Here is a 72,089-nt window from a genome sequence, read left to right as displayed (position 1 = left end):
AATATATATAATACGTATATGTGTGTGTATATATATATATAAAACTGAATTACTTTGCTATACACCAGAAACTAACACAACTTTGTAAATCAACTATACTTCAATCAAATATATATATGTATACTTTAAAAAAAAAAGACAAATGACTTGAGAATATAGTTTTGTCAGAAGAGTGGGTCAATGCTAGATATTATCTCCAACCCCCCCAAAAATTTACACTAGCAGACATTTTCTAATAGTCTACTTATTTTTCTATCAAGACTTTATGCAGTAAATTAATTTTACAGTTACCTGGGGCTACAGATTTCAGATAATTTGCCCCAAAAAGCACACACTAGTTGCTTTTTTCTAGTTCCTTTCGATAACCTTTAGAGAAGATGTTTAGCTAACGCTCATATTTTTACTGGGCAGAGTGAAATCATCACCTACAATGGCTACCCCAGTGAGGAGTACGAAGTCACCACTCAAGATGGGTACATACTCAGTGTCAACAGAATCCCCCATGGACGAAGAGACAATAGGAGCACAGGTGGAAGATGTGTCTCTCCTGAGAAGGAGAATTGCATATGACTAAAGTTTATTGCTGGCTGTTCATTAAGACAATGACTGATTTATCAAAATTGGTTTGAATTTTGGATTAGTCTTTACATTGTTAACAGGGAGTCTCATTCTTTTCCAATTCTCTGAAGACAGGCAAAAACCTACAATTACAAAGAGCAAGATCTTCTTGACTGCCACCAGGCTTTCTTCTTAGGGAGTAAATGCAGAGGTGGAGCCTACATTTTGTTAGCTCATTACTGATTTCTCATGTGGAAAATTGCTGTATTCCGAATAGTGGATTTCCTCACTGTTGGAAAGAGATTGGCTGGGTTGTATGAAGCTGGCTGCAGGGTATCCCAAAAGAGTCTCTCCTGCCCCCTCTAGAATCAACAGGCCTCCCTCTGCAGGATTAAAAAAACCCAATTAAATGACAGTGGCATTTCTGAAACTTTTTCCAGGAAGGAAAACTTTAACATTCATGTATGCTTTGACCTGACGAACAGACAGTTTATGCAATGAAAGAGCATGGGGTTACTAAGGCTCCATTCTAGAATGAGGAACGAGCCATGCAAAAGCAGACAAATTACACTCTTTAAAAGGGGAAATATAGGGCTTCCCTGGTGGCGCAGTGGTTGAGAGTCTGCCTGCCGATGCAGGGGACGTGGGTTCGTGCCCCGGTCCGGGAGGATCCTGCGTGCCGCCGAGCTGCTGGGCCCGTGAGCCACGGCTGCTGAGCCTGCATGTCCGGAGCCTGTGCTCCGCGGCGGGAGAGGCCACAGCAGTGAGAGGCCTGCGTACCGCAAAAAAAAAAAAAAAAAAAAAAAAATGGGGGGGTGGGAATATAACTGCAAAGTCCCTGAGGAGGGAGAGAGAAGAGCAAGCAAAATATCTGCAAAGGCCCAGTGGCCTTTACCTACCAAATCATTTACCATGAGATGATTCATGGTAAATGAGACCATTTACCATGAATCATCTCATCCCCCCCCATGAATCATCTCATCTCCCATCCACATTCAGAGGCAGCTAAAGTCATGTAGTTCAAGAATTCAAGAGTTTCACAAGAAAAACTGCGAGTGGGACATGGGTAGGATTACTATCTAAAATATGAGATGCCCAGGTAAAGTTGAATTTCTGATAAACAGCAGATGAGTTTTTCATGTAAATCTCACTTTATGATGTACTTATATGACAAAGTTATTCATTGTTAATCTGAAATTCAAATTTAACAGGGCATCCTGGGTTGTTTTGTTTATCTTTGTTTTGGTTTTCGCTAAATCTTGCAATATTAGGCACGGCGAGGGGTGGGGTAGGGAGGTGCTATGAAACACAAAAGGAGAAAACTTTTACAAGAAAGGCTTTACTTAAGGAGGGAGAATTTGGGGAAGATTTGGAGTTAAAAGACATTTATTAGGTGTATCTTTCTAAATGCTTTAAATGAATTAAATGAATTAAACCTCCCGGAAACCCTATGAAGTTGGCACTATTAAGAGTTACCATTTTACAGATCATGAAACTGAGGTAAAACAGGTTATGTAATAGGCTCCAAGTCACACAAATGGCAAATGACAGAACCAGAATTCAAACCCAGAAAGCCGGACTCCAGAGCCTGTGCTCTTAACTACTAAGTCATAGAATCTTCCGTCCTGGTTCTTTTCCTCAGAAACTTGAGAGTTCACAAGAGGGCGTTGAGCTGACTTTACTGCTATAGTTTTCAAATACTCTTCAGGGGGCAGAGGCTGGGGGTTTGACTGGAAGTTTGGTGAGGAAATAGTCATTGTACATTTATGCTCACCTCCCCCTCCTCCTGGAGGAGGCATAAGACTCCATCAAACATGAGCATCTTCATGTCTCTGTAAGTCAAACCCAGGAGATACATGTAAAAGTGAATACATAGTGCAGAGCAGTTACAAGCACACGCTTTGGCACGAAACAGAACCAGGCTTGAGTCCTACCCATGTACCTTATTAGCTGAATGACCCCTTAGGAAAGTTACTTAACTACCTTAAGTCTCCACATGTATAAAATGAGGATCCTCAAAGTAGGACCTACTTTATAGAGTTATTGTAAGAATTTAATAAGCTCATGCATGTCAACCAATCAGCGTAACACCAGGTACAAAGTATGTGCTCAAAAAACTTGTTATGTGATTACAACACTCTACACTAATGACAAGGGGAAAAGTGAATGCTGTTTTTGGTTTTTGCTTTTCCCAGTGTGTGTGTGTGTGTGTGTGTGTGTGTGTGTGTGTGTGTGTGTGTGTTCTATCATGTTCCCGAGATGCTCTATTTATTATAAATTTCTCTCTCTTCCTTCCTCCCTCCTTCCAGGTGCCCAGCCAGTTGTATACTTGCAGCATGCTCTGTTTGCAGACGGTGCCTCCTGGCTTGAGAATTACGCCAATGGCAGCCTTGGATTCCTTCTAGCAGATGCAGGTTACGATGTATGGATGGGAAACAGTCGGGGCAACACTTGGTCAAGGAGACACAAAACACTCTCAGTGAATGAAGAGGAATTCTGGGCCTTTAGGTAAACTATATCTATGAAAGCTCATGAAGGCAATTTGAGACAAGTCCTTTCAATGTAGTAGTGTGGGTGGTATTAACAATAACGCATGATACTTGGAGTCACACAGCTCCTCGTAATTTCTATTAACATCTCGAAGGAAATAAACAGCAAGAAGCTCTGATTTCCATTGATTCTCCCACAAACGAATTATATCATCTCAACAGGGTCATTTTAACATACAATTCTATCCAATACTATACATTATAAGTATGTCCCAAGGGACAGCTTAGGAAATTCCTGTGACCAGAGTATGCACTCATTCAACCAGTGTTTATTGAGTGCCTACTCTATGCACTGTTCTAGGCCCTGAGCATCCAAGAGTGGACAAAGTCTCTGCCCTCATGAAGCTTATGTTTATCCTAGTGATGCTGTTACAAGTTTTTTCTCTTGGACAGCCAATCAGTTTTGCAAAGAAGATGTGTATCAGTGCCATATTTTACCTACAGAAACTGTGGTCGAGCATGTGTAGAATACCATTTTCAGGAAAACAAAACCTTGTTAACCTTGTTAATAGGCAAGAGAAAAGAATCTTTTGATATGCTGACGGCTTCTTTTAATGAAAGTGTTTTCTGCTGTCACCAAAGGACAGGCTGATGCCAACAGTGGACATCCTTTCTCAGGCTTAAACTCCCTGTTGGTTTAAAGCCTGCTGCTAGAGCAAAACCACGTTAATGAAATATTCAGTACCCACTGACAAGGTGGAAGGAAAGAAAGAATAGATGAAATTGTTAGGGTCCGACCTTTTGCCCCAGGGCAAGCATTGGGAAATATTTTGTGTGGTTGGTCCTCAGCTGGGAGCTTGGAGTTTATTTACTATAAGGCATCACAACCGTTCTCTTATACTGGTGAGTACCAATCTATATTTCCTCTCATGTTCTTCTAATAAGCAGGCCCTTAGTTCCTGAGGTACTGAATTCTACTATATGTTACTTAGGCCTTTTTTGTTCTCTTGCATTAATGTTGGTCGAACTGGTACTATAGGATTTTGGTATATATTGAATATATCTCTATATGGACAGAAATATTAATAATAGTAACATCTGACTAAGTGTCTGACAGCAGCCAGAGTCATTCCTTTAATACTCTCCAACCCCTATAGCAGCCCTGCCGTATAGTATTATCATGTTCATTTCACAGATAAGGAAACTTAAGCTCAGAGCATTTAAGTAACTTATGAAAAGTTACTCAGCTAGTACATGGTAGAATCATGATTTACAACCAGTTCTGTTTCCAAAGCCGGGTATTAAGTGGCCCTAAGAGTCTTGAAGTTCCCTGGCGGAGACTGAAGTAGAGGCATGCAAACCAGGTAGGGAAAGGACAGTAAAAGAAATGCAAGAGAAGGGAACGAAAAGGAAGAATGACAAGATTAAACTTCAGATAATGTAGTTTACACAAGTCTCAAAATCATTCCTGTTATTAGAAAGTAACACATATAAGTGCAGCAAAGAAAAGCTACAATAGCCTATGTGTAAATGAATAAATAATGAAATACAAACCATGTAAGTGGACAGCACAGAATTCTGTGTGTAAAAAATAAACAAGCAAGTGCTCTGAGTTTTGAACTTAGTTGGGAATATTTATAAGTCCCTGTTTTATTTTTCAGCTTTGATGAAATGGCCAAATATGATCTCCCAGGAATAATAGACTTCATTGTAAACAAAACTGGTCAAGAGAAGTTGTATTTCATTGGACATTCACTTGGTACTACAATAGGTATGTTTACAAGGGTCAACACTTTACAAGGGTCAGAGCCATGCAAAAGTTCACCTTTGAATTGGAACAGAGTAACTGTTTTACGTTTACAGTGTCCTTAATTCTCTGTCCTGTGTTGGGCACATAACCCTAGTTCCCTAAGTGGCTGTGAACCTGAATTCCAGAGACTGTGAATATGTAGGATGAGCCTTTCATCTATTTCCGGTCACCGCAACACATTTGTAATGGTGACGTAATTTCCCAGGAATAATCTGTGCTCAAAATCCAAACAGGTATTTCCAAAGGGTAAGTCTCTAGATCACCTCCAAGCTGAAAAAGTAAAGCCAAATGCCATGAAATATCCTTGAAGAACGTTAACTATGCATCAATCATACCTTCCTCACAACCCACATGGAATTTTAAAAAATAAAAAAGAGAGGCTTATACTGATATTTGAACAAATTGAAAAGATATGGTAACATTTTGTTTGTGAATCAGACCACATAAGCTTACTACAGTAAATCAACTGGGCTTATCCGTTTAGTGTATGATTTAATATTTATGGAGTAGCAATTAATTGTAAGCACTATATAGATTTTTTTTTAAGTCCAGGAAATGTACTTTGAATGTGTGGTTCCTAGATTTTTTCTAAGAAATCAATAGTCTAGCTCCACATAAAAATTTAAAGGAACCCATACTATTAAAAGTATAAATTTGTTAGTAATCTTCCACTAAAGTTTCCAGTTTTAAGAGACTGGGTTATATGAAAATGCAGTATTTTAGTTTGGGTGAAACTGTGCAAGAGACAATAAATATTCCTACACTAGTCTCATTATCATCAAGAGCAAATAGGTGTTTACCAGTGCTTTGTACTGATAGGCAGCTTACAAATTTAGACTAGGCAGTGAACATGAGAGCGAATACACTAAAAGAGGATCAAAGAACTAATAAGGGGACCCAACCCCACCCCCCAAAAAACTGTCACTAACAGGAAAATAATTACACCATAATAGCTAACACTTAGGAGCCTTTACTATGTTTAGGGTCCTCTGTTCAGGACCTTTCCTACAATCTCTGTCTAAGCTTCAGAACAATCCTACCATTATTATTTCCATCTCATAGAAAAGGAAACAGAAGTTCAAAGAAATTAAGTGGCTCCTTCAAGGTCTCTTAATACATAAACGGTGGCACATTAATTCAAACCAGGTCACTCTGCCTTCACCGACGGGGTGCTTGGGCGCCGTGGAGAAACTGCAGGGAGAAGGACGACTTGAGTGGCGTCTAGAAAAGTGGAGAGGACTCAGATATGCTCTCATATCTGATTAGCAGAGAAAACGGTAAATTTCATCATCAGGGCCCTGCGTTGCATTTAGGGCATGACATTTTTCAGTGAGCGCTATTTGCCTTTTGAGCAGAGAAATTTTTGGTATGTGGGAAGGACCCACTCTCTATAGGACATTTAACAAGCCAGGTCCTAGCCCCTTAAATAACAGTTGGGCTCCCCAGTCAGTATGACCATCAAAAACTCACCTCCAGGGCTTCCCTGGTGGTGCAGTGGTTGAGAGTCCGCCTGCCGATGCAGGGGACACGGGTTCATGCCCCGGTCCGCGAAGATCTCACATGCCGCGGAGCGGCTGGGCCCGTGAGCCATGGCCGCTGAGCCTGCGCGTCCGGAGCCTGTGCTCTGCAGCGGGAGGGGCCTCAACAGTGAGAGGCCCGCGTACCGCAAAAACAAACAAACAAACAAAAAAACTCACCTCCACACATTTCTAGACATCTTCTGGGGGAACAATTATGCCTGTTTCAGTCTTTGTATCAATTACTCAGCCAGTTCCTTTTCTGGCTAAGACAGTTTCAATATTTCAACAAGAAGTTCAGAAGAAAAAAACCCCTGCTATGGCTACGTACACACACACACACACACACACACACACACAGTGGAGGGGGGCCCAGGAAAGTACCTCGGGGATCCCAAACACGGAGATCCTCCACATAGCCTTTCCCGTGTGAGGCTGACCCCCACCCTCATCCTCATAGTGCTAGATATGGATGCAATGCTATTCCTGAACAGTCAGAGCAAATGGAGACGTATGGTCCTTACTGGGACCATGGTGGACTGAGGGAAAGCCCGTTCCCTTTCGGATGCAGGGAAGATTCCAGAGGTTTTGGTAAGCATCCAATGAAGCACTGAGAGCAATGAAATCTCATCAACTGTGAGAAAGAAAAACTGTGGCATAACTGGACGATAGTGCAGAAAGAGCTGATTGATTCACCTCCCACAAACTAGAGGCTCTGTGACTCACTCTGACATCTCAGAGTTGGTGGTAAAGGGACAATACTGCCAGCACTTACCCCACGCTTGGGAAGTGAAGGTGTCCCCAGTTTACTCGGCAGGAGTTGCCCCAGCAACGTATCCTTCACTTTCCCCAACCCAGTTAAATTGTCCAGAATAAGAGAAAAATGGAGACTGGAGAGCAGACAGGGCTGAAGGCAGATTAACCCTGCAGGATAACTTAGAAGAGTTTCCCAATTCATCTCCAAGATGAGTGCAGTAAAAGGATGAAAATGACAAAGCAGAGTCCCACTTTTGTTAGTAGAAACATTGCCTAAATACTTCTAATTTTTACAAGATCGTCTTGTCTCCTGTTCTCTCAGGGTTTGCAGCCTTTGCCACCATGCCTGAACTGGCACAAAGAATCAAAATGAATTTTGCCTTGAGTCCTGTGATCTCATTCAAATACCCCACGGGCATTTTTACCAGTTTTTTCCTACTTCCAAGTTCCTCAGTCAAGGTAGGCTCTTCCTTGTGCCAAAAAGTATATGAGGATCTCCTTTTGGATGATAGATCCTTATTATTTTAAAATCTATTATGAAACAAAAGTAGCACATTTAGATGAAATCTGTAGAAACCAGACTCTGGGATCATGTGCTTGGAGTGGATGTGTCCTTGTGTGTGTTTGTCTATGCCACAATGTCTACAGCTCCCATATGCAATTCACTATACTCAGTTATTAACAGACCTGAGTATAAATCAGAATTTCTAACTGAGCTGACTGCCGTGTCAGTTTAAGATCTACTCACAAGTTTCCTTGTTCCATTCTTATTCCCCTGGGCATGTCAATGAATTCACAGTGCCCAAATGGAAGACATTTTCCAAGTTACATGGGATCACTGATATCCCTGACTTTGATGTTAGAAAAGCCTGAATAATATAACCCTTCCCATATGGGAGCTTGCTCTAATTTACTAAAGCTAAGATTCCAAAGAGTAAATGTCTTACAGCTGAATTATTCATTCAAGTATTTATTGGTTATTTTCCAATGGTTGGAAAAGTAGTTTGATGGTCAATTGTGAGTTTGGGATTTTATTCTTTGAAAGTTTTTTTCTGTTTGCTTTTTGTTTCTCTAAAAAGGCCATTGCCACAATGAACACAGTATTTTATCAAGATTGCCCCTCAAATTTGGAGAGAAGGATAGAATAAATTTTGACCAAAATGAAGTCAAGGAGACCAATTAGGGTATCACAATAATTCATATATATAGTGAGGTCCTGGTCTGAGGTGAAGAGGTAGAAATGGGAAAAAAAGTGTTTGTGAGCTAACACAAGGAAGAACTTCCATGAGGCCTAATGATTGGTTTGATAGTAGTTTTTTGGTATTGTTTAGTAAGCTCAAGTGATATAACTTCCCTTTTTTGTCGTTGATAGTTCTATTTTAAAGTGTGCTGACATCAGTTAGTTTTGGATGTTTACTACATTTGGGCAGAGTTGAGCAGACAAATTAGTTGAATTAAATTCAGAGATAGACACATCTATTTCTAAATACACCAGTTTTGCATATGTGTGGCTTTGCCTACATAGGTCGGGTCTGAGGCACATATTGTCCCTGACTTATCTCAGTTTCTTATCCTCTATTGTCAAACTTCCCGCCACTTTAAGTCCCATTCTCTGGCCCACCCACCATTTCATAATATCCATTGCCCCTAGAAGCTCCAGTCCTCCCATCAGAGATGCCCACCCAAGCTTGCTTTTCCAAAAGCCCTAGAAGTTTTAACTATGCTGCCTCCCAAGACATCATTTTTTTTTCTGTCCAGTGGCACCCTCCCTTCAGTACTCCATCCTCTACCTTTCAGCATAAAAGCTGGCTACCCTGGAACACTACCAGAAATGTGACGTGTACATGGGTAATAGGGAAAAACCCTTCTTTTCCTTCCTATTCAAGGCAATATTTGACCTTAAGGAGAAACTGCTCTACCTTTCTTGCCATTTAATGAGAAATATAGGCAATCGCTGATTGGACAGAATGTGGGAGAGCTTCACTGTGGAGAAATTAGCTAATTTGAGGTTGAGGGTCCTTACTGCAGTCTCCTTGTAAATTATGTTTGATGATACTAGCTGGGTGGAGACCAATTCATAAATAGGAACTTTTCCTGAATGACTTGGTCTCCTTGACCAAAACAGCAAATAAATATAAAAATATAAGTAGAGCCCCGAGAATTCTCATTCCTGGGATGAAGGGAATGTCAAGAAGTCTGAAAATGGTCCTCAAAAGAATAATTATTTTTTATTTTTACAGAGGATTTTTGGTACCAAAGGTTTCTTTTTAGGAGATAAAACAGGCAAGTCACCTTCTACCAAAATCTGCAACAATAAAATATTATGGGTGATATGTATTGAATTTATGTCTTTATGGGCCGGATTCAACATGAAAAATGTGAACGTGGTATGTATAATGATTCTGGGGCCATTCGACGCTTTTAGAAATTCCAGCTTTTCTTTGATTGATTTTGATGTATCTATTATACTACATAAATTAATGTGGTATTCTAAACTTAAGGGCAGAGATTTGCTATGCATAGAAGATTAGATATTCAATGGACCATGAATGTGAAGACTGAGGAAGACAATAGGCAGCTTCATCTTTTCATACCTGGTCAAATTTAAGAAAATAGTTGTTCCACAATAGGTAGTGGTTTCACATGTTCACAATCAGCTACCACTTACTACAGTCAACTTGATTTTATTTCAGTACAACACAGTATATTAAAAAATAAAATAAAATCATAGAAAAGAAGTACATACAAGCATTAAATTTATTCCATGTATGCCTTCACTTGTGTGAATTTAACCTCAAATAAAATTCATCATTTAACTTGGAACATACAAGACAGAATGGAATGGAGTGTAATCCCTCTCCTATGAAAGAGCAGAAGTCCTGTTTTCATCAACTCCTTGATTCCTGTTGCTGAGAATTCAAGGAGGACGAGGAGTTCAGACTACAGACCAGTGTGGTTGAGTAGTTATCTCTGTCATATTCCAAATGGCAGCCAGGGAGACTGTTACAGTGAAGCTAGTTCCAAAATAGCTTTTCTTGGCCAGCCACCCTACCCCCATTCTTTAAGAGGATAAGTTGTGTTAGACCAAAAACCTTGAGGAACGATTGTTCAAAGCCTGCTTCTCCAAAAGTAAAGATTTTTAATAGTTTCCTTGATTTGTTCCATTATATTCTAAGACATACAATTATCAGTACTATTTTATGTCTACAATTTTCATCTCTATTATATTTATGAAGACTAAAGTACAGTACACATGGAAGTGATTGATTTTTAGCTTTTTTTTGGTAGTATTTTATTTTATCCTTACAAGAGCACAGCAAACTGTAGTATGATTTTTAGCATGTCCATTTAATAGATGAAAATACAGAAACTCAGAGATGATAAATAACTTGCCCAAAGTCACAAAGCTTATCATTAACAAAGTTAGGTCCTGAACTCCAGGATTTTTGATCTATTGATCTGTGATCATCACATCTGTACACACACACACACACCCAGCTCCCCCCCACACACACTTGCACAGAGTACCTTTCTTTGTTGCTTTGCTCCGTGATGTCCATTGTTGCTTCTGCTTCAAAATAAGCAAATTATCCTACAGCTTCAGAGCTGATGCAAGTTTGCTCTCAAGCAGCCCATGCCACCAGTCAGCCCATGGTTCACCCACATTCAAGTGCCTGACATGACTTTGTAATTATCTAGATGATTCTTCCTTGCCACTTTCAAAACCGCAATATTTGTTTATTAGTTCTTAGCATAATTATGATCTGCTTCTGAAAGGCATAGTTTTTTCATTGGGTGGTTAATGCTGTAATAAGTGTCCTTTTTCCTTCAGAGCCGAATGGATGTGTATATGTCCCATGCTCCCACTGGATCGTCAATACAGAACATCCTGCATATAAAACAGGTAGGGTCTTTGTCATGGAAAACTATTCCCTTAATTTTCTTTATATATGAAAGGACAGAGTTAGCATGTCTGTTCTAAGAAACTTAGCAGCTGGCTTCCTTTTTGCCCTTGTCACCACCTTTATGGTTTGATTTCCCTGGATTTTAAGAGAAAGAACAAGGGATGGGGCAGACCAAGTCGGTGACATAAATGAACCCCATCTTAAATCAGAGTTTGTAAAATAGGCCCTGAGCTGAAACAAAAGGTAAACTGGGAGAGCCTCAGAACTGAGCCTTCCCCAGAGAGAGAAATACCTGAGATTTGATTTCCCCTTAATGAGGCTTGGTTTTCCACTAGCTTTTCCTTCAAACCAAGGAGATCATTGCATCACTTTCTGTCGACCTTGTTTTTCATACTGGTAAAATTTATTTATATCTTTCTGCTCATCCTGAAGCCTTATTTTCTTCCCAGCGTACAGTGCTTTTCTAAGATTTGCTGTTAACAATCATGATTCTAACTGTGAATATTACTTTTCTATAAAACATTTAATTCAGCTTTACGGATCTGATGAATTCAGAGCTTATGACTGGGGAAGTGAAGCAGAGAACATGCATCATTACAATCAGGTGAGCTATTCAGTGACCCCAGGAGAGTGGCTTTGAAAACTTACAATGATAAATTATTTGAGAGTAAAAAGAATCCTAGCTGGCAATAGGTTTCATTCACATTGGTTGATAGAGATTTTTTTTTCAAGTCTAGTTTTAATATGTATTCATTTCAGAAAATCTAGAAATAAAAGAATTATATACTAAGGGAGTTAAGTCATTTATAATCCCTCCACCCAGAGATAACTATAGTAGATGTATCAATATTTTATTACATTTATTCCAATCTCAACACCACTGCTTTTCCACAACTTTCAATCTTGCTTTTTTATTTACAGTCATAGCAAAACATAACCAATGTTACTGAGGGTTTTTTTTAACATTATTTTTAATGGCTGCATAATAATGAACATTGCTTTATAAAAATCTATAAAAATTTACAGAGTAAATGAATACACGCTTCTTGATAGCAACAGAAGAAAATTAGGATTACACGTAAAAGTTAAGAGAATTTTCCACCCATGCAGTGTTGAATCTTAAGGCAACTTTTTCCCTCTAACTTTATGCACCAAAATTTATAGACTCATTTAGCCTTCCTATACTTTTAATCAATCCTGTTGCCACCTTCCTTTCTCTAAGTCAGGGGCTGGGCTTCTCAGTATGAACTAAGCACATTTTTCTGATGTTTTCCCAGACTGACATATTTAAGGCTATTAGCGCAAACATAGATTGATGAAATTGTTTCTGAACATCAAATCAGTCAATCAGACCAGTCAATTTCTCAGTAATGGATTGAATTATTAGAGAAATGATTCTACTAGCCCTTAAGACAAAGAGAGCTATATATAATTTTATTATTATTTTTAATCAGCTTAAGGTGTGATTTACATACGGTAAAATTCACTGATTTTATGTGTCTAACTCAGTGAGTTTTGAAAAATATATTCATTCATGTAGCCACATCACAAGCAAGATATTGAATATTTTCATTACCCGCAAAGGTTTTTTCCTGCTCCTCAGACAATGTATATTTACAAATGCATATATTTGCAAATGCTTAGAAAAAGGCCATAAAATAAATAAACAGCAAATGTTAAAGTGATAACTTTCAAAAAGGGGAAGAAAGGAAGAGTGAAGTGGATGGACATGAAAGAGAAAAGGAGGCTCTCATTTTGGATTTTACATACATTTGTCTTTTTTCATTATTGTAATGACCATGTTACATATTGTTTACATTTACAAAAAAATAAAACAAAACACACACACACGTAAGACCATTATTGTCAAGTTCAGCTTTATTGAGGTAAAACTGACCAAAAAATATTTAAGATTGAAGTGTACAACATGATGACAAGTATTGAGAGTGTAAATGTCCTCAGAATTTACACACAGTTAGCTAGCTGGTCCTACCCTACTCCAGGCCAATCCTGTTTTATTTGTTTGTAATTTTAGATCATTGGAAGTCAATTTTCATTACATTCAGAAGTATCAACAGTTTGTCTTCTCCTTAAGTTCCCAGCACAATCTCTGTGTCCACTCTATGTTTTTTTAAGAATAAGAGGATAAACCCATGTAAGCCTCATGACAGTAGGAATTTCCTTCTCTTTTGTTCACCAGTATTGTCTCACCTGGCAGAGTATGTGGAACTTACTGGCCCCTTAATACTTATTTGTTGCACGAATGAAATTTGTTAACTTCCCTCTAATCCATCTTAAAATCTCTGTCTTCTTGATTCTCTCCTTCCTTTCACTCTCAGAAAATGAAGGTCCTCTTATTATGCAAGTTATCCTGATCTTGTGCCCTCGACCCCATCTCTTCTCATATCTTCTTACTGGCTTCTCTTATTATCTTAAACGAATCCCTATCCCTTATGAAAAACAAATAAAAAACCTTCCCTCAAAAAAAAAAAAACCTTCCCTCAACCCATCAATTCTATCAAGTCATCCTACCATCACTCTGTTTTTATCAACATTTTTTAATATTTAAAAGCGAAGTGGAGAAGTATTTCCACTTCTCCACTCACTCCTGAACCCTGGAAAATGTAGTTTTGGTCTTCATCTTCTTATTAGAGCTACTCTATTTAAAGTTGCTTGTGGCTTTTAATTGCCAAATATAATTGCCTATTCTCACCTATATCTTCTGTTAGTTACCACAGTCTCCTTGCAACTCACCCCCCTGATTTGGACTTCCGTAATATAACCATCTCTGATTTTTTTCCTTCCCCTTTTGATTGCTCCCTTTGTCCTCTGACTGGCTACTCTCTGTCCCCCACTGCTCTCAAATTGTCAGAATTCCTCCAAAATTCTTCAAATCTCTCTCCCCTTTGTCTTTGGAGAACTTAGCCATCCCTATGGCTTCAGTTACCCCCTTATGTGGGTCATCCAAACTGCTTGTCTAGATTTTGTTCAGGACCCATTTCCAACCTATTTCTTCTTCAAGTCATCCCACAAACTGATGCCTATGCAATCATGCTAAGACAGAGCTCTGAGAAATGACCTTGCCTTGTCTTCAAAACTTCTGAAAGATGCCTAGCTGCTTCAGCCTTTCATTTAGACCTTGACTGTCTCCAATCGTATACCCTACAGTATTCCCTTACATATTTTCTTTTCTGGGTACACTGGACAGCTTGGCATTCCTGACCATGGCATACATGTTATTCCTGCCTGCTGGAAAGGCCTGCCACCTTCATCCTTGTCTGTAAAATCCAACCATTCCTCAAGAGTCATTTCAAATGACTGCTCTTTATATGAAGCCCCAGTTGGAAATAATTTCTTCTTTGTCTTCAAAGAAGACAAATGTTTTATAGCATTGAATATACCCTACTTTGTTTACAAAAGTTTATTTAGCCATCTTGCCTTGTTCCTTCACACTCCTTGAATATAGAGCCCATTGCATGCTTTCTTCCTGTGGTCATAGTAAATATTCAGTAGTCTCTATTTATTTGAAGTCAGTTGTTGCTCTGAGGAGCTTCCTTTCATGAATGTACTTTCTCTCTCTTCCATAGAGTCGTCCCCCACTATATGACCTGACTGCCATGAAAGTGCCTACTGCTATTTGGGTTGGTGGAAGTGATGTCCTTATAACACCCCAGGATGTAACCAGGGTACTCCCCCAAATCAGGAATCTCCATTACTTCAACCTATTGCCAGATTGGAACCACTTTGATTTCATCTGGGGCCTCGATGCTGCTCAACGGGTGTACAGTAAAATCATAGATTTGATGAAGTCATTTCCCTGACTGCAATACATCTACTCTTCAGTTAAAAGTTGTTTCCAAGCCCATAAGAGGCTTTGGGCAAAATACTAATCAGCAATGAGGTCTACTCCAGCATCCTTCACCTTGTTGCTGTCGCTGAGGTGTTCCCTTATCACGGCATCCCAGCTAGGAATTATTTGTACTGTGCTGCTCTTTCAGAAATGTCCACATCTGAAATCTTAGAATCTTCCCCTCAGTCAAGGGCTAGGTCTATTTTTAAATCTAAGCCCTAGTAAACTCTTCTCTGCTAACTGTACACTTCAGGGAGGAGTTAAAAGAGGCCTTTCTCTTTCTTATTTCAAACATATATAGTGGTTTCATGCAAATGATACTCACTCCCCATCCCCTGGCCTAGATAAACCTTGTCAAGGGAGTCATGTGGCAATATGTTTTGGGTGGCTGTGATCTTGTGGCTTTCTTGAAATCACAATTAGGGCAATAGTCATATGGTCATCTATAGACAAGCTATGAAACAAGCCTGACCCACATCAAGCACGAAAAAATTAGCAGAATGGAAAACTAACCAAATTAAAGTATTCCAGGAGTTTGTTTTACTGTTACAAGCTAGGGGAAAAACTAACTCTTAGTAAGCATATGACTCAACTGGAAGGAGTGGAAGGATGTGGCTGTAATAGATTAGCCTACTAGTTATGAACATTTAAGAGGCATTGGACGGCGGTTGATATGTTTACAGAGAGAAAAGAAGGCATTGGTTAATATAAGAATCTGGTTAAGTGGGGGTCAGTTAAGAGAGCTCCTATGGGATTTGTCTTATTCAGCTACTGCTACAACAATGCTTTGTAATAAACAACTCAGTGGCTTACAACAGCAAACGTTTATTTTTTTATGCTCACAAGTCCACAGTCTGGCTGGTGTGATTCTATTTTACACTGAAATCACCTGGGTTTGGCTCAAAGCTGTGGGTTGGGTCCAGGTCTGCTCTACATCTTCTCTTCATTCTGGAACTAGCAGCTCTCAGGGTTATGTTCTTTGCATGACAGATGCCAAGAGCACAAAAGGGCTAGCTAGATCACGCTAGCATATTTGAACCTCTGCTTGTTCACATGCCTTTGGCTAATTCAGATCACATGACCAAGCCTTACCTCAGTGGGGTAGAATAGTCTGCTTCACCTGCAGTGTGAAGCTGCAAACCACATGGCAGAGAGTGTGGATATACAATGCTATTATACAGGCGTGCAGAACTGGGGAAGATACTCCATTCTACCATATATAGGCATAAAATTCAAAAGACAAAAATAGGGAATACAATAAAAAATAAGTCTTCCTCTTTCTCCCAACTCTTGTCATACACTCTCCACTTCAAAGACACATAACTCTTACCAATATTTTGTGTATCCTTCTACAGACTATGCCATGCATATTCTAATGAATCCACAGATACCCATTTAGTTTTTTCTCCTATATGTACCGTACTATTCATACTTTTCCACGTCTTGCTTTGATCGCTTAGTATATCTTGGAGATCATTCCCCATCAGTTCATATGGAACACTATTAAAGGTTACATGGAAATTCATTATTAACAGAGATTAAGATGAATTAGGATTTTTTTGTAATTACACACAGTGTTGTAGAAAATATTGTACAAACATCAGTTTATACTTTATACAAATATCATTTATACCTAGAGGATAAATTATCTTTGAACCAGTAATTCTGGTTCAAAGAGCATGTAGAATTTTAATTTTGGATGAAAATATTTTTTAACTTCTTTGGTTGACATGAAATCGCAAACCATAGCTGTTAGGGTGGCTATTATCATTAAAACAAAAGACAACTAGTGTTGACAAAGAAGTGGAGAAATTGGAACCCTTGTACATTGTTAGTGGGAATACAAAATGGTGCAGTCTCTATAGAAAGCAGTATGGAGGTTCCTCAGGAAGTTAAAAATAGAACTACTTTATAATCCAGCAATCCCACTTCTGGGCATTTATCCAGAAGAAATGAAATCAGGATATCAAAGAGGTATCAGTACTCTCATGTTCAACGCAGCACTATTCACAATAGCCAATGTAGAGAAGCAAACTAAATGTCCATCGACAGATGAAAGGATTAAAAAATGTGATTGATAGATAGATATAAATATAGATATAGATGTAGATATAGATATCTCACAATGGAATTTTATTCAGCTTTCAAAAAGAAGGAAATCCTGTCATATTCAATAACATCGATGAAACATGAGGACTTTATGCTAAGTGAAATAAGGCAGTCACAGAAAGACAGCTACTGCATGATTCCACATACATGAGGTAGCTAAAATAGTTAAACTCATAGATGCTGAGACCAGAATGGTGATTGCCAGGAGCTGGGGGTAGGGGACAATGGGGAGTTATTAATCACAGGTATAAAGCTGCGGTTTGCCATATGAATAAGTGTAGAGAGCTGCTGTACATTGTGCCTATGGATAAGAATACTGTACTGTATACTTAAAAAACATGTTAGGAGGGTAAATTTCATGTTAAATGTTCTCACCACAATAAAAAATTATTAAGCTTTATATTTATAATGTGTGCATTTTTCCTCTTATATATATTTCCATAAAATTTTTTTTTAATTTAAGCCTTTCTACTTTAAATCAATAAGCTGAGACATATAGAAGAATACCCCACTCTTACCAATACTACTGCTTTTTTACATATTTTATACTTTAGCTCTGCATATGATAGCAAGTATATTGATGATTATAGGTCAGACTGAGAGTTTACTCTTGGTTAAGAGTTCTACCTAAAATATCTCTTTTAAAACTTATAACCCCATGAGATAGTACTATGGTATGGTCGTCTTTACAGATGAGAAAACTGAGACACAAAGAAAACTGAGGCATAAAAGTCGATTTGCCTAAGATTGTGTAAGTGAAGAAGTCATGGTTTTAACCCAGGAAGTCTGACATCCCAAAACCCACACTTCAGCATATACTTGTACAACTGGGCTCAAATGGCATATGGAACACCATAGAGGTCATACTTGCATTACTCTAGACTAAAATTACTTGGAAAATTAAGGCAGGAGATGGGAAAATGGTTTTTTATTTTTAAATTTTTTGTTTTGCAAACTCTAACTTTCAAATTGAGATGAGTGGATAGAAGTACCATATGATCTATCAATCCCACTTCTGGGTAAACATCCAAAGAAAATGAAATCACTACCTTGAAGGAATATCTGTACACTCACGTTCATTGCAGCATTATTTGCAATAGCCAAGACCTGAAACAACCTAAGTGTCTATTGACTATGACACTTAGGTAATGAGAACGTGATGTATGTATGTATGCATATATACACACATATATACTTATATGTGCATATATGTATATACAGTGGAATAATATACAGGCTTTTTGGAAATCCTACCATTTGTGATGACATGGATGGACCTTGAGGACACTATACTAAGTGAAATAAGTCAGACTGAGAAAGACAAATACTGTATGACCTCACTTATGTGTGAAATCTAAAAACATCAAACCCGTAGAAACAGAGAGTAGAATGGTGGTTGCCAGGGGCTGAGGGGTGGCAGGAATGGGGAGATGTTGATCAAAGGGTACACACTTTCAATTATAAGATGAACAAGTTCTGAGGATCTAATATACAGCATGGATGGTGACTATCGTTAACAACACTGTGTTGTGCACTTGAAAGTTGATATGAGAGCAGAGCTTTAAGGTTCTCACTGTAGCAACAAAGTGGTAATTATGTGAGGTGAAGGATGTGTTAGCTAACCTTATTTGTGGTAAACATTTCACAATATATAGGCATATCAAATCATCACAATGTATACCTTAAACTTACACAATGTTAAATGTCAACTGTATCTCAATAAAGCTGGTAAAAAATTGAGATGAGTGTAAGATTTCCAGGCAAGTCAATTATAACACATTTTCATTGTTTTATCTGAAATATCAGTATCCTTACAAGTAGGCATAGAGTCTAGCAATCCACCACGGATGAGGAATTTGGCTACAGACTTTGTAATACAAATTTATGGAAATTTTGGCAACGTTTCTCCTTTTTGTCTTAACCTTGCATTTATGCGAAGCAAGAAACTCATGCTCACAACCCCGTAACAGGCTCATTATATTACTATAGTTTCCCAAGCTTAGACGTCTCATTGATATTTTTTAATGGAACAGGTAAGTGATAACATTAATTTCAATCAATGCAAATTCATGTCAAATGTAAATTCTTTGGTGAATGTCTTTCAGGAAGTGTAATCAGTTTCAGAGAGGTGAAACCAGACTGAAATAATGGCTTTCTGAGACTCATTAATCCAAAAGCTAGGAAGATATTTGACCATCAAGGGCCTTGCTCAGCTCCAACCACTTCCCCATTCTCCTCCCATGGGAAGCTTACCCACATCTTCCAAGGTCTGGCCAAAACACCACCATATCTGAAAAGCTTTTCCTGAACCTCATGCTCCAAAATTAATAGTGCCTCTTAATAAATCTTTTTTGTTATGTTCCAGAATTATCGCATGGAAGAGTTTTGTGTAAATTTATCTTCCTAATAAATTTTAGGAAGAGGACAGGAGTGACGTCTTTCTTATCTTTTAACTTTTTAAAAACTTTTTATTTGAAATGATATAGATTGATGGGAAATTGCAAAAATAGTATAGAGAGGTGCCACGTACTCTTCACTGTTTCCCCCAAAGGTAATATCTTACATAACTATAGCACACTCTCAAAGCCATGAAACTGACCTTGATACAATCCAGAGTCTATTCAGATTTCACCAGTTTTATATGCACTCGTGTGCACGTGTGCGTGCGAGCGTGTGTGTGGGTGTGTACAGTTCAGTGTAATCTTATGTGTAGGCTGTGTAACCACTATTGCAATTAAGACATAGAACTGTCCATTACCACAAAAATTTCCCTCATGCTATCCATTTATAGTCAACAACCACTCCCATCACCCCCCATCCCTCCTTGAACCTAACCCCTGGCAACCACTAACCTGTTCTTCATCTCTATAATGTTGTATAAATGGAATCACGCAATATGTGACCTTTTGATGTTGGCTTTTTCTCTCAGAGCCATGCCCTTGAGATCCATCCAAATTGTTAACCTGTATGTTTGTTCCTTTTTATTGCTGAGTAATATCCTACAGTACGGATCGGCTACGGTTTATTTAACCATTCACCCACTGGAGTACCTCTAAGTTGTTTCCAAGTTTTAGCTTTATGTTTTAACTTTTCATTGCTTTCATCAAGGGGACTTGAAAACAGAAAGCGCTCAGTTAGGATTCATTCATTTGAATGAACTCCTAGTCTCACCCAAAGCTGAATTCTGTGCTGATACCATCTCTAACATGTATACGGACCTAGGGGGAAATATCAGTTCTCTAAAAGCTTCCATTGACTTACTACACCATTCTCCACTCATATTTTAATCTGACATTTAGAGATTACAAGATATTGATGTGGTTCTTATTACATTTTAGAGTTCTAACATGATTTAAGTGCTTTGGGGTAGAGTGAAAACAGATCGCTGGTATTCTTGATAGGTTAAGAAATACTTTCCGTAGCCAGTGTCAAGGTGTGACAGGGTTTTAGTCCCATCAGAACTTCAGTCACTTTTAAAATAAAACAAACAAAAATTTCATCAGCATCATCACATCTCCCACAGAGCCAATCCAAGTCCAAATAATAATAATAATGAAAACAATATTGTGCAATCATTAAAAACATTATATAAAGTATAAATAAAAGCACCAATATTTCTTTTGTGTGCCAACTGCTCTCCTAACCAAACCAGTCAACTGAGCTGAGAAAGTTAATTTATTTGGAATGCTATGCATCCTCAGTAAGCGTCATCAAAATTAGCACTTTAAAAAAAATATATCTTCCACACGCTGACACTTCCTCCTCCCCCAAGAAAAGATTCCTGGAAACTCTGCTATAGGTAATGAATACCTGGTCCCAGACTGTCAAAGCGTGTCATCAACAGTGTGGGATGGAGAAGCTCTGCACATTGGAAACAGAATCCAGCAAATCAGAATTGGGGTGGAGCAAAGGGGAAATTATTAACTACATACTGTACAAGACTTATCATAAGGCTATGTGGTGATAAACTTTATGTTTATAGTTATAATGAAACAATACTATTCATACTATAAAAATAATATACATGTATGATGGAAAATTAGGAAATGCAAATGTTATTAAAATTGTTTAATACTAGGTAATTTCTTTAAATAGATTTGGGGGGAGGCATGACATTGGTGTAATGCGTATCCGTATATCAAGTTACTTAAGGTTTGAAAGGCAAATACAGAAAATTACAAGTTCTTAAAAAACCATTCTTTTACTGAAAAGACTTAGTTTTTCTAAGTAAGCAAAGATCTGATAACGACAGTATGAAGTACAGGAAATATTTAATAAGACATAGAATCTTTGCTTCTTAGGCAGATTACATAAAAGGCAAAGAAAAAATTTTATAAGCTTTTAATAACAGAAGACCCATAATCTAAGATATCTTATGATTTTAACAAAGAGGAAATTAAACTCTAGTTTTGTGTCAGCACATTATGAGCAAGTCTGGCAAGGTACTCAGAAAACTTTTCTAATACTAAGGATGACATCAAGGGAAAACGTAAAGTGAGAGTTGACCTTACCTGAATATATTGGAACAATGTGAGATTATATGTCCCAAATTTATAATGAAATTATTGAGAATTGTTTCGAATTTTAAATCCAGAGAGAACTTTTAAAGAGACAATTCACAGAAACTGATGTAATTGCTTTCGATCGTAGGTGAGCCTTTGTCCTTGAATGTAGAACATGGAAATGTTACATTTTATTCAAATGCGTTAATAATATTCAATGATGAATTAAAACACCTGGATTTTAGTTATGGCCTTGCCACAATCTAGCTAGGTAATATTGGGCAAGGCTTTTTTTTTTTTTTTTTTTTTTTTTTTTTTTTGCGTTATGTGGGCCTCTCACTGTCGTGGCCTCTCTCGTTGCGGAGCACAGGCTCCAGACGTGCTGGCTCAGCGGCCATGGCTTATGGGCCTAGCCGCTCCACGGCATGTGGGATCTTCCCGGACCGGGGCACGAACCCGTGTCCCCTGCATCAGCAGGTGGACTCTCAACCACTGCGCCACCAGGGAAGCCCTGGGCAAGGCTTTTTAACATATCTTCCCAAATGAAAATGAAAGGGCAGAATGAGATTTTCTTTCCTTCTGGCTATGTAACTTTTTCTTTAATTGAAGTATAGTTCATTTACAATGTTGTGTTAGTTTTAAGTATATAGTAAAGTGATTCAGTTATATATATATATATATATATACACACACACACATATATGTATATTATACATGTATTCTTTTCCAGATTCTTTTCCATTATACGCTATTGCAAGATAGTCAGTACAGCTCCCTGTGCTATACAGTAGGTTCTTGTCATTTACCTATTTTATATATAGTAGTGTGTATATGTCTGGCTGATGAACATTTTAAAATCCTAAAATGTCAACACTGGGAGCCCAAGTTCTTTTCCCAAATTTTATTTTGCATCACTTCGGAGTGAGCTCAGTGGGTGCTGAGGACCTGGGGCTCTGCCAGGTGTTGGGCAAAGGCTTCCTCTGCTCTCCTAAAGTAGGTCAGATCGCTACTCCTTAGCACACATCAGATGACTAGTGGTGGGAATGTTGAGACTGCTCCAGATTAGAGCTGCAAGCTCACCTCATGACATCTATGCAGGCGGCCCAGAGTGGGTGAGGCTTGAGAGTGTGGGCGGCTGTCTACACACAGACTCACCATTCCTGTTCTGGCTTCACCTCCTTCACCAACCCACATTCCAAAAGTCTCTCAATTAGTGTGGCTGCTGGTAGCTCAGTTCTGAAGAGCTGATGTAAAAGTAAAGAAATATTTTACTTTAAATAGTATTTTTTCTTAAATTCTAACACATTCTTTACTTAAAATGACAATAACTAGTCTCCTGGCCTGCTTAAATATTAGTAGGCTAAGAAATTGCTCACATGGCCACATAGTTGATTGAATTGGGGCATTTAGTTCATGAAAATAAATAGGCTGCAACTCCTTTTAGTTATTGCAGATGATTTAATGACCAGGTATCCATCAAAGTAATCTCTCAACAATTAACTAGTGATTATAAACCCAAATAAAACGTTTCATGTCTATTTAGCTGAGCTACCTAGAAATGGCCTAAACATGGAAGATTCATTTTCTTCCAATCAATGTTCTTACCCATAACTAAAAATAGAAAATGTCCTAAAATTTTTTGACATTCTTGATAAGTAAAAATGCTTATCACTACATTGACCTTCAGCCAAAGGTCAGTGATCATTGAAGCCCCAGACTGTGACTCTAAAGGGTCATAAAGTTTTCTGCAGACTTCATACCTTTCTACCTATAAAAGATAGATAAGAACTACAAAAAGTTCATTTGTAACCTTTTTTTCAAATTCCACATATAAGCAATATCATATGATATTTGTACCTATTTACAAAACAGAAATAGAGTTACAATTTTCTACAGGTGTAAAAAATAAATTTATGGTTACCAGGGGATAAAGGGGGGAGATAAATTGGAAGATTGGGATTGACATATACACACTACTGTATATAAAATAGATAATTAATAAGGACCTACTGTACAGCACAGGGAACTCTACTCAATACTCCATAATGGCTTATATGGGAAAAGAATCTAAAAAAGGGTGGATATATGTATACGTATAACAGATTCACTTTGCTGAACACCTGAAACTGGTACCACATTGTAAATCAACTATACTCCAAGAAAACAATTTTTTTTAAAGAACTAGGAAAAAAAGAAAATGATGCTTCCTATGGTGCATATTACCTGTTGATGAACAGGGATTTTATGAGTTGTATCATATCACATAACTCCAGGTTGCATCAAAGAAAGTTCTTTCTACACACCAAGCTGTTTGAGGGAGTGGGCGGAGCCAGATAGTACTGGGACATCCTGGATGTTGTTTCAATTCTACTTTACGTTCTTTTGTTCCTGTCAACCAAGCTTGTTTACTTTGCTTCGGAATTTGGAGAAGAAATTACAGCTGGAAAATACATGAAAGAGTTTTTAAACCTACAGATTCTTCTGACTTTAGAATCAGTTGTTATATTACCAAGAACAGATAAATGCAGATGTTGGACCATGTCAAAAATCTTGTCAAGAGAGTGGATTGTTTCACACAGAAACGAGATGTGGCTTCTGATTCTGGTGGCACATTTGTTCCAGAGAAATGTGAATTCAGGACATATGCCAACTAAAGCTGTGGACCCAGAAGCATTCATGAATGTTGTAAGTTGGGATTTTCCATATTTGGGGGGAAACAAAGTACCTTACATGTTATTGTTTGTCTCCGTGTATTATCTGCATTATATATTATATTTATATGTGGTGGTGATTTCTGTTAGTAGAACATAGTTGTAAATTAACATATTGTACTGGAAAGAACACTAAGTTGGGTGTGGGTAAACATGGGTTCATCTTCAACAATTTCAGTAAACTTAGGCAAATGACTTAATCCCTTTGAGCTTCAAACACAGTTTAACTTTTTCTTGAATTCTTAGGCTCATTCCAGGAGCGGTTAAATCATTGCAGTATCTTGGGTCAAGCTCAGACCCATGATTATTTCCACGTTGTCTGTGCTTTCTGTTCTTTTTCTACTTCTTCCAATATTAGAAAGATGTTAGATCTCCTTTCATACTCTCAGGACAGTCACTTCTAGTAACACCCTGTGCCACCCTAATCTATCTAATCCTGGTTTGAGCTGGTAACTCTGTGGTCTAGAAGTAAAAGGACCCCTATGAATGCTAGAGAGGTCCTCCTATGAGTAAATTTCATGAATGAAGTGAAATTTCTAGGTATCTCAGAGAACACTTTTTGGCTTACTTTCACATTCTTAGTTGAATTGTAACAATGTCCACCATATAGTTATATTTATCCCATAGCAGACATTGTGATGAAAGCTGTAGAGATACTGTTTGATTTTATCTCTCTCTTTTTTTTTTGATCATCTCAATAGGTCAGAAAAAGCTTTTGATTTTATCTTCACTGCCCTATTCCATAGATAGGACCATACTCATTTTTCCAATCAAGGAACTGAGATTAAAGAGGTGAAACAACTCAAATCAGGCCACACCCCTGGTAGGTGGTAGAGCTAGAATTTAAATCCGGAGTCTGCCAGAGCACAAAGCTTATAATTGTGACAACTATGCAATAAACCCTCCCAGGGAAGGAGAGGCTACCTCCAGCTGAGTGAGGTGACTGTGTGTAATGTTCATGCTCCATACATTTATCATAGATTTAACATGCTTTTATACAGATTTAAGACCTTGTTTACAGAAGCCTCCTTGAATGAATTCTAAAACTCTGACAGGCTATAGAAATATTCTGAATCTACATGAATGCCAAATATCAGGTTTCTTTTGACCATTCCAACTATTGACTGTCTTTTGATGGTTTGTCCAGATAGTTAGCAAATTGGTGTATATCCTTAAGGGCCGTTTCCATACAAATTCCTCTAGGTCGTTAAGTGAAGGGGATCTCTTTAGTTGTAGGTAGAGCCAATCTCCCTGGGCCTCACCCACTGGGCGTGGCCAGCACCTACACACTGTTTGGGCTTCAGGAGCTCTAAGACTAAAATCCAATGAATTGGACTCTGCTATTTAGCAGTCATACATGGAGAGGCAAAGTAAGATAGAAAATTCTTGTAATCTCTCATATAAATTAAATGAAGTAGAATAAAAAGTGCTTAGAGTCTGAATGGGTTTGACTCTGAGTACTAATATATATGGATAGAATTTATTCTGTATTTTGGTATACAACTGTCCTCATTCAGGTATTTTTCTAGCTAGTGTTAGTTGAGCACCTATTTGGCCCTGATACTGTGTTATGCACTGAGGTTACAGAGAGATCTAAGTGCCCTGATTTCATGGAGTTTACAATCCAGCAGAGAAGACAGACACTCAATTCCTAATCACTCAAAACTAATCGCAAGAGAAGTGAAATCAAAGAAGAAAACATAAAATAGGGGGACTTAGGGAATTTAGGAAAGTTTTTCTGAAGAAAGGTTTCTTAACCTGAATTCTGAAAGGTGAATAGGAGTTACTTGAAAGGGAGGGTGGGGGTGATTTTTAATTATAGTAGTAGCTAATGCTCCTTGAGTCCCTACTACGTGCCAGCCAATCTTGTTAGTGTCATATGTGCGTTATCTTTTTACATTCTTTGCAATAATCCCAAGGAGTATAAACCACTGGTATACCTACTTTACAGACGAATAAACTGAGGAATAGGGACAAGTTAACTAAATTTCCTAAGACCACACAGTTAGTTTATGCATTAGTGTGAGAGCCAGGATTTAAAAACCCAAGCAGTGAGACCCCAGGGCCTTTCTCTTAACTATTATGCCCTTTTGTCTTGTATACTACACTGGGCATTTAGCTTTCTCCTCTTTTGTTCCTTTAAAAGCAGCAGCTAATAGAAATAATTCCCTCCTTCTCTAAGTAACTACAGTAGGCAGAAACTGAGGATACTGAGGAGATCGCAGCAGCTTTATATATATATATATTATTTATTTATTTATTTATTTTTATCGTACGTGGGCCTCTCACTGTTGCGGCCTCTCCCGTTGCGGAGCACAGGCTCCGGACGCGCAGGCTCAGCGGCCATGGCTCACAGGCCCAGCCGCTTCTCGGCATGTGGGATCTTCCCGGACCGGGACACGAACTCGTGTTCCCTGCATTGGCAGGCGGACTCTCAACCACTGCACCACCAGGGAAGACCAGCAGCTTTATATTTTACAAAGAGTTTCTGTATGTAACAACTGTATGGAGTAGGGGTCCTTAACCAGGAGTCCATATATAGGAAACAGGAAATCTGAAACCACTGAAAGTATATAGTGCGTCCATGTGTATATCCATTTCTATATTCTCCTCAAATTCACTGAGGGATCCTTAACCTAAAAGTGTTAAGAACTACAGTCAACCCTCCGTATCCGTGAATGCGGAATTCGCCAATACGGAGGACCGACATACTACCCCATTTTATGTAAGGGACTTGACCATCCTCAGATGTTGGTATCTATGGGGTGTCTTGGAACCAATTCCTCACAGATACTGAGGAATGACTGTACTGCTCTTGAGTCTGTGGTTTTAGAGCTGAAAAGAACCTTAAGGAATACATGGACCAGGGGTTCTCATAAGCTGTCCTGTCCCACTGGCTGCACTGGAATTCCCTGGTTCTTAACCCGAAGTGGGTCCAGGAATATTTATGTTTAAGTGTCCCAGATGTTTCTGACACACACCGAGGTTTTGGAATCAGTGTTCTTTTCCAGTGGTTCTCAAATATTAGAGTGCATCAGAATTTTCTAAGGAGCTTGTTAAGACACAAATTGCTGGACCCCAGCCCCAGAGTTCCCATTTCAATAGGTTTGAGTGGAGACTGACCATTTGCTATTGTTACCAAGTGCCCAAGTGATGCTATGCTCTTGGTCCAGAGCCCACATTAAGAACTACCCTTCTAGTTCAATCTCTACATTAAAGACAAAGAAAATGAGCACTGGAGAGGGTTTGCGAATTTTTTTTACAGTAACATAATTAGCTAGTGAAAAGCAAGGAATTTCTTGTCTATCTCTTCCAGCATCAAGGAATCTACTTTTTACCTTATAATCATTGAGAACATAACCATACAGAACTGAACTCAAAAAAAAATTGTGTTTTTTCCATAGAGTGAAATCATCCAACATAAAGGTTATCCCTGTGAGGAGTATGAAGTTGCAACAGAAGATGGGTATATCCTTTCTGTTAACAGGATTCCTCAGGGCCTAGTGCAACTTAAGAAGACAGGTATGGTTCACCCTATGTTACCCCAACATAGCAATCCTTCCTACATTAAACACCTCCTTGTGATTTGAGTGTGTAGAGGGAGCCTGGGCTCTTGGTACAGACTGGGCCCATTGTTCCAGCCAAAAGATGCCTTCAGCTACCTCACCGTCCCCATCACCACTGCCCTATCCCCAATTATTTCAAATAAACATAGTGTTTGCTTTTCAAAAAACACCTTCAAGAAAAGTTCATTTCTTGATCCCTTCTAGTATTTAATTCATTCCCCAAACCCCTCCAATATAGATATTCTAGAATATCCACTGATGATCTCTTCAGCAGGTGACGCCAACCCTTGCTCATGAAGAATGCAGACTCTGCCATGGCATCTGACGCCCACCCTAGCACACTCTATATTCCCCATCCAGACAGCCCTTTAAATATTTAAGACATTGCCCAGCTTTTCACTAAAGTCTTTTAAAGAATTGGGCACTATGTGTACATTTAAAATTTTTGGTACGTGTTTCCGTATAATCCTGTTTTTTCCCTGTATGGGATTTTTGGCTATTGTTGGCTTTTAAGAAATTCACCTTCATTACTATTAAAGTGTAATAGTACACTATTGCCCATCCTTCATCTCTATTTGGCTCTATTCCTTTTAATACTCTAGCTCTATGTTTATAGCAGCAACTACATTATCGGTCATGTGTACAGATAATGTAACTCTTTATTGCATTCTTTCTGTATGCCAGGTACAGTGCTAAGTGCTTTATTTGTATTAGTCTCGTATAAGTTTCACAATAATCCTGAGAAACTGCCACTCACGGAAGTTAAGTAACTCGCCCAGAGAGTCTTTGCTAGTCCTTGCTAGTACGCTGCAAAACCTGCACTCAAATTAAGATTTGTCAGCCAGTGTAGCCCATGCTCTTACCTAGGACCAGAAAATGCTGGGTGAATGCTATTGGGCTTTGGTATAAAGAAGCTGCAGGGTTCTATTTTATTCCAATTTATATTTGTGCAGCTTTTTGAAAACCAGCTATTTTTACACCAGCTGAACAGCCATGCCTTATCTATGTCCAGCATGCCCTTATCTCAGTGCCTTTGAACTTGCAGTTCTCCTTCTGCACCACTGTTTCATCAGATATCCACGCAGTTTGCCTTGGCCCCTCTTTCAGGCCTTCTCTTTCCCATTCTTCCTTTGACCACCCTATTCAAAATTGTAAGCCCTTGCCAGCTACTGAAATTTAGCCCCTAATCCTGCTTAATTTTCCTTATAGCACCACTGATATGATAGATATTTGCTTGTTTGTTTATTATCTGTCTCTCCCAACCAGAATGTAAACTCAGAAGGCACAGAAAATTTATCGATTTTGTTCAAGGCTATAAAAAGTACCTAAAAGAGTGCCAAGCACATGGCAGGTGCGAATAAATATATGTGGAATGAATGAATGAATTTTATATAAATACATGTATAGCCTGGAGACACAGAGAGAACTTTTTCACTAAGCTCCACAAATCGGAAGACTGTGGCAGTTCATAAGCTTAGGGGTCACCTGCAGTGCCTATTCATGGAAGGAGTTTTGTTTTCTCACGTCCTGTTTACTTAGACTGTTCACTCATTGCCCAGGCGATTGGAGTTCAAGGTATCAGCCTTTAAGGTCCAGTCGGTGCCGAATACTCCCCTCTAGTGTCTGATGTTGTTCTTGCAGCACCCGTTGGCCTCTTTAAGGAAGAAATCTCCCAGCCATGAAGGAAAAAAAGATCTCTAACCATCTCTTCAGAAAGAGGGCCAATGTTTTCTTTTTTTGTGACATCTTTGTCTGGTTTTGGTATCAGGGTGATGGTGGTCTCGTAGAATGAGTGTGGTACTGTTCCTCCCTGTGCAATATTTTGGAAGAGTTTGAGAAGGATGGGTGTTATCTCTTCTCTAAATGTTTGATAGAATTCGCCTGTGAAGCCATCTGGTCCTGGGCTTTTGTTTGTTGGAAGATTTTTAATCACAGTTTCAATTTCAATGCTGGTGATTGGTCTGTTTATATTTTCTATTTCTTCCTGGTTCAGTCTTGGAAGGTTGTGCTTTTCTAAGAATTTGTCCATTTCTTCCAGGTTGTCCATTTTAGTGGCATAGAGTTGCTTGTAGTAATCTCTCATGATCCTTTGTATTTCTGCAGTGTCAGTTGTTACTTCTCCTTTTTCATTTCTAATTCTGTTGAGTTGAGTCTTTTCCCTTTTTTTCTTGATGAATCTGGCTAATGGTTTATCAATTTTGTTTATCTTCTCAAAGAACCAGATTTTAGTTTTATTGATCTTTGCTATCATTTCCTTCATTTCTTTTTCATTTATTTCTGATCTGATTTTTATTATTTCTTTTCTTCTGCTGACTTTGGGGGGGTTTTTTTGCTCTTCTTTCTCTAATTGCTTTAGGTATAAGGTTAGGTTGTTTACTTGAGATTTTTCTTGTTTCTTGTGGTAGGATTGTATTGCTATAAACTTCCCTTAGAACTGCTTTTGCTACATTCCATAGGTTTTGGGTCGTCGTGTTTCCATTGTCATCTGTTTCTAGGTATTTTTTGATTTCCTCTTTGATTTCTTCAGTGATCTCTTGGTTATTTAGTAGCATAATTTTTAGCCTCCATGTGTTTGTATTTTTTACAGTTTTTTTTCCTGTTATTGATAGCTACTGTCATGGCATTGTGGTTGGAAAAAATGCTTGATACAATTTGAATTTTCTTAAATTTACCAAGGCTTGATTTGTGACCCAAGATATGATCTATCCTGGAGAATGTTCCATGAGCACTTAAGAAGAAAGTGTATTCTGTCGTTTTTGGATGGAATGTACTATAAATATCAATTAAGTCCATCTTGTTTAATATGTCCTTTGAAGCTTGTGTTTCCTTATTTATTTTCATTTTGGATGATCTGTCCATTGGTGTAAGTGAGGTGTTAAAGTCTCCTACTATGATTGTGTTACTGTCGATTCCCCTTTTATGGCTGTTAGCATTTGCCTTATGTATTGAGGTGCTCCTATGTTGGGTGCATAAATATTTACATTTGCTATATCCTCTTCTTGGATTGATCCCTTGATCATTATGTAGTGTCCTTCTTTGTCTCTTGTAATAGTCTTTATTTTAAAGTCCATTTCATCTGATATGGGAATTGCTACTCCAGCTTTCTACATGCCAATATCACTGATGAACATAGATGCAAAAATCCTCAACAAAATACTAGCAAACAGAATCCAACAGCACATTAAAAGGATCATACATCATGATCAAGTGGGGTTTCTCCCAGGAATGCAAGGATTCTTCAATATATGCAAATCAATCAATGTGATACACCATATTAACAAAGTGAAGGATAAAAACCATATATCATCTCAATAAATGCAGAAAAAGCTTTTGACAAAATTCAGTACCCATTTATGATAAAAACTCTCCAAAAGTAGGCGTAGAGGGAACTTACCTCAGCATAATAAAGGCCATATCTGACAAACCCACAGCCAACATCGTTCTCAGTGGTGAAAAACTGAAACACTTTCCACTAAGATCAGGAACAAGACATGGCTGCCCACTCTCACCACTGTTATTCAACATAGTTTTGGAAGTTTTAGCCACAGCAATCAGAGAATAAAAAGAAATAAAGGGAATCCAAATCAGAAAAGAAGAAGTAAAGCTGTCACTGTTTGCAGATGACATGATACTATACATAGAGAATCCTAAAGACTCTACCAGAAAACTACTAGACCTAATCAATGAATTTGGTAAAGTAGCAGGATACAAAATTAATGCAGAGGAATCTCTTGCATTCCTATACACTAACGATGAAAAAACTGAAAGAGAAATTAAGGAAACACTCCCATTTACTATTGCAACAAAAAAAATAAAATACCTACCTACTGAAGGAGACAAAAGACCTGTATGTAGAAAACTATAAGACACTGATGAAAAAAATTAAAGAAGATAGAAACAGATGGATAGATATACCATGTTCTTGGATTTGAAGAATCAACATTGTGAAAATGACTATACTACCCAAAGCAATCTACAGGTTCAACTCAATCCCTATCAAACTACCAATGGCATTTTTCACAGAACTAGAACAAAAAATTTCACAATTTGTATGGAAACACAAAAGACCACGAATAGCCAAAGCAATTGAGAAAGAAAAACAGAGCTGGAGGAATCAGGCTCCCTGACTTCAGACCATACTGCGAAGCTACAGTAATCAAGACACTATGGTACTAGTACAAAAACAGAAATACAGATCAGTGGATCAAGATAGAAAGCCCAGAGAAAAACCCACATACATATGGTCACCTTATCTTTGATAAAGGAGGCAAGAATATACAATGGAGAAAAGGCAGCTGTTTCAATAAGTGGTGCTGGAAAAACTGGACAGCTACATGTAAAAGAATGAAATTAGAATACTCCCTAACACCATACACAAAAATAAACTCAAAATGGATTAAAGACCTAAATGTAAGGCCAGACACTATAAAACTCTTAGAGGAAAACATAGGCAGAACACTCTATGACATAAATCACAGCAAGATTCTTTTTGACCCACCTCCTAGAGAAATGGAAATACAGACAAAAATAAACAAATGGGACCTAATGAAACTTAAAAGCTTTTGCACAGCAAAGGAAACCATAAAGAAGAATAAAAGACAACCCCCAGAATGGGAGAAAATATTTTCAAAAAAAGCAACTGACAAAGGATTAATCTCCAAAATATACAAGCAGCTCATGCAGCTCCATATCAAAAAACAAACAACCCAATCCAAAAATGGGAAGAAGACCTAAATAGACATTTCTCCAAAGAAGACATACGGATGGCCAAGAAATACATGAAAAGATGCTCAACATCACTAATCATTGGAGATATGCAAGTCAAAACTACAATGAAGTATCACCTCACACAGGTCAGAATGGCCATCATCAAAAAATCTACAAACAATAAATGCTGGAGAGGGTGTGGAGGAAAGGGAACCCTCTTGCACTGTTGGTGGGAATGTAAATTGGTACAGCCACTATGGAGAACAGTACGGAGGTTCCTTAAAAAACTAAAAATAGAACTACCATATGACCCAGAAATCCTACTACTGGGCATATACCCTGAGAAAACCATAATTCAAAGAGTCATGGGGCTTCCCTGGTGGTGCAGTGGTTGAGAGTCCGCCTGCCGATGCAGGGGACATGGGTTCATGCCCCGGTCTGGGAAGATCCCACATGCCACGGAGCAACTAGGCCCGTGAGCCATGGCTGCTGAGCCTGCACGTCTGGAGCCTGTGCTGCGCAACGGAAGAGGCCACAACAGTGAGAGGCCCGCGTACCACAAAAAAAAAAAAAAAAAAGAAAAAGAGTCATGTACCACAGTGTTCATTGCAGCACTATTTACAATAGCCAGGACATGGAAGCAACCTAAGTGTCCATCAACAGATGAATGGATAAAGAAGATGCTCACATACATACAATGGAATATTACTCAGCCATAAAAAGAAACGAACTTGAGTTTTATGTAGTGAGGTGGATGGACCTAGAGACTGTCATACAGAGTGAAGTAAGTCAGAAAGAGAAAAACAAATACCATATGCTAACACATATATATGGAATTAAAAAAAAAAAAGATTCTAAAGAACCTAGGGGTGGGACAGGAATAAAGACACAGATGTAGAGAATGGACTTGAGGACACGGGAAAGGGCAAGTGTAAGCTGGCACGAAGTGAGAGAGTGGCATGGACATATATATACTACCAAATGTAAACTAGATAGCTAGTGGGAAGCAGCCACATAGCACAGGGAGATCAGCTCGGTGCTTTGTGACCACTTAGAGGGGTGGGATAGGGAGGGTTGGAGGAAGACGCAAGAGGGAGGGGATATGGGGATATATGTATATGTATAGCTGATTCACTCTGTTATATAGCAGGAACTAACACAACATTGTAAAGAAATTATACTCCAATAAAGATGTTAAAAAAAAAAGAGGGCCAGTGAAATTCATCCTGAAAACAATTGAAAGATGTCTATAAGCTTGTGACAAAAGACTTTTTAGGTACTTGCCTGGTGTCGCAGTGGTTAAGAATCCTCCTGCCAATGCAGGGGACATGGGTTTGAGCTCTGGTCCTGGAAGATCCCACGTGCCGCGGAGCAACTAAGCCAATGCGCCACAACTACTGAGCCTGTGCTCTAGAGCCTGTGAGCCACAGCTACTGAGCCTGCGAGCCACAACTACTGAAGCCCTTGCTCCTAGAGCCCGTGCTCTGCAACAAGAGAAGCCACCACAGTTTGAAGCCTGCACGTCACAACAAAGAGTAGTCCCAACTCGCCGCAACTAGAGAAAGCCCACATGCGGCAATGAAGACTCAACACAGCCAAAAACAAAATAAATAATTTTCTTAAAAAATAATACTTTTTAAACTTTTATTTTATCAGGTTGGCTTGTGGGTCCTTTTCACATGAGGGCCCGTAATCATCAAACCATTACATATATATACATATATATATATATATATATATATATATATACACACACACACACACACACACACACATATGTATGTATACACTCAAACACACATATATGTATATATATGGTAATATTAACATATATACACATATATATGTATATATGTGGTAATATATATACACACACATATATATACACATATCTGTATATATATGGCAATATTAATAATTATATATAATATATGTTTGTTTATTATTAATATAGCAAATATATAATATATTAAATATATTTGTGTATATATGTATTTTTTTTATTTTTTTATATATGTATTTTTATAAGTGTGTGTATATGTGTGTATATTAACAGTATGTCAATAAGTATATATACTCTATAATACTATATAATATATATTAATTTTATATTGTATATTAATTTTACGTTAATAGAAATGTTATATAGTATATATTATTTATATTGTAACATTAATATATACACATATATTCATGTATAATTCTATAATATATAAATAATATATTAATATATAATAACATAATTTCTTTTTATTAATATATAGTAGCTATGATTATTATATATAATTATCTTAATCATTATATTATACTACCTCCTGGGGCACTTCCAATTTTCTCTGATCCCAGACATGTCTAGTAATAATAATAACTACACAAAAGCAACAATAGAGGCCAAACTTTATTGATTCTTTCTCTGTGCCAGGCATTGTGCCATCTGCTTTTTTTTTTTGAATTTTATTATTTTTTATACAGCAGGTTCTTATTACTTATCTGTCTTATACATGTTAGTGTATATACATCAATCCCAATATCCCAATTCATCCCACCACCACCACCACTCCCACCCCCGCTTCCCCCCTTGGTGTCCATACGTTGTGCCATCTGCTTCTTGTGTATTATTTTATTTAATCATAACAAAAATACTATTTTTTTCACGAGGCAATCAAGGCACAGAAAGTTTAAGTAACTGGCCAAGATAATCAAGCTAACAAGCAGATGAATCAAGATTCGAACACAGGTTTGTCTAACTTGAAATCTTTCGCACCTTAAGGGATAACGAGAAAGGCGTAGAATATTTCACGCTGTTGAAATTCACTTCTTTGTAGGTCCCAGGCCTGTGGTGTTACTGCAGCATGGCCTGCTTGGAGATGCCAGCAGCTGGATTTCCAACCTGCCCAACAACAGCCTGGGCTTCATTCTGGCGGATGCGGGTTTTGATGTGTGGCTAGGGAACAGCAGGGGAAACACCTGGTCTCGGAAACACAAGACCCTCTCCATAGACCAAGATGAGTTCTGGGCTTTCAGGTATATGAAAATCTTGAGAGTGGAGGTGGACGTGGATGGCTTTGGGAGAACTGGGTAAAGAATTATGGCTTCTGATAAAAAAAAATGAAATTGAGCTATTTGTAGTGAGGTGGATAGACCTAGAGTCTGTCATACAGAGTGAAGTAAGTCAGAAGGAGAAAGACAAATATCGTATGCTAACACATATATATGGAATCTAAGAAAAAAAAAAGAATGTCGTGAAGAACCTAGGGGTAAGACGGGAATAAAGACACAGACCTACTAGAGCATGGACTTGAGGATATGGGGAGGGAGAAGTGTAAGCTGGGACGAAGTGAGAGAGTGGCACGGACATATATACACTACTAAACATAAAATAGATAGCTAGTGGGAAGCAGCCGCATAGCACAGGGAGATCAGTTCGATGCTTTGTGACCACCTAGAGGGGTGGGATAGGGAGGTGGGAGGGAGGAAGATGCAAGAGGGAGGGGATATGGGGACATATGTATATGTATAACTGATTCACTTTGTTATAAAGCAGAAACTAACACACCATTGTAAAGCAATTAGACCCCAATAAAGATGTTAAAAAAAAAAAGAATTATGGCTTCTGGTATGTAGATAATTTACTTTGGTTGGCTCATCAGTGTCCCAACATAATATCTCCCGATTGGCTTAACTGACTAGTGATTCTTTGGATTATGTAAATTGGGTTCCCCAAGTAGAAGGCTAGTCTGGTGAATGGGATGAGAATAGTGGTTGGTGTTAGGTGATTGAGACTGGAATGGGAGAAGTGTAGGTTCCTTTCCTTTCAGATGAATATCCTGGGACTAACTCTTCCCTGAGTGATGACAAGGAAAGGACTAGTACCCCCAGAAGGAGACGAGGCCAGGCAGTATTAAAAATATACGAGGAACTAATAAGCCTTAGGGACCATCAATTTGATTAACACATCTCTCACACTCTTACAAAAGTTTTTTAGTGTTTTTATTTAAATTACCTATTGATATTCAACTTTCTCTTTATCCATTTCACCAGAGAAAGGCCCCTGCAGCATCTTTAATACTTTTCATATAAAGAATCTGAATGGCCCTGTGCTGTTCTGCTAATAGAATAAGAGGACACCTCCACCAGCGGGTGGAGCTTATGCTCACTAAATGTTCATTAAGATGGTTATTTCTCTAGGATAATATCTAGAGAAAACAGCAGTTTGCTAACAGCCTGTGACCCCAGAGGCACCCATGCGTCACAGGTTTGAAACAAGTCCATTCTGAGTCTTGTAAGGGGCACAGTAACAAGCTGATGGGGTCAACAATTCAAGGCATTGTTTGTAAACCATGGGGGCTGCTTTTGTTTGTTCTGATTATAATTTTTCATATAACTTTGTCTTTTCCCCTTGTAGTTATGATGAGATGGCTAGGTTTGACCTTCCTGCAGTCATAGACTTTATTTTGCAGAAAACGGGCCAGGAAAATATCTATTATGTCGGCTATTCACAGGGTACCACCATGGGTAGGTTCCAAAAAAATCAGGTTTGTATACTCAGAAGAAACGTGAGCAAATGGCGCACAGCCAAGCCTGGGATCAGGCGTCGCACGCTTCTCTCTGATCTGGCCTTATCCGGAGATATACCCCTTCAGGGTCACGGGATTCTAGCTTCTCTCTGCCCACCCTTCTCCACAACCTGCAAATATCAGCTTAAACAGAGAGTATACAGGCTCTTTTGAAATAGACACATAGTATTTCAAATATAGTGGGCATGCCCTGGCTGTATATGATAGCCTTTTCCTCCCAATGGCTCCAAAGAGATTGTCCCTTTGTAATTGGGAGAATTAGTCTCTATTTTACAGGTATAGAAGCCTATACCTTGACTTAACCAGTGTCCCATACCTAGTCTATGGCAGAAATAAGAGTTGGAATCCAGTTCATTAGACAACTTGTCCACTAGATTATGTTCCAATTTGGGTTCCGGAAAAGTTAGAGATCCAGGAAAACAAGCAAAACTCTGCTATCTCAACACCCATTGTGTTACATAACGTGCTTCTTATCAATAAACAAGACTATTTCTTTAACTCTCGATTTCTCTCACTGTAAAGATTTATTAAAAATACCCCCAAGGGGCTTCCCTGGTGGCGCAGTGGTTGAGAGTCCGCCTGCCGATGCAGGGGACACTGGTTCATGCCCCGGTCCAGAAGGATCCCACGTGCCGCGGAGCGGCTGGGCCCATGAGCCATGGCCGCTGAGCCTGCGCGTCCGGAGCCTGTGCTCTCACAACAGTGAGAGGCCCGCGTACCGCAAAAAAAAAAAAAAAAAAAAAAAATACCCCCAAGAATCTGAGAATTAAACAACAACCATGAAAGACTCCTGCAAAGTGTCTAACATATAGTTACCTCTCAAAGTCCATGTTATTGGACTGACTAATTTAATTTAATAATTCACTGAGAACCTAGTACTGGGCAACAAGTATCTAAATGTCAGAGGGAACACAGAGCATTTGTTGCTGCTGTTGCTTTTCCATGTCAAGGAGCTTAGAGTTTCAAAGGAGAGTTAAAACACAGTCACACGTAATTGCTGAAATATCTTGATAAAAGTAAAATAAGCACTTTATTAGTTCTAGGATATTCAACATCCATGCTGACAGATTTCTCTTTTGCAGGCTTTATTGCATTTTCCACCATGCCAGAGCTGGCTCAGAAAATAAGAATGTACTTTGCTTTAGCACCCATAGCTACTGTTAAACATGCAAAAAGCCCTGGGGCCAAATTTTTGTTGCTGCCAGATGTGATGATCAAGGTGTGTGACTCCTCAGAAAATTCCTTGTCTATGCACAAGCGTTTTCCAACCCATTTGCTAGGACATACACTTTTACGTTAGAGACACTTCTTTTGACTGTAATGTAATGACTATTCCATTTCATATTTTTACAGGGATTGTTTGGTAAAAAAGAATTTCTCTACCAGACCAGATTTCTCAGACTGTTTGTTATTTACCTTTGCGGCCAGGTGATTATTGATCAGATCTGTAGCAACATCATGTTACTCCTGGGAGGATTTAACACGAACAACATGAACATGGTAAGTGAGAGCCTAGTGAATTCTCACTGTCCCAAAGCAAAGTGAGGAGTTATTAGTCTCACTCCTTGAGGATGAGCTAATGCCAGGGAAGACTTAGAGAAACGATACTCCAAGAAACTCCGTTTTCTTCAAATCGTAATAATATGTGGAAAACGCTTCAACATGGTCTGAGTCAAGGTTAACACAAGGGCATGACTACACATTAACTTCATAGATTAAAGATCGAAGAGGTCTGAAAGCAGCTTTACTACAGTGAATCAACAGATGCAAAAAAATATGATTAGAACCCAGAAGTCAAAAGTCAAACCCAGAAGTCAAAAGTCAACCCAGAAGTCAAAACTGCCATGCGTCACCTACTTCTTCTTTCTACTCGGGTGCTTCCAGCTTGTAGCTTAAGTCCTGTGATAGGCTGTCTGGGAGTTTCGGTTTGACTAAGGCATAGCTACAACTTGATGAGTGTGACAGTGGGTTCCCCAGGAAGCATACTGTGAGATGGAGATTCATGTGCAGAATGATTTGGGGTTAGGTCCTTGGGATAACATCTAGAGAAGGGAAGGAAACGGGATTTGGTGGATAAAAAAAAGTCCAGCTGTGATGCAGTCCCAGTGGGAATCTCAGTTGATCCTCTAGGGACTTGTGAAAATGGGATGACCTTTCAGAATTGTCCCAAGTTAGCATCAGAGGGCTGGGTCTTTATACCCCAATATCAACTAGTCATTTAATGCAGACACCAGTAATCGGGAGATACTGGGCAGAGCAGCTCTCTGCAGAGGGAGGAATACCCCCAAGGACACCAGACAGCGAGCGAGCTATCTGCCAACAGCTGGAGGAGCATGTTTTTAATTCCTGAGGATTTTTTTCTCTTTAATTAATGATACGAATAATAGCTACCTTTTGATAAGCATTTTATTATATGCCAGGCTGTTAGTCCCCGTAACAACCCTATGACACAGGTATTATCAATATTCCCACTTTATAGATTAGACTTAGTGGATTAAGTAATGTTCCCAATTTCACCTAACAGTTATATAGTAGAGGTGAGATTTGAATACAGGCCCAGCTCCTGAGCCTTCATCTTTAATTACATCTTTAATTTTTTAAAAGACGAAGTCAAGATATCTAATGAGAAGCTTTTCTCTGATGAAGAATATAGGATACATTTAGTGACATTTTTTTTACTTATGTGCATGTGTATATTCCTGTTTCATAGATAACTGCTGATACTTTAATGATGTTCCCATTTCTTAGTCTGATAACCTGTAGATTTGGTCTTGACAAGGTGCACATCTTGTGAGTTTTTCCACGTCCCACAAACTACTCATGCTTTATTACAGAGCCGAGCAAATGTATATGTCGCTCACACACCTGCTGGAACATCTGTGCAAAATATCCTGCACTGGAGCCAGGTAAGGATGCTGAATTTGTGGTCTTTGTTAAGGGTCTTTGTGCAGTTTGCCTGGAATAGTTAGGGGAGGCCCTTTGGACAGCCCAGGGGTTATTTCACATTTATTCCAAGATGACTTGTGATTCTGTCAACACTTTTTCAACTGTGAGCTTGATCTAGAACACTGAAACTTTTCAGGATATGGGAGGAAAGGATTGGCCCTAGGACATCTCTAGCGGACCTTAAAAGTGTGAATTCAGATGGTTCAAGTGAGACCTTTCTCAGTCTTTAGCCATCTCAAAGATGAGGCTGGAGATCAGTTTCCACATTCTCCTTTCGGCTCTTCCAGCAAGACAGTGTGGCCAAGTGGTCATAAAAATGCAAATGTGGACCTAATTACCCAAGGAGATTTTCACAGGAGTCCTTTGTGCCGCAGATTTCACCTGAGGTCACAGGAGAGAATGTCCTGATTACCAGTCACAGGAACTGTCTCTAGGCACTGTGTGGTGGGTTCCTTCAGAATTAGTTCAAGGACAATGTGACTGCTAATTATTCTTTCACATGTGATGAAGCACTGAACCTAATATTGCTCATTATAGATGATACTATAGAGTGACCCCAATTGGCTGTGGAAATAAGAATGTACATAGGACAGAGAGCTAAGCATCACTAACCTTAGATTCTCGCCTACTAAAACTACAACTTTGTTAAAAAAAAAGTGGGAGACTTTTAACTTGAGCAAAAAGTTTTCATAGTGATGATGACACCTATGAATCATAAATATTGGTCCTATCTGTTTTTCTAACAACTTAGAACCTAGTCAAATTTTTCTTGAAATGTCATTGTTATGTTTTAGTACATGTGTGAAAGAGAGAGAAAGAGACAGAGAGAGAGGGGGAGAGAGAGAGACACACACAGAGAGAGAGAGAGAGAGAGAGATTTTATAATCAAAACCAAACAAGAATTCTACACTGGATTAAATGTTGGTCATCTTCTCCCAGAATCATCACGTTGCACAACTCTCGGGGTTGCTCTCCCATTGTAGCCTACAGAGTTGTGCAGGATATCCCCCTACATAGACTACAATGGGGATACACTTTTTGGAGTTGTATAATATGGTGGTCAAGTATTTCTATAGCACATTTTTCTCCCTGAAAGGACCTTATTCTTGCCTTTACACTCTCCCGAAGATTATCCTAAAGTTGAACCGTAGAGCAGCCTCAGCCTTTGTTCTCTGCTTCCCTCACAATTGCAGACTTGGTAGCACATTTTCACCCCTCCTCCCACCGTTATCCCGTGACACATTTGAATGTCATGTAAATTTTTGTTTCCTTTTAGGCAGTGAATTCTGGGGAACTTCAGGCATTTGACTGGGGCAGTGAGACCAAGAATCTGGAAAAAGGAAATCAGGTAACGAAAGCAAATACCATCTGCTGAAAATATATCCTTTTGAAATGTGTGAGAGGGAAGTTATACTGGCCGTTTATTCTAGAAATAGGAGTAAAATACAAGAATTCAAGTAGAATGGAATACTACTCAGGCATAAAAAAGAATGAAATAATGCCATTTGCAGCAACATGGATGGACAATAGAGATCATCATACTAAGTGAAGTACGTCAGAAAGAGAAAGACAAACACCATATGACATCACTTATATGTGGAATCTAAAATATGACACAAATGAACTTATCTATGAAACAGACTCACAGACATAGAGAACAGACTTGTAGTTGCCAAGTGGGGAAGGGGATGGGGGAGGGATAGATTGGGAGTTTGGGATTAGCAGATGCAAACTATTATATATAGCATGGATAAACAACAATATGTCCTACTATACAGCACAGGGAATACAATGGAAAAGAATATGAAAAAGAAAGAATTCAAGTAAAAAGTAATTAGTTCTGGTTCGACTTCATTTGAAAATGGAAAAGTTCAAAGCTTAGCCAAGAGACTTTTTCTTTTTTTGCCTGTGTTGGGTCTTTGTTGCTCTTCGAGGGCTTTCTCTCGTTGAGATGAGCAGGGGATACTCTTTGTTGCGGTGCGTGGGCTTCTCACCGCTGTGGCTTCTCTTGTTGCGGATCACGGGCTCTAGGTGCACAGGCTCAGTAGTTGTGGTGGGCAGGCTCAGTAGTTGTAGGCTGCTTTGATTCTTCAGGGCTCAATCTCTTTCTCTTTAAAATAAAAATTACTGGACTAGATTACATGTAAGAGTTCTCCCTGGTCACACTTTTAATGAATCTGTAATTTGCAAGTGAAAAATATAAAACAATATTACCCAAGAAAATCTATGTGTGTAATCAATGTTGTGGAATAAAATTTAAAACAAAAGTTATGGAGAATTAGAAATGAGTATTAAACTTTTCTAAGCATAAAACCTTCACTGAAGATTATTGGTTAGCTTGTATGAGAATGTAAGCAAATATTGACTACACACATAAAGCTGGAGGGAGCAGAAAACACACACAGGCTAATCTTTGAGAGTCTCATATCACACTTAACATCCACTTCTGTAGATGTACTTCTGTATATCTAGATATAAAAGTCTCGGAAATTGGACAGACCACTGTCGTGCCTCTGAATAGCAAACCCTCAATCACAGGTACCAGCTACATTTTTAAGATCCTTCTTCATTGTTTCCTAAAATATATCTTTAGAGAAAGCATCCTAGTTCCAAGATAAGATTTAATTTATTAACATTTAAGGTCATGAGTTAGAGAGAAAGTGACTTGTGCAGAGCAGGTGTCAGAAAATGGTCATGGAAAGAAAGAGAAAACACACATGCAAAAATGTGTCATAGACTCACAGAGCCTTAGAGCTACACCTGACATTCAGTTCAGTCTTTTCATCTGTTAGATGAGAAAAACATATTACAGGCTCCATCGAATATTCCAACCTTTCGTATCTAAGTTACTCTATAAAAAACTTCGTATCTAAGTTACTCTACTCTGACCACCAAATTCCAGTATATGTATGTGGAGGGGAGTTTCTCCACATGAACAAGCAATTCTCCAACACCAGGTGGGTGACTTAGAGTTTAACTCAATTCTGACACTGTCTACTCAGAGATAACATCAGATCCCACAGGTTGAGGGCTCGGACCCACAAGACTATCCTCCAGTTCGGATGCCAATCGCAAGCCCAGGCTGTCACCTGTGTGTCTGACCCACTGGCTATAATTCAGAGGTTCCCATGACCCCCTTCTCAGGCTGAGGTTTGATTAATTTGCTAGATTGGCCCAGAGAAACACTTTACTTACTAGATTATTGGTTTATTATAAAAGGATATAACTCAGGATCAGCCAGATAAAAGAGACGCACTGAGCAAGGGAAGGGGAGCAGAGCTTCCACGTCTTCTCCATGGGGCCACTCTCCCCACATGTGCACGTGTTCACCAACCTGGAGGCTCTGAACCCTGTCCTTCTGGGGTTTTGTGGAGGCTTCCTTAGAGAGGTCCAACTGGTTAAATCATTGGCCACTGGCGATTGAACTCAATTTCCAGCCCATCTCCCCTCTCCAGAGGTCATGAATGGGACTGAAATTTCCAACTCTCTAATCACTTGCTTGGCTCCACTTCTGGAGATCAGCCCCCATCTTGTTCAAAAAATCACCTCATTAACGTCACAAAACACACCTTTATGGCTCCTGTCACTTAGGAAACTCCGAGGGTTATTAGGAGCTCTGTACCACAAATGTGGATGAAGACCACATACATATGTCTTATTATAACTCACAGTATCAGATGCTATAACTTCAAATTCTTAAAAGCCACAAAGAGAAACAAGGACTGCCGGGATTGGAACCCCGGCTTCCAGGTGGATTTTCTGAGTGAGAAGTGGACCTTGACATGTCTGTTGAAAGCTCTGAGTGTTGGTTAACCTCCAGGGCTCTCAGTCAGCCAGCTTGATCTAGCAGATCTGTTCGAATAAGGGAAATTCTCAAGAATTAGGAATCCTAGATAACCTTCTTTGGGTGATGTGGGACTGGACTCCGAATCTAATTTTTATCTCCTCTTGATCCAACTCCCTGAGTTCCAGTGCCATGGACTTCCCCATGTTTCTGGAGACACAGCCAAGCTGGGTGTGCCCCAAGGGCTTTCTGTTAGGACAGAAAACCCCTGTGAACACCCAAGTCCTTTTCAGTAGGTTCCATCCTCTTGCCTTTCTCTGTAGAGTATCTCCAAATCTGGCCTCATGAAACTTTGTGAAATTATCTTTGAAAAAGATAGGAGCGTTAACTTTTAAAAGGCACTTTGTGTGTTAAATATTTATTAATAGGAAGGAAAAGAATTGAACATGTAACGCCTAAAGTGCTAGGCAATTGAGATGTTTTCTCATTTCAGCTAGTAAATTATTTCAGATATCATCCCCATTTCGCAGATGAAGAAACTGAGGTTCAGTGAGACTAAGTCAATTTTTTTCCTTCAAGCAGAGGTTGGAGCAGAAACTCTTAATGCAGTTCTATATGGCTTTAGTGCCCATGCACCTTTCATTACAACACAAGGCATATTTACTGTGTTTATTAGAAAAGTAAATTATGAGTCTGGAAGTCCAAATGTTATCTACAGTTAAAAACTATTCCTTTATTCTAGACAGCTCCTGCAAGGTACAAAGTTAGAGACATGACGGTCCCTACAGCAACGTGGACTGGGGGTCAGGACTGGCTTTCAAATCCAGAAGACGTGAGAATACTGCTCTCCGAGGCGACCAACATCATCTACCATAAGAACATTCCTGAATGGGCTCACGTGGATTTCATCTGGGGTCTGGATGCTCCTCACCGTATGTACAATGAAATAATACGTCTGATGAAGCAGGAAGAGACAAGTATTTCCTAGGGAGCTGTCAGTGTCAGCTTGTGAAGCATCTGATAATGACAAGTCTTAGGAAAAACCTCATGAAAGATGGGGCCGGCGTACATGAATGGAGGACTTTAAAGATTTCCAGCATTGGAAACCTACCATATTAGTAGAAGGGAAGGCAGAAATACAGTATACATTCCTTTAGATTTTCTACATTTGGCACTAAAACTGGCATTTAATTTTTTCAGTTAATTAAATGACTCATTGGGTGAACATACTTTTCATGTGCTATTGTGTGTTCTGCCATCTTGAAGGGTAGGTTTTACCTGACAGCTAGAAATTATCTAGACATTCTTTATGTCATTCAGGTAAATGTCCTTAAAACATTTATTTTTTTGTCTACGAGCCACATTTTTGGAACAATAAAATAAAATGACAAATTGGGGTCACAGATCTTAAATCTCTGGATTGTTGTTGAATTTGACAAAATAAGCTAGATGTTTTCACCTTATTGCTACAGATACATAACACTACCTCAGGAAGCCAAGCTGCTTTAGCCAAAAGAGAAAAAGAAGGGACTTCCCTGGCAGTGCCGTGGTTAAGATTTCGCCTTCCAATGCCGCGGGTGCGGGTTCATTCCCTGGCCGGGGAGCTAAGATCCCACATGTCTCGCAGCCAAGAAACTGAAACATTAATCAGAAGCAGTATTGTAACAAATTCAATAAAGACTTTAAAAATGGTCCACATCAAAAAAAAAATCTTTAAAAGAAAAAGAAAAATCAATGTACAAATAGAGATGAAAAGGCCAAGTTTTGTAGTTGAGTGTCAGAGAAGATAATTTTGTAGGGTATTTTGAGTTTTCTAATTAATGCAATATGCATTGCGTAAAGCATGCATGTGTATTTCAGTACCTAGGTTCTAGTCCAAGCTTGTTTGAGAGTTTACAGCTTGCCGCTAGGAGACCTTCTGGTTTCAAATGTCTGGCCCAGGTTTCTGCCTTCAAAAATTAAATGCTGGGAAGAAAGTTTTAAAATGTCATGAGCATAATAAAACATTATGCTTTGATCTTGACAAAGGTATTATTAGACAATCACCCAACTCATTTATAAATCTGGATTTATTTCTTTAGAAAATTGTCCAATTTTCACAGTTTCAGAGACAACACTTATAAATTACGTGGCATGGTAATTTTGCGAAACTCTGACACCAAATTGAAGGTATACTGGCAATGTGTTGAAAGTATACTGATGTGTGACGTTTCACTTGTTTTTTCTTTCAATCCTCAGTCACCTGATAACTCAGTTCAATGTGAATGGATCTTAAATAATGTAGAAAGAGATGTTTAAGGGCTTCAGAATCTATATCTACATACAACTACTTCCCTCACAAAATATGTGCCTTAAGACACTGTGCATAGTTCAATAAATATTCCTGGATTTGATTTTTATTAGACCTTTGTTCTGTTCAAGGATGGTAAATCTTTCATTCTTAGACTATATTTGTTACCACATGGTGTGGCTTAGTCCATGTCTAAAAATATTCATGATTCAGTCTTGCTTTGCAAAATTCAGTCTGTTTTTTTTTAAAAAATAAATTTATTTATTTATTTTTGGCTGCGTTGGGTCTTTGTTGCTGTGCGCAGGCTTTCTCTAGCTGCAGCGAGCGGGGCCTACTCTTCCTAGCAGTGCGCAGACTTCTCACTGCGGTGGCTTCTCTTGTTGCGGAGCACGGGCTCTAGGCGTACGGGCTTCAGTAGTTGTGGCTCGCGGGCTCTAGAGTGCAGGCTCAGTAGTTGTGGCGCACGGACTTAGTTGCTCCACGGCATGTGGGATCTTCCAGACCAGGGCTCGAACCTGTGTCCCCTGCCTTGGCAGGTGGATTCTTAACCACTGCGCCACCAGGGAAGCCCCCTCAGTCATTTTCAAATGTGCTTATTTCTGCTCTGTGTCACTGACAAAGGACTTGAGAGAGATATATTGATATTCACAATCTCTCCTCTAGAAGTATAATCCAGACACTACCTCATCATATAGCTCTATTTTTTGTAAAGAATTACTTTATACAAACAATTTACAGTAATAGTTTTAATTTTATGAATAAAAAATAAACAGTACTAACAAGATTAGTAACTGCTTTGCATTCACAAGAGAATCATAAAGCTATTTTTCAATAAACAACTTGATAGTTACATAATGTTTTTCAAAATCAAGACGGCTCTTATTTGTAAATCGATAGCAAAACATCTAGAGGTATGCTGGTACACTGGCTCCTTGGAAAGGAAAACAAGGCTCTGACTTGTAGCGTTTGCCAATATCTGTGGTGACAACTGATAGACGATTTTGTTGAAGCTGGAATATTTATATACGAATCTCTAAACCGGCACACATACGCACACCATTCTATACAAATGTGCGTGCTTTGATTCTTCCTCAAAGGAGCCTCAGAAGAACAGTTTTTCTCGTGTGGCAGGATATGGATGGGACAGCCTCTTTATAAGAGCAACACAACTGAAAACAGATAACATGGATAACGCTGATACTCTCCTTTAGGAGAGACTGAGTTTGAAACATCACCCTTTTTTGACTGCAGTGGAGAATCCGACAGCTCCAGTGTTTCCTCTAGAAGGATTTTGACCACAGTGAACTCCACTGAGCAAAAAAAACATTAGAAATACAAAGCTCTTCCAAAACATTACCCGTGGCAACCATAGTTATCCTCATACCATGGTGACCTCCAGATTGAGTGGTCCACAGACCAACAGTCCAAGATGGAAATAGAATCCAGTCCTTTTTGTACTTCTTCATATGAGGTCATAATGATTATGACGCTTTCCTTAGCAGTAATTCAATCTGGGAAAATTTTAATCTCTGTGCAATATCCAGGGAACTCTCACCATGCTGAGGAGAAAAAGAAATCATAGCTATTTATCTCCAAGAAAGTCAAATGTCAATGCAATGACAATGTCATCCTATTAATGCTAGAACCGAATGACAGACAATGTTGACTGTCATTCGGTTCTAGCATTAATAGGATAACTTGATTCCTTAATGAGGACAATTGATTTGCTCTTAACAACTTCAGAGGCAATTAATTTATGTCAACACAAAGCCAAAGTTAGAAGGTTATGATGATAGAAGAACCTCAGACCAAGGTCCAAAGATCCTTACCTTGTTCTTTATCATGGGGTCTGCACGGGCTGCAAGGAGCAGAGGGATGAGAGTCTGGTTTTTCATTTCGCAGGCGTAATGTAGCGCAGTGCAGCCATACTGAAACACAAAGGATCGACATCAGTTGGAATCCTTACACACTGCAGCATATGGCTTCTTTAGCAAGCACTTTTCATATTTTGTAATGTACAGCTAAGCCAAACAAACAGTCTGAAAACCATCTTTGTGGAACTATTTCACGCAAGTAAACTTCTGAGAGAAGAAAATGAGTGCAAAGGTTTGGGGCCAAAGGTGAAGACAAAACCTTATAAACAGGGAGAAGTTAGCCAATGGTACTCCTGTTATCGCTGTTCTTACAGTCATTTGGATTTCTCTTTGACCTTTGTCCTTATCTTTCCTTAGTTTGCAGATGGGACCCTTCTCACCAGTGGGTTGGGATCTTGGCTGCAGCAGCAGCTGTTAGGATTCATTGAGCACTTACTATGTGCCAGGCACTCTGCCCAACGCTTCACATAATGATCCCTATAAGACTGCCAACAAACACATGAAAGAATGCTCAACATCACTAATCATTAGAGAAATGCAAATCAAAACTACAGTGAGATATCATCTCACACCGGTCAGAACGGCCATCATTAAAAAATCTACAAACAATAAATGCTGGAGAGCTTGTGGAGAAAAGGGAACCCTCTTGCACTGTTGGTGGGAATGTAAATTGATACAGCCACTATGGAGAACAGTATGGAGGTTCCTTAAAAAACTAAAAATAGAATTACCATATGACCCAGCAATCCCACTACTGGGCATATACCCTGAGAAAACCATAATTCAAAAAGAGTCATGTACCAAAATGTTCATTGCAGCTCTATTTACAATACCCAGGACATGGAAGCAACCTAAGTGTCCATCGACAGACGAATGGATAAAGAAGATGTGGCACATATATACAGCAGAATATTACTCAGCCATAAAAAGAAACGAAATTGAGTTATTTGTAGTGAGGTGGATGGACCTAGAGTCTGTCATACAGAGTGAAGTAAGTCAGAAAGAGAAAAACAAATACCGTATGATCCCTATAAGTAAGGACTAGTGATGTTCCCATTTTACAGATGAGGAAACCGAGAGTCCAGTATGTTTAAAACTTGCCAAAACTCACATAGGTAAAAAGTGGCAAGCCTAGGTTTACACATAGGCATTCTGACTCCAGCTTAACTACTGACGGTGGAATTTTGTAATCAGAGCCTGCATTTTTCTTAACTCCCCACCAGTGGTGGGGCAGTTCTTTTAAAAATATTCTATATTCAATAAAAATGTTATTCCCATGAGTTCAGTGACAGAATATAAACAATATCAAGGTTGCCTGACGCAGTAAAAAGGAAAGAAGGAAGGAGGGGAAGGAAGCAGAAACTAAATGTACAAGTGTTTCAGAAAATAAAGCGAGCAACTTTATAGTTGACAAGTACACTACCCACAAATACCATTTGCAATGTTATTTCAAAGTGACTAAAAATATAAACTTACACAATCTGTAGCATTAACTTCGGCACCAGCGTTAAGTAGCATTCGTACAAGAGACTCATTCTGCTTTGTCTTTGATACCTATGACAAACAGCAAGCACAAGAACAAGAGAGGTTTATTTACAAACATTGTCTCCCTCTTACGTCTGGACTATTCCAATCAATAGGCTTCATTTTAATCCCAACACCCCTACGCGTCTATGCATCTTTCTTAAACTCTTCCCCACTTCCTCACTGCTCTTTAATATTAATTAGGTAAAGCCATGGTTGTCAGAGTGTGGCCCTGGAGTAACAGTATCAGCACCTTGGGACCTAAAAATGCAAAATCTGGGGCCCTACCCCACTCCTGCCAAATCCTACTGAGGATGGAGTCCAGTGGCCGGTCTTTCCCTTCCTTGGTCAAAACCCTTCTATCATCCCATTGCTCCGGGGGCTAAAGCAAAGTCTTCAGCCTGTGACAAGGTGCCATATATTTTTCCCTCTGCTTATGGCCCCAGGCATCTCATCCACAGCCCCGGCTCACCTTGGCCTCGGTTAGTCTTTCATTCCCACCAGGCTCCCCCGTGCCATAGAAGAGCTGCCCTGAATGTTTCTTCTGCCTAGAAGCCTCCTCTCTCCTCTTTGCCTGGTAAGTTCATCTTTAATATCTCAGCCCAGGCCCCTCTCCCTCCAGGAGGCTGTCCCTAACCTACCTGTCCAGGCGACATCCCTCTCCTCTGGGCTCTCCTAACACTGACCACCTCTCTCTACCAACTACCTCATAGGAACTTCACATGTGTTCTGTCACTATTGGATTAATGACTTATTCTTCACAATAGAAGAATAAGTGGCACAGTGGTTAAGAATCCGCCTGCCAGTGCAGGGGACACGGGTTGGAGCCCTGATCCAGGAAGATCCCACATGCCATGGAACAACTAAGCCCATGAGCTACTGAGCCTGCGCTCTAGAGCCCGCAAGCCACAACTACTGAAGCCCGAGCGCCTAGAGCCCATGCTCCGCAACAAGAGAAGCCACTGCAGTGAGAAGCCCACGCACCTCAGTGAAGAGAAGACCCCACTCAGCGCAACTAGAGAAAGCCCGCGTGCAGCAGCGAAGACCAATGCAGCCATATAAATAAATAAATAAATAGATAGATAGATAAATAAATAGATAAATAAATAAATAAATTTTAAAGAAAGAAAAGAAATAGTAGGGAGGGGATTCTTTTTAATATCCAGGATTTTTGCTTTTCCTTCAGAAGATTCTTAAACAAATTTAATTTATTTTTCCTAATAAACATTGCACAGATGATTTTACCATTGACTGATTTACCGGGCTACCTTTCTTCTTGCTTTACTTCAGTCATAGCATTGCATGTATGTTAGAGATGCCATTTGCAGAATACAAACGAAGAGCTTACTTTGTTACTTTTTATTTACATCTCACCAACTTGGCAAAATTTAATGACTCATGCTGTCGATCTCTTACTCATTTGTACTCATTTATCTTTTGCTCTCACGAGTGTTGTACTCACCATGAGGAAATAGCCAATAAGCAGGACAGGCATTAAGAGGATAATGAGTAGATAATCAAAGAAGGTAAATCTTTTCTTCACAGCATAATGCAAGCAGGTTCTCTGTTTCTAAAAAATTAAGAAAAGGACTATTTATTAATAAAATATTGTTTTAAATTGCATATTTTTAGATTACCCTATCAAAAAATTTAGTCCACACTTTTTATTTTTGTGGTATCCATGGCATCTCTTTCTGTGGAATAAATCTAATTAATAAACCCAGAATTCCATTGACCAGAATATTGAACACAGTACAGTCTAAAGGAAAAGTTGGGCCATAGAAAGACAAGTGAAATGTACCTTTTACTAATCATCAAAAGACAGATTCTCACATTCATTTTGGTTTGGGGAAAAAAATACGTGGAGATATAAACATAGGACAATTTAGTATGAAAACCTATAGTTACTCCTTAATCATCTATTGTACACAATTATTCATTTTGTGGTTTGTTTATAGGAAAATTTTAACCACATGGCAATTTTTCCATGTTCTTACATGAACACAAGCAGTGCCAGACGAATGGAAATAACTCAGTTTAATTCTTCAAATACATGAATAATTATCAGGTGACAGATTTAAGCTTCTAGGAATTGCGGGGGTTATAAAACCTCAGGGCCTCATAATCAAAGCAAAGGTAGACCGAAACACGCACAAATAAGTGTAATGCAAAACAAGCTATGGTGACTGGAATTCCAACCAAATCAATGAGAAGAGAGGAAAGTCAGGAAGAAAAGAGAAGTTCATTTCTACTCTTCTTAAATAAGAATATTTTTGTTTTTCTAATGGTATCTGTGTTCTCTGTAAAAATTTTGCAAACTAGACAAGAGTATAAGGATAGAATTTAAAATCACCCATTATCCAACAGCCCAGAGTTAACTGTTGATAGTTTGCTGTATCTTCTTCCAGTCTTTAAAATGCATATATGTGGAATTTTTCAGTGTAGGATCATACTGCACATGCAAAATTATACCTGCTTTTTTTTTTTAGTTAACATGTAGAATATGTGCATTTTCCTATGCCATTTAATATTTTTAAACATGTAACTGTTATGGCTGCACTGTTTACTCTTCTATGGAGCTGTTCGAATTTATTTAGCCAAACCCTACCTGTTGAACATTTCAAGTAATTTTAACTTTTCATTTTCACAAATAACATTGCTTGAATCCTCATGTATAAAGCTTTGTCAACATTTCTAAATGTGTCCTTAGCATAAGTTTCAAAAGATAGAATTCCTGGCATACAAGGAAGGCATTGATGCCCCTCACACTGTACTGCTAAATTGTGCTCTGGTAAAATGATAATGATTTAAACTCCCTTCCTGATCAGCATTAGATTTTCTGTCTTCATCCTGGTCAATCTGGCACACCAAAACAAACAAACAACACAACCAAAAGATATCTCTATGTTTTAGTTTAATTTGCTTTCCATACAATCCGTCACTCTGTTAGGCATGTATGTACATCTGTACCAACACCAGAGCTTTTTGTTTGCTTGCTTTTAAGGCCTCTGTTTAGTACTTCTGAAGAGAACTCAAATATAGACTTAAGAAACGGGAAAGCACCAATTCAGATTATTAATGTACAAGGATTAGTATTGGGGAAAATGGAAAAGATTAAACCTTTAAAAACCATTGAAAATGTTTTTTAAATGGACAGTTGCAAACCAAACACTTCTCATAAAATCTCTGCTAAGGTATCCACTGAAGTCCTTCCCAGCATTTCCATAAGCAGCCTGGCTCAGGTTCTCTGCAAAACAGAGATAAGCATGCCTCCTCAGCCCTGTCCCTGTGTTGACAAACATCTCCCTCCCTCAGCTTCCTAACCAGCAAGTCTCCTGAGAGGGCACAAACCCAGAGACATCTGTCTTGGCCACCCCATCTCACCACAAGGCCAGACACCTGGTTCTTCAGCTGGGTGCTGGGGCAATCATGTCACACTCCACTAAGCAGCCTATCTGTTAGATTAACACAGCCATGACTTGCTTTTAAACCCAACCCACAAAAAATAGGAAGCACAAACAAGAAAATCCAGTAGTGGACTTCCCTGGTGGCACAGTGGTTAAGAATCCGCCTGCCAGCGCAGGGGACACGGGTTTGAGCCCTGGTCCAGGAAGATCCCACATGCCACGGAGCAACTAAGCCCATGTGCCACAACTACTGAGCCCACGTACCACAACTAGTGAAGCCTGCGGGCCTAGAGCCCGCGCTCTGCAACAAGAGAAGCCACCGCAATGAGAAGCCTGTGCACCACAACGAAGAATAGCCCCTTCTGGTGGCAACTAGAGAAAGTCCACGGATAGCAATGAAGACCCAATGCAGCCAATAAATAAATAAATAAAATTTTAAAAATTAAAAGAAAGTCCAGTAGTGATCCATTTTCTGATAATATATTATTACTCCCAATGAGCTAGACTTTAAACTGACTTGGAAGGGAGAAGTGGGGCCCTACAGGCTATTTTACCTCATTGAATGTACTTGAGTGGGTACAGGGTGTTCATAATTATTACAAAGAGTGACTTTTTATATTTACTTAGTGTACTTTAAATGTTGCCTTTACTATGATGCAGACACTGGATGTTCCCAAGGGGTTCTGAAAGGATGTTCATGGCACGTCCTGCTCTTCCTTAGTTCTGAAGACTCCAAGTCAGCTAATAATACATATGTAAGTATATTCTTCATGCCTTTCTGTCTGGTTTCAAGTAGTCTCTGGTTCGTGAGCATATTTGTTCTTGGCAAATTTCTCACTGAAATTCTTTTATTCCACAAGCAAATTATAGGACCTTCTGGAGATCAGAACATTGACAGAGTAGGTAAAAATCTAACTAATGAAATAGCACCACCAGGTCAATACTTGTTCTCCAGGAAATCTTTCCTTTTACTTCTGTAATAGTGAGGAAGAGGAGTAGGGAGAGAGGAAGGGCAAAGAAAAGCATGGGGGGGGGGAGGAGGAAAAGAAAGGAAGACGCTCTATCCAGACAAATGAGTGAACCATTTTTTTTTTTTTTTTTAGAAATACAAGGACATAATCAGACATGAAACCCACAAAATATGTCTGTTTTTGACCTATGTTTTATTTTGCTTTTTAGCCTGGTAATATGGCCTCAGTGTGTGTCAGTCTCTCTAAAGTAAGGCCCCCCAAAACTGTTGGTGTTAGGAGCTACAAACAGTAAGCAAATGACATCCACTGCTTCCATTGGTGCGAGGAGAAAGGAACTACCATGGTCATGGCCTCACCCGGTTTTTGAGGTTCACATCAGCGTTTCTTCTGAGGAGGAAGGAAACGATTCTCAGGTGCCCTCGCCTGCAAGCGCAGATCAGGGGGGTGTCTCCATTAAAGCCATCTTGAACGTTGATACAGTTGCCGTCTTCCTTCACCCACTGCCACACTTGACCCAAGTCATTCTGATAGGCCGCCTGGCAGATGGGCTGAGGAGAGGAAAAGAAAAGCAGGTTTTGAAATATAGGAATAATTAAACCACACCAAGAAAAAAAAATCACCCGACACCTTAAAATCCCGTGTTTCCCAATTGTAATCTACTGCTTTGTTGATGAGATTTGGGGTCTCAGTTATGTCTAGCCATAAGTCTAGAACAAGGGTTGGGCCACCAGGGATCCCTTACTATTCCCTAAATTGCTTGGCACACAGGAATGTTCATTGAATGGACGAATTAGTGAAAAGATGGATGCAATATTGCCAACTCAGTAAGGAAAGTGTGTGTTGAGTTCATGGATAAATGATGCCTGTTAGAAAAGCAGGTTTCTACTCAAGACAAAATCTGCATATCGGAGGAGTTTAGTAATGGGACACTAAGTAATGGGACAAAGACGCATGGCCCCCTGTACTCAAGGAAATCTGCACAGTGGGAAAGAGCTATTTTAGACAAATAATATACAAATAACGAATTATGCAGTTAGCTGCAACTAGATGCTTTTTATTTTAGAAAGCATTATAAGGAATTTTGCAAAGCACGATGGGAGTTTAACAGCAAGATCTGAGCAGACATCATCTTGCCTACTTTCCCTCTCTTCTCTCCCTCTGGACTTTTCTCTCTCTCTCTCTTTTTTTTTTTTTGTTTGCGGTATGCGGGCCTCTCACTGTTGTGGCCTCTCCCGTTGCGGAGCACAGGCTCCGGACGCGCAGGCTCAGCGGCCATGGTTCACGGGCCCAGCCGCTCCGCGGCATGTGGGATCTTCCCGGACCGGGGCACGAACCCGTGTTCCCTGCATCGGCAGGTGGACTCTCAACCACTGCAACACCAGGGAAGCCCTGGATTTCTCTCTTTTTTCCAATATCTCATGTTTAGTTTCTTCTACTGGGGCCTCTGCCCTTACTCTACAAAACAAACAAAAAACCAAAAAAACAGCCACTTTTTCACTTCTCTCTTCACCTGGCTAACTGCTAGCTCATCCTTCATGTCAAAACTTATTTTCATTTTATCTGTCTTTCCTGAGTCCAGCATTCCTTCACAGCAACTGACAAAACTATACCTCTTTTCTTAATTATTTATAATTGTGTGTTGAAAGCTACTGTGAACGAGGAGGGGTTGAGGCCACAGTGAGTGAGAGAAAGCACTGAAGTTCAGGCTATAAATTCCACATGAATAGAGGCTACTTCACTCCATTCACTGCCATAGCCCCAACATATATATAACACAGTGCTGGGCACATGGTAGGCACACATTAAATAGTTTCAGATTGATTTTAATTAGTATACAAAAGCACTTAGAATACGTGGCACATGAATGATGCTCAGTTTATGGAGGTTCTTATAATTGCTTATTAAGTATTAATTAAATTAATTAGCGATATCTGCCAAGAGGTAAAGAAGTGATGGTCAGAGCTGTTGCAGGAGAAATCAGAAAAAGACATGGTCCAGATGCAAAGGAGGCAAAGTTTTTTTTTAAACTTAGAAAATTAAATTAAATTACTAGACATCACATAGTGTTTTGTTGCATGAGGTAAAAGCAGCTGAAAAGGTTCTATGCTGTTATAAACGCTGTCTCCACTAGGGGGCAGCTCAGGGTCATAAAAGCACTGACAACATAAGTCTATAATCCGAGGGGACGGGAAAAAGTCTGTTAGAATTAGCTCTATGGAAAAATCTACTTCATTTTTTTAAAAATTTCACATACACCAATGAAAATTTGCCACTGATGACTACTACTCACGGGCTAGCACTTGGGAACTGATGGTCTTCTACGCAGAACTTGAAAACAGGCAGCTATAGAGTTAATTTTTCTGCTAAAAAGTAAAATGCCTTCCTGGCTCACTTAGACATCACATACAAATTGTTAATTCTTCTTTTCCTAGCATTTTAACTTACAGTATTTCAAAAGCTGGAGTTTTTCATGTAGTGATCTGGCTTTCCAGGTTTTCTTTAAAAATTGAAAGATTTGGCAACGCTGGGCCCACATGCACACAGGACACCTCACAAAGCTTGCTCTGCTCGGGCGCCTCAAAATCTTCCCTGAGAGTTAAGCATAAGAGGAGAGGAAAAGCGGAGAGTTTTCCTGCAAGAGTCGCACGGGGTCTTGGAGTGTTTCTCAATCCCACTTGAGCAATATTACTTCCAATATTAACCTGACCTTATTTTTCCATCTTTCTTAGGCTGCCTATTTCCTAGACACACAGTTTCTGTGCTTAGCAGTACCTGCTAAAAAAAAAAGTTTAAAAGTTTCCAGAAGGAAGATAGAGTTAAGAGAATCAAGTGCAAGGTAAGATTGCTGGATTTGATCACTAATGACCATTCAGAGATGAATTTCATACAGTGTCAGACAAAAGGCAGAATACAGGGGCCTGGGTTCGCGGTCTATGAAGAATTGGAGTGTGATCAGAGAGGAATTCGTGGTAAGTTTGGTAGTGAAAGCTAAGCGGGAGCTAGTGAGTACCCAGAGGGGTGTAGCAACGTCCAGCCAAAGTTCTGCACGTTTATAGGCAAAGTGGTGGCTTCAAGTGGTTATAAATACAGGCACTGGACACAAACTTTCTGGTTCCAATCTCAACTCTGCCACGAAACAGTTATGTTATTTGGACAACTTACTTAATCATTTGGTGCTCAGTTTCTTTCTCCATTTAATAATCACATCTTCTTTATCAGGTTACAGAAAGGATTAAGCGTGACTGTATAGATGAAGCACATAACTCAGGTCTGACTCATAATAAACCCTCAATTAATGTAAGCTACTCTTACAGTTATTTTTAAAAAACATAGCAGCCAGTGAAGATGGGCAGAGGTGGTTATCAAATAAATAATTACCGAAAGAGAATGAAGAGATGATAGGATAGTGAACAAAAGTCGGAAGAATTAACCTTACTAAACAATGACAGTTTGGTTCTAAAGCCAAAGCAAGGGAGGAAAGATAAATATTCAGGATAGAGAGAACTTTACATTAGCTGAATTTTTTGCCAGAAAGTCTGAGGTTTGATCTTCATGCGTTATGCTAACATGTATTTATCATCAATAAATAGATAGACATAGATATTCAATAAACAACAATTATGTTTAAATACATGAATGGGTTAATGATGTAGGGGAGCAAAATTTGCCACCCCAAAATGTGCCTCTTTGGCATGAGGATTAATTTAGGCTGATTATTTTTAAGAAACTGAAGACTCAGAAAGTCTTTTTACCTCTCCCTCAGCTGCCTAAAGAATTTAGATAAAAGATTCTCTGACGTAAATCCTACCAATGTTTTCTTAGGTCAGTCTCCCGAGGCAATAGAAATAAAAACAAAAATAAACAAATGAGACCTAATCAAATTTACAAGCTCTTGCACAGCAGAGGAAACCATTATATTAAAAAAAGAGAGAGCCTACAGAATGGGAGAAAATATTTGCAAATGATGCAACAGACAAGGGCTTAATCTCCAAAATATACAAACAGCTCATACGACTCAACAGCAAAAATACAAACAACCCAATTGAAAAATGGGCAGAAGACCTTAATATACATTTCTCCAAAGAAGACATACAGATGGCCAGTGGACACATGAAAAGATGCTCAACATCACTAATTACTGGGGAAGGGATAAATTGGGAGATTGGGATTGACACATACACACTACTATATATAAAATAAGTAACTAATAAGAAGCTACTGTATAGCACAGGGAACTCTACTCAATACTCTGTGATGACCTATATGGGAATAGAATCTAAAAATGAGTGGATATACGTATATGTATAACTGATTCACTTTGCTGTACAGCAGAAACTAACACAACATTGTAGATCAACTATACTTCAATAAAAATTAATTTTTAAAAATCACTAATTATCAGAGAAATGCAAATCAAAACTACAATGAGGTACCACCTCACACCGGTCAGAATGGCCATCATTAAATAGTCTACAAATAGGGACTTCCCCTGTGGTCCAGTGGCTAAGACTCTGAGCTCCCAATGCAGGGGCCCTGGGTTCGATCCCTGGTCAGAGAACTACATCCTGCATGCCGAAACTAAGAGTTCGCATGCCGCAACTAAAGATCTCACATGCCGCAACTAAAAGATCCTGCATGCGGCAACGAAGATCCTGTGTGCTGCAACTAAGGCCCGGCTCAGCCAAATAAATAAATAATTGTTTTTTTGAAAAGTCTACAAATAGCAAATGCTGGAGAGGGTGTGGAGAAAAGGGAACCCTCCTACACTGTTGGTGGGAATGTAAGTTGGTGCAGCCACTATGAAGAACAGTACGGAGGTTCCTCAGAAAACTAAAAATAGAACTACCATATGACCCAGCAATCCCACTCCTGGGCATATACCTGGACAAAACTATAATTCAAAAAGATACATACACCCCTATGTTCATAGCGGCACTGTTCACAATAGCCAAAACGTGGAAACAACCTAAATGTCCATCGACAGATGAATGGATAAAGAAGACATGATACATATATACAATAGAATACTACTCAACCATTAAAAAAGAACAAAATAATGCCATTTGTAGCAACATGGATGCAACTAGAGATTATCATACTAAGTGAAGTAAGTCAGAAAGAGGAAGACAAATACCATATGATATCACTTATATGTGGAATCTAAAATATGGCACAAATGAACCTGTCTACAAAACAGAAACAGACTCACAGACTGTTGGTTGAGATCAGACTGTGGTTGCCAAGGGGCGGGGGGGAGGAGAGGGATGGACTGGGAATTTGGGGTTTGTAGATGCAAACTATCACATTTAGAATGAATAAACAACAAGGTCCTACTGTAGAGCACAGGGAACTATATCCAATCTCCTGGAATAAACCATAATGGAAAAGAATATTAAAAATAAGAATGTATACATGTGCAAAACTGATTCACTTTGCTGTACAGCAGAGACTGGCACAACATTGTAAATCAACTCTACTTCAATTAAAAAAAAAGTGGGGGTAAGGGAGCCCTGTTCTGGAATAGAGTTTTCAGCAGAGATCTCTGCAAAGAGTATGGGGAAAACCCAGCAGGGCCTGAAGATCAGAGTCCACTCTGTGTCCCATTGTCTCTGCAGGCCCAGCAAACATTTATTTACCAAACATTTGCTTTTTCATCTTTTGTGAATTATATTGCTCCCCTTCAAAGTCCCAAATCACTACCCCCAACACCCTCTCCGTCTTTAGCTGAAGATGGTATTTAACGTGAAGGTTTCAGCCATTTTGGTGAATTATTCAGTTTTCCTGGGTCTCTCCCAAGTATACATGTTATTAAAATTTTGTTTGATTTTCTCCTATTAATCTTTCTCCTGTCCATTTAATTCATAGACCAGCCAGAAGAAGAGGAAAGGTACGTGCCTGGCTTTCAAAATAGCTGATAACTGGGTGCTAGAGGCCCACCCCAGTCCCACTTTGTATCTCCCTTTTCCAGGCCCTAAAATTTAAGTGCCTCTGGGGAGCACAAGACACGTTTAGTTTGTTGATGATTAACTAAACTATTCTGTATGGGTTATTTAACATAACCGTGTTTTACACTGCTCCAAGTAAAATAGATATCACGGCTGGAAAAATATTTCACATTATTTTAGTACCATGGAGGAATTTGAGCTGCTTGCACTGTAATAGAGGTCTTGAAAAGCAAAGTTTCCCCACCATCCCCACTTTCAGTATTGCTTCCCCTGAAGTATAGTGGATCCTCCCTAATTGTCAGTCTAAAGAAAGAGACTTTGGAACTCTGCCTTGATAAGTTGCTTATTAACCATCTCCATGCTGAAGCTCCCCCCATTTAAAATGTTCCCTGGGCTTCCCTGGTGGCGCAGTGGTTGAGAGTCCACCTGCTGGTGCAGGGGACACGGGTTCGTGCCCTGGTCCGGGAAGATCCCACATGCCGCGGAGCGGCTGGGCCCGTGAGCCATGGCCGCTGAGCCTGCGCGTCCGGAGCCTGTGCTCCGCAACGGGAGAGGCCACAACAGTGAGAGACCCACGTACCGCAAAAATAAATTAATTAATTAATTAAAAAAACAATAAAATGTCCCCTCGCAATTTCTGAGGAGAATCTGTGGCTTTTGATGCAACACGGTTCAGATAGTGTACAAGATAAACGTGTACACTAATGAAGTATCTTCCCAGAAAAGGCAAGAAGATGTTTTCTTCCTCTTCAACTTAGGAAATCTTAGGGAATGATAATGAAGGCTTTATTTTATTCGTACAATAAATCTCAAGGCTTTCCTTCTGATGACTCATTTCTTCACATACTGTGATTTAAATTTCTTAGTAAATTCTTTCTTTCAGATAAATAAAAAAGGCACAGGAATTTTTTTTTTTTTTTTGTCTTAGGTCCACCTTAGCCTTTATGTGACATAAAGGACAGTCCCAGAAGTTGTTGGATTATGAGGATAGTAACAGTGAAGGGGAAACCAAGGAAGGACACACATTTATCTATTTTGTATTCCTTCTCCAACAAGGTCTTTCTGAGAATATGATGTCTTCACGGCCAGGAAGTTAAAGAAGTTTCGTTACCACACTTGAGACCTGAGAAGCTCTGAGGCCGGGGCAGGGCAAGAAAGTCTTTGCCTCCAATCATGAGGAGAAAGGGCGGAGGAAGGGTGGCTTCTAGCTGCTTGATCTAGCAAATCGGAGGCCCTGATATCTCCCTACTACCTCAGACCACCAAAGACGTAAATGCAGGGCTTTGAGGAAGCAGTAGTGTCACTCTCACTGCCTCCTGGGCTCCAGGACTTTCTGCCAAACAATGGCTGCCCAAGGGTGAGGATGACCATGTTAAACTGACATTATTTAGAATTACTGGAGCACCGTGATGACAAAAAGCAAATCTACCTTTAGTCAGTAATATTAGTCTCTAAATTTGGAATAGACAATAAAACTTCTTATTGCCTGTACCTAGATGAACTGCTCTCACCCATACCTTTCATATACCGCTCAGTTATTCCAACTGGCCCAACTTCCCATGCTTCAGATTCTCCATACATACACCCCTTGTCCGGAACACGCTCCCCAAGATTCCCAAGACTAGATTCGTATTCCTCAGAGTTCAGCTCGAATGTCATTACCTCACTGGGGCCTTTCAGGTCAAATCTAATTACATATACACACCCCTCTTATATACTCTCTCTTTATCCTGTGGCTTCCTTGATTTCTCTTTCACTACTTACAATTACTTTTTTTAATTTGTATATTCATTTTACACTGGTAGCTCCAAGAAGTCAAGATCTACTCTTATTCATTTATCACTATGTACCAGGAGCTAACATGTGCCTGGAATATAGTATGTGATCAATAAATATTGTTGATTAAATAAATGGATGACTGAGTGAATGAATAAATATTTACAAATGTTTAGTGATGGTTTCTGTTCATACATTGAAGTTATCATTTCCTTTTTAAAATGTGATTTAGTATCACATTATCACTTGTAAAATACTTAAAATATACAAGGAAAGAATCAAGAAATCAATTGGGATAGAAGCTATTTGGTGCTCTTTTTAAAATATACAATGCCAGGGCTTCCCTGGTGATGCAGTGGTTAAGAATCCGCCTGCCAATGCAGGGGACATGGGTTCGAGCCCTGGTCTGGGAAGATCCCACATGCTGCAGAGCAACTAAGCCCACGAGCCACAACTACTGAGCCTGCGGGCCACAACCACTGAAGCCTGCGCACCTAGAGCCCATGCTCCACAACAGGAGAGGCCACCGCAATGAGAAGCCTGCACACCAAAGTGCAGAGTGGCCCCCGCTCGCCGCAACTAGAGAAAGCCTGTGCACAGCAACGAAGACCCAACACAGCCAAAAATAAATAAAATAAAATAATTTTTTAAAATAAATAAATATACAATGCCAAAATCTTGAAAGGATTCAATACACAAACTAAGTAGATAGAGATTGTGAAGGGGGCATTTTTTTCAATTGCTTTTGCCTTTCCTTTTCCCTTATCATGGAAGGACACAGTGTTTCATGCTGAACCGGATATCACCCAACTATCCTGTTTTATATATCAAAACTGTGACCAGAAGAGGTTAAGTGATTTACGCCAATTGCCCCGAGTTTCTGGCACAATAGGGACTAAATTCTAGGTTTCCTGGGTTTCCAGTCCAATGGCCTTCCCATTCATTGCATCTCTATTCTTGTTCCCCCTGAGTTCTCCTCCTCGATGGTACCAGCTCTCCCAAAAAACCCTGCTCAGCCTCAATTGCTTTCTCTGGACACTGTATATTTCAATATGATCCCCTTCTTCTTTAAACCATATGCTCTTTTTCTATGGTAACATCTTTCTGTCTGAAAAACAGATATATTCCTAAAACATTAATATTAAGAGTGTGTGTATGTGTGTGTGTGGGTACCACTGTTCATAGGTAACTTTAACATTAGACTTTCCCCAAGTTTAAAGGGATACATGATTGTAATATAATTTTCTAGATATTCCTTTTAAGGCCTTGTTTCCCCAGTTGACAAGGACAAGAGCCTGGAGAAGATTCTATAGATCTCCTAAGCACAAATTCTTGAGCTCTTTAAGTTCTTATACAGCTTCCTTCTTTCTAATTTTTGTAATACTTTGCAGTGTGCAACACTGCTCTACAGGTTGGGAGTAAAATGTACCTCATTGGAACCTGGATTTAGTTTACCCTATTCTTCTAACAAAGGGAAAAGGACAATAGTGTAACTTCGTGGGGAAGAGTGCTGGCAAAAGAGCAGAGTGGTTAAGACCGGCTTATTTATGGAGGGTGACATGCCTGTTGAGAGAGCTTTAGGGAAAGAACTTATCATGTTCATCAGGACATGAGCACAACTTCCCTGAATGTACACAGGTCTCTAGTCAGTAAGTACTTTTTAGCTGCATAACTCTAGGCCAGTTCCTGAAACTATCTTTGCCTCAGTTTTTTCACTTGTAAAATAAGGATAATCATAGTGACTCTCTTATGTGGTTGGGTGAGTATTAAATGAGTTAATACACTTAAAATGTTTAGAACACAGCCAGGCACATAATAAAGGCCTAATTAAATACTTGTTATTATTGTAAATAGTATGAACAGGTATGTGTGATAAGGGTTTAAATCAGCGGTCCCCAACCTTTTTGGCACCAGGGACCCGTTTCATGGAAGACAATTTTTCCGTGGACCGAGGGAGGGGGGGATGTTTTCGGGATGATTCAAGTACATTACATTTATTGTGCACTTTATTTCTATTATTATTACAATGTAATATATAATGAAGTAATCATACAATTCACCATAATGCAGAGTCAGTGGGAGCCCTGAACTTGTTTTCCTGCAACTAGATGGTCCCATCTGGGGGTGATGGGAGACAGTGACACCTGAAGTGTGCTGCTTATGTCCAGTCTGCTCCGTAAGATGCAGCTTAATTGTCACTTGCCACTCACAGATAGGGTTTTGATATGAGTCTGAAAGCAATTGATTTATTATGGTCTCTGTGCAGTCAAACCTCTCTGCTAACGATAATCTGTATCTGCAGCTGCTCCCCAGCGCTAGCTTCACCTCAGATCATCAGGCATTAGATTCTCATAAGGAGTGCACAGCCTAGATCCCTCACATGTGCAGTTCACAGTAGGGTTCGTGCTCCTATGAGAATCTAATGCAGCCACTGATCTGACAGGAGGCGGAGCTCAGGCAGTAATGGGAGCGATGGGGAGCGGCTGTGAATACAGATGAAGCTTCCCTCGCTCGCCTGCCTGCTGGCAGCTCACCTCCTGCTGTGCGGTCTGGTTCCTAACAGGAGTTGGGGATCCCTGGTTTAAATGAATCGGCCCTGTTTAAAAGTCTGGCCTGCATAGCTGGGGGTGATCAATCCAAGCTTAGTTCTCTCACTGAGCTCTAAGCATATCCTCTACTGCAGAGGTTAGGACCCACTCTGGGACACCCCCTCATTCTCTCCTTCTTTCTTACACATATATTAGAAACAACCTAAATGTCCATCGATGAACACATGGATAAAGAAGATGTGGTATATATACACAATGGAATATTATTCAGCCATAGAAGGAACAAAATTTTACCATATGCAAAAACAAAGATGGACCTTAAGGGTATTATGTTAAGTGAAGTAAGTCAGACAGAAAAAGATAAATACCACATGCTCTCACTTTTATGTGGAATCTAAACAACAACAATGAAAAACGACAAACAAACAAGCACACACACACACACACACACAAAAGCACATGAATATAGGGACTAGATTGGTGGTTGCCTGAGACAGGGCAGCAGGTCGGAGGTGTGAGAAATGGGTGAAGGGGGTCAACAGGTGCAAATTTCTAGTTATAAAATAAATAAGTCATTGGGATGTAATGTACAGCATGGTGACTGTAGTTAATAATACTGCGTTGCATGTTTGAAAGCAGCTAGGAATGTGGATCTTGAAAGTTATCATCAAAAACAAAAATTTGTGGGCCTCCCTGGTAGCGCAGTGGTTGGGAGTCCGCCTGCCGTTGCAGGGGACACAGGTTCCTGTCCTGATCCGGGAGGATCCCACATGCCGCGGAGCGGCCGGGCCCATGTGCCATGGCTGCTGAGCCTGCGCGTCCGGATCCTGTGCTCCACAACGGGAGAGGCCACGACAGTGAGAGGCCCGTGTACCGCCAAAAAAAAAAAACAAAAAATTGTAACTCTATGTGATGATAGATGTTAATGGACTTATTGTGGTGATCATTTTGCAGTATATACAAATATTGAATCATTCCTTTGTACACCTGAAACTAATATAATGTTATGTCAATTATACCTCAATAAATATATATATATGCTATATATATAATAGCATAACTATTAGCAATGCAAGCCTCCAGAGGGTAGCAGAATATGCATCCCAATCTACACCTCTTAGTGTAACAGTTATTTTGAACTTAAGGCAATTGAGAAGAAGCAGATACAAAGAATGTTCTCTGCCCTCCCCCTCTTTAGCTAAAAGCAGGACATAAATATGTGAAGGTGTTGCCCCTTCTCTGTCTACCAGGAAGGACAAAATTACCTTTGTCAGCCCAGAGAAGTCACCAAAGTAATCTACAGAGTAACATTTCTAACTAGCCCTTGTCTTCCATTAGCTCCCCTACATATTTGCCTTCCTTCAATTTGCTGCCTTAGAAACTCAAAGCACTTTTCCTTTGTCTTGCCACTCCTCTAAAAATTTATTTTTCTTTTGTTAAGATGCTATGCGAGCCCAAGTTCTAAGTACCTCTTTGAGTTACGCAAAGTAGTATCACTTGTGATACTGAGTTGCATGGAGACACCATTTATCCCAACACTACTTAAGATTATTGAGAAATAAAATATTGCCTGTCATATCAGTAAACAAAGAATGTCACAGTCATCAGCAATTGCGGTCACCACCAGCCGCCAAAGGTGAGCCGGTGAGCCCCGAGGGAATTTAGGAAGGAAACAAAGAATACCTGCCATCTAGCAGCCATCAGACTGCAGCCACTCCAAAGGTGAGCCCTGTGGAAGCTCAGGATATGAAAACACAGGATCCTGGCCCCATATAGCTGAGGTGCATATCAAAGGAGTGATTTTAGTGAGCACAGACTCTTGCATCTTCCCATACATAGAAAAGCACTAAATTCCTTAGCTTGACATATCTAGTTTTCTTTTATTAACAGTAACTTTTTCTTCCTACTACCTGCCCTTTGCTGCAAAACTCCTATCTGTCCTAGTTCACCCTCGCCTCCTTGGAGCAGTTTTCTCAGGGTTATTTGAGATGCTGCCTCCCGGGCTTGAAGTCCTCAGTGTGTCCGCTGAATAAAACACTACTCTCAATTTTTAGGTTGTGCATATATTATTTTAGTTGACACTATCTTTGATTCAATGTTAATTATGAGCTTTGAATAATTACTTATGAGCTTCTAGGTAAGTTAGGGTCTTTTAGGGGTGTGTGTATACGTGTGTGCGTGTGTGTGTGATTGTTGTATTTGCTTTCAAATATCATAGTAGATTCCACCTTGCTTTGTCCTCAGTATATCTGAAAAGTGAAAAGTTCATTCCACTTCCAGGGATATTCTCACTGATACTTATACGTATCAATGCCTTGCCTTGACTCAACCACTTGCCAAATCCACACCCCATCAACAAACAATTACACGCAAAGACTTCCTTAAGTAATTATTTCCAGGACCTAGACTGTAGACTACAGTCTGGCTTCGCACAGCATGGTCCAGGGCCAGCAGCATATTGCAGAGCTGAAATGCATTATCTTATGCCCCACCCAGACCTACAGAATAATAATCTGCATTTGAACAAGATCTTTGAGTGATCTCTATGCACATTTAAATTTGAAAAGCACTAGCCGAGAGCAGTGTTTCTCTCCCAGGGGTGGTAAACTGATCACCTACATCAGAATCACTTGGGAGGCTCCCCTAAAAAGCAGGTTTCTGAACCGTACCTCAAACTGAGTGAAACAGACTCTCTGGGGTAGGGGCCCTTGAAACTGCATTTTCAACAAGTTCCACTTCCTGGTGCTTAGGCAATCTAGGGCTTAAGAAAGGCCAGAGGGGCTTCCCTGGTGGCGCAGTGGTTGAGAGTCCACCTGCCGATGCAGGGGACATGGGTTCGTGCCCCGGTCCGGGAAGATCCCACATGCCGCGGAGCGGCTGGGCCCGTGAGCCATGGCTGCTGAGCCTGCGCGTCCGGAGCCTGTGCTCTGCAACGGGAGAGGCCACAGCAGTGAGGGGCCCGCGTACCGCAAAAAAAAAAAAAAAAAAGAAAGGCCAGAGTAGCATTTTAGAACATTACATGTGTTGACATTTTCATATATGTGAGTTCTTTACTAGCCTAAAGTCATTGGGCAAGACATATCTAGAAATATAAACTAATCAAAGAAAAGTTGACTACAGAAAGACACACACACACACACACACACACACACCCCTGGCATTAGACATAACTGCCAACACTGAGAAACTGCCTTTAGTATTAGAAGAAGCACCCAGAGAGGTTCTGTTGAGCATCTGCAATGAAATGCTGACCGACCGGTTATTTGTGTCAGAGAGGAAAGGGAGCAAATCATGAATAATAACGTCATTACACCTCTTGGACTCTTGTTGAAACATCACCCTCTTGTACTCCTTTGAAACGTTATTAACAATCTATTTGATTCTAATAGGTTACTCTCAATACAGGAAAAAGCATTTCTGTATCCATCAGCTGTGAAAAGAAAAAACTCAAAATATGAAAACTACATTCTGTTTTTATCCTTCTTCTATACAGGGATAGACTTTATTAGTAATTGCTAGAGGTGAAATCTCCTTTCAAATATCAAGCGGAAAGGCATTACTCTATACACACATTTCCATAAAAGAGCCAGGCTATCTTTAGTCTGTTCAGAAAATCCAGTTGAAGACAATTTTTACTTGTCCTCTAGATGTTTGACATCAGAAAACACAACTCCATTAACTCTCTTTTCATAAATTTCATTTTACAGATCCAGATTACCCCCTCAAACATCTGGACATCATGACATGTATACTATACGGCTCTCTACAAGCTACTATCTAGCTAAAGTTTTAGGATTGCAAAATAATTTGCCTTAAAATGTTAAAACATCAAAAAAACTAGCACACTGGGCTTTGTTTTAACTTAATGCTCTTACAGAAAGACAGACGAAAAGGAGGCATTAATGGGGATAGGAAATTCCATTTGAAAAGCATGAGCGATTTTTAACATCTTGGGAATCTTATTTCCAGAGAAGTTACATACCTCAGAGTATAGGATTCCCATGCTGGTCCTTCACAGACTTATTTCACAGCTTCTTGAATCTTCTGGAGGTATTTTCAATTAACATCAAAATCCTTCCCAGTCAAGAGAAAGGTCCCTAGAAGCCCAGGTCGGTGGCAAGTCCTTTCTTTCCACACCTGTGAGTGTTCTTCCAGCCACCTACACAGCAACACACCTTCCAGAGAGCCCAACCCAATGAAACAAGGGCATTAGTTTACCGTGTAATGAATCACCCAAGTTGCGCATCATCTAATGTTACAACCCCGAGGAACCGGTTTCTGAGTCATACCTACTCTGCCAGTGGTGACATGTGGAAAAAAAGGAAGCAGAGACGAGGGGGGAAGAAAAGTTCTCACACGGGCAGAAAGGACTCAGGGCTCAAAACAGGATATTGTGTTTAGGACATTTCCTAATTGAAATCTGGTTTTCAGTGGCTATTGACAGAGGCTAAGTGCAAACAAACTCGTTTGTTAGAACCATATATGTCTGCATAGGACTTGACCTTCATGAAAAATAATCTTTAAAACGGATGGATTATTGCTATCTTTATGCACACATAAGTTTATTATTCCTTGATATTTTTTATTAATATAGACTAATTAAAATAATAAAGTCAATTTATGAGCTATAGTATTTTATATACATAAATGTGCTCATAATCACATACAAGGGCATCTTTGAGTAAAGTTTGAGCAACTCAAATTTAAAAAACCTAAACTTGGGCTTCCCTGGTGGCGCAGTGGTTGAGAGTCCGCCTGCCGATGCAGGGGACGCGCGTTCGTGCCCCGGTCCGGGAAGATCCCACATGCCGCGGAGCGGCTGGGCCCGTGAGCCATGGTCGCTGAGCCTGCGCGTCCGGAGCCTGTGCTCCGCAACGGGAGAGGCCACAGTGGTGCGAGGCCTGCGTACCGCAAAAAAAAACAAACAAAAAAAAAACCTAAACTTAAAAAAAAAAAACCTAAACTTTTTGAAATATCAGTCCCATTTACATTCTAATGAATTCAATTATACTAAAAGGTTTAAATTACATTTATAGTATTACCATATTTGATTTTCCTTTATAAGCACTTTAATTCTGAGCCTAGAGTAATATTTTCCCAGCTAAACAATCTTGTAAATCTAATAAACTAAACTTACTCTAATATAATAAATATTAAGTCATCCTAAACATTCTAATACTGTTTTTGAATTTAGTCAATTTATAACATTGCATTTTAAAATCATAAGTCTAAAATCAATTATTCTATTATACATCTATTACTCTCTTATACATTTTAAATGGAAACACCAGGCCACTTGGTCAAACGTGCTAACATGCCAAGTCTCTTAAACATCCAAGACATTTTATATACCAAATATGATACCAAATATTCACACATTTTCTCTGAACTTAACACAATCACAGCAAAGTGCTAAACTTTCCCAGAATTAAAACACCCATACACACACCCGTGAGAGAAAGCGTTCAACCATCCCAAGCAAACTGATGTGATCAGTTAAGGTTCTTTGTGGCCAAGATTTGGTGCCAGGATCCAAGGCCTGAGCCTATATATATGAGCCTATATATATATATGACTTAGCTTTGGGGCCAACCTCACAGGAGTTTTAAGAATTAGCTAATTCTTCTGTTGGAGACGGAAGCCTGCAATACCCACTAAGATTGCAGCTGACTTCCTCTTTGGCTTAGTTTCATTTTGCATTTCTTTATTTCCTAAGACATTTAAGTGTCTTTCCCACTGACTTAAATCTTTCACTCTCTTATGCAAATCTCTCGTAATCCCCTTTAGCTTTCTTTGTAACCTCTTCTAACTAATTTGTAGTTTCTGCAAACTCTTTTCACCCTAACTGAACTCAAATGTCTTTAGGGAATTCCCTGTCAGTCAGTCCAGTGGTTAGGACTGTGCTACCACTGCAGGGGACACGGGTTCAATCCCTGGTCAGGGAACTAAAATCCCGCCTGCCATGTGGTGAGGCTCTAATTTCTTATCAGGACCGCAACTCCTCTATTTGGATTCTGCATCTCTCCCTTGAAGGTGTAAGGGTTCAGGACAAGCTGCCCCAAAATGTGCCACTTTGGCATGAGGATTATTTCGAACTAAAGGCAATCAAGATCCTGTGGGTTCAAGGGGAACTACTGCCCCTCCCTTAACTACCTAGAAGAACTTAAGTTGGGGGTTTTTCCCAGAAAAATGTTATTACTGGAGGTAAATTTTATCTAAGTGGCCCAATTAATATGGCAGGACAAATATTTAATTACTAAACATGTCCTCTTTTTATTATTATCCCATGAGTGAACTTCCTGTCCTTGGAAGCCCCAGGCCCCTGTCCCATTCCCTAGCTCAGGATAGCACACATACCTTATTTTACTTTTCTGTCACTGAAGCTCTCATGTATGTTGGGTTCCTATCTGTACAAAATTTAATCTGATTTTTTCCTGTTAATCTGTCTTTTGTCAATTTAATTCTTAGACCAACCAGAAGAACCTAGATGGGTAGAGGAAAGGTTTTTTTCCTTCCTGACAAAGGGTAGCAGAATGTGTCACCCTAAAATATGTCTTTTTGGCATAAGGATTATTTTGAATTGATTATTCTTGAAAAACTGCAGATCTCTGGAAGCAGTAGAATTTACCCTTTTGTAAGGGAGATTTACAGTTATGAGGGAATTCTCCATTTGTAAAAGTGTCTCCCTCACTGTACCAGGAAGAAAAGGATGACTTCTGGAAATTTATCAGTGGAGAAGGCAATGACTTAAATCTGCATAACACCCTTACTCTTGTTTTCTGTGCTTTCCTTGGTCACCTCCCATAACTGCCCCTCCCCCAACATCTTCTTTTCTCTTTAGCTGAAGGAGGTATTTAAGGTGGTGGCTTGGATATCTCCAAGAGTTTTCCTGGGTCTCTCCCATGTGTACATGAGGTGTACATGTTATTAAACTTCTGTTTGATTTCCTCTTGTTAATCTGTCTTTATTACAGGCGGATTCTCAGCCATAGAACCTAGAAGGGTAGAGGGAAAATTCTTTTCCCTGCCCTACAGTCTGGTTCTAAAGGCACAATACTCATTATAATTGTGAAAGATGAAATGTTTGAATGGATGGATAACACTAAAAACAAAGTAATAAAAAAGCAGTTGTAGGGAGGGTGGGAGGGAGGGAGACGCAAGAGGGAAGAGATATGGGAACATATGTATATGTATAACTGATTCACTTTGTTATAAAGCAGAAACTAACACACCATTGTAAAGCAATTATACCCCAATAAAGATGTTAAAAAAAAAAAAAAAAAAAAGCAGTTGATTCATTGCAAGTGGCGAAACACTTGTCTCTAGGCCAGTGAACATTGACCAGGGATGATTTTTCTCCCCAGGTAAGACTGCCAGATCTAGCAAATAAAAATACAGGGCACTCTCTGGAGACATTTTTGGTTGTCACAACCAGGTGTGGGCATGATACTGGCATCTAGAAGATGGATGCCAGGGATGCTGCTAAACGTCCTACAGTGTACAGGGCAGCCTCTCACAGACAAGAATTATCCTGCCCAAAGTAGTGCTAAGGTAGAAAAAACCTCTTCTAGGCCAACAGGAGAATTAAAGGTGAAGAAAGAGGACTTGGATCACTTATACTGTGAGAATGGAATATAGTCATAGAGGAGGAAAGAAAACCTTTTTCTTCCTACCCTTCTAGGTTCTTGCTGGGGTTCAACAAAAGACAGACCAACAAGAGAACAGCAAAGGGAAGTTTGTTAGCATATATATCTTATATATACATGAGAGAAACTCAGGGGATGTGGAACTCCAAGAGGTGTTTAGAATTTACGACTAGATACCATCTTAGGCTAAAGGAAATGTGTTTGGGGCTTCTGGGGAAGGTTGGAAGGGGAGCGGAGGCAAGTTATGGAGAGGTGGCAGGAAAAGTGAGGTAGACAAGGGTTGAATAATAAAGTTTGTCAGGCAGATTTAAATCAATGCCC

At 39.4% G+C, this 72,089-nt stretch overlaps 3 protein-coding genes across 5 annotated transcripts in view; 2 read left to right on the top strand and 1 right to left on the bottom strand.

The window, feature by feature from the left end:
* The window catches only part of LOC132439826 (lipase member N), a 17,071-nt gene extending 1,356 nt beyond the window's left edge, over window positions 1-15,715 (top strand). The window contains exons 3-10 of the mRNA XM_060034526.1: window positions 412-529; window positions 2,868-3,066; window positions 4,709-4,818; window positions 7,453-7,589; window positions 9,371-9,517; window positions 10,963-11,034; window positions 11,568-11,639; window positions 14,623-15,715. Coding sequence (XP_059890509.1) covers window positions 412-529; window positions 2,868-3,066; window positions 4,709-4,818; window positions 7,453-7,589; window positions 9,371-9,517; window positions 10,963-11,034; window positions 11,568-11,639; window positions 14,623-14,856 — 1,089 coding nt within the window. The 3' untranslated portion in view covers window positions 14,857-15,715. The remainder of the gene's footprint in view (window positions 1-411; window positions 530-2,867; window positions 3,067-4,708; window positions 4,819-7,452; window positions 7,590-9,370; window positions 9,518-10,962; window positions 11,035-11,567; window positions 11,640-14,622) is intronic.
* Window positions 15,716-23,974: 8,259 nt separating this feature from the next.
* LOC132439824 (lipase member M) lies at window positions 23,975-45,460 on the top strand. Of its 2 annotated transcripts, XM_060034523.1 has the most exons (9): window positions 23,975-24,181; window positions 27,612-27,729; window positions 35,306-35,504; window positions 36,886-36,995; window positions 38,140-38,276; window positions 38,411-38,557; window positions 39,892-39,963; window positions 41,280-41,351; window positions 44,530-45,460. In XM_060034523.1, the coding sequence occupies exons 1-9, from the start codon at window positions 24,035-24,037 to the stop codon at window positions 44,773-44,775; spliced, it is 1,248 nt and encodes a 415-aa protein (XP_059890506.1). In that variant the 5' UTR covers window positions 23,975-24,034; the 3' UTR covers window positions 44,776-45,460. The 2 variants fall into 2 exon arrangements, with proteins under 2 accessions (XP_059890506.1, XP_059890507.1); XM_060034524.1 differs by lacking the exons at window positions 23,975-24,181; window positions 27,612-27,729 and adding an exon at window positions 35,117-35,217.
* A 1,336-nt stretch (window positions 45,461-46,796) lies between these two features.
* ANKRD22 (ankyrin repeat domain 22) lies at window positions 46,797-68,273 on the bottom strand. 2 transcript variants are annotated; one of them, XM_060034527.1, is made up of 6 exons: window positions 68,106-68,273; window positions 54,210-54,401; window positions 50,938-51,045; window positions 49,428-49,505; window positions 47,907-48,005; window positions 46,799-47,636 (listed from the first exon to the last, which is right to left on the bottom strand). In XM_060034527.1, the coding sequence occupies exons 1-6, from the start codon at window positions 68,124-68,126 to the stop codon at window positions 47,559-47,561; spliced, it is 576 nt and encodes a 191-aa protein (XP_059890510.1). In that variant the 5' UTR covers window positions 68,127-68,273; the 3' UTR covers window positions 46,799-47,558. The 2 variants fall into 2 exon arrangements, with proteins under 2 accessions (XP_059890511.1, XP_059890510.1); XM_060034528.1 differs by lacking the exon at window positions 50,938-51,045 and having other exon boundaries at window positions 46,797-47,636.
* Between the last annotated feature and the right edge of the window lie 3,816 nt (window positions 68,274-72,089).

The sequence above is a fragment of the Delphinus delphis genome, chromosome 16 (genome assembly GCF_949987515.2).
Source record: "Delphinus delphis chromosome 16, mDelDel1.2, whole genome shotgun sequence".
Classification (NCBI taxonomy): Eukaryota; Metazoa; Chordata; class Mammalia; order Artiodactyla; family Delphinidae; genus Delphinus; species Delphinus delphis.
The sequence above is the reverse complement of the archived record's forward strand: the minus strand, read 5'-3'. Positions and strand labels throughout refer to the sequence as shown.

What these genes read in the sequence shown, in the direction of transcription:
- LOC132439824 (XM_060034523.1), top strand. Translation starts at nt 24,035, where the DNA reads ATGTCAAAAATCTTGTCAAGAGAGTGGATTGTTTCACACAGAAACGAG. An exon ending in ATATCCTGCACTGGAGCCAG is followed by an intron (nt 39,964 to 41,279) that starts GTAAGGATGCTG and finishes GTTTCCTTTTAG; the next exon opens with GCAGTGAATTCTGGGGAACT. An exon ending in ATCTGGAAAAAGGAAATCAG is followed by an intron (nt 41,352 to 44,529) that starts GTAACGAAAGCA and finishes CCTTTATTCTAG; the next exon opens with ACAGCTCCTGCAAGGTACAA.
- ANKRD22 (XM_060034527.1), bottom strand. Translation starts at nt 68,126, where the DNA reads ATGGGAATCCTATACTCTGAG. An exon ending in TGGGAATCCTATACTCTGAG is followed by an intron (nt 54,402 to 68,105) that starts GTATGTAACTTC and finishes TCCTCTCCTCAG; the next exon opens with CCCATCTGCCAGGCGGCCTA. An exon ending in ATGTGAACCTCAAAAACCGG is followed by an intron (nt 51,046 to 54,209) that starts GTGAGGCCATGA and finishes TTAATTTTTTAG; the next exon opens with AAACAGAGAACCTGCTTGCA.